Below are 71,052 nucleotides of genomic sequence, written 5' to 3' on the forward strand. Positions count from 1 at the left end.
ATTTTCTGAATCATTTGAGAATAAGTTGCAGACTTCATGCCACATTATCTCCAAATGCTCAAATGTGAATTTCCTAAGAACAAAGACATTTGCCTATGAAATTACAGTTACAACAATCAAAATCAGGACATTCAGCAATGATACAATTATCTAATCTATGGAACTTTATCAAAGTTTGTCAATTGTTCCAATTATGACCTTTATAGCAAAAAAAAAAAAAAAAGGTTTTTTTTCCTTTATTTTATCCAGCCAGTATGACATATTCCATTAACTATCATACTGCTTTAGCTTGGAACAGTTCCTCAGTCTTTCTTTGTGTTTTATGACATGGACAGTTTTGAAATTTCATGTCAGTTATTTTGTAGAATGTCTGTTTGGGTTGGTCTAATGTTTTTTCACGACCAGATTCAGGTTATATAGTTTTGTTTTGTTTTGTTTTGATTTTTTTGCGGTACGTGGGCCTTTCACTGTCGTGGCCTCTCCCGTTGCGGAGCACAGGCTCCGAACGCGCAGGCTCAGCGGCCATGGCTCACGGGCCCAGCCGCTCCGCGGCATGTGGGATCCTCCCGGACCGGGGCACGAACCCGTGTCCCCTGCGTCGGCAGGCGGACTCCCAACCACTGCGCCACCAGGGAAGCCCTGGGTTATATAGTTTTTAAAAAGAAAGACTGTCGTAGAAGTCATTCTGTGTCCTCAGTGCATCTTATCTGGAGGCAGATGATGCATTTTGTCCCATTACTGGCAATGGTGATGTTTCTAGCTGTAAAGTTACTCTTTTTCCTTTTGTAATTAATAAGTAATCTGCAGGGAGATACTCCAACTCTTCGTAAATATCAGTGCTCATCAGACCCTCCTCTGCTTGCTTTAGATTACTTAATTTTTTCCACAGACTGCTACCCAAGAACCATCCAGTATTGGACTTCCCTGGTGATGCAGTGGTTAAGAATCCACCTGCCAATTCAGGGGACACGGGTTCAAGCCCTGGTCTGGGAAGATCCCACATGCTGAGGCCAACTGAGCCCATGCACCACAACTACTGAGCCTGCGTGCCACAACTACTGAAGCCCGTGCGCCTAGAGCCCATGCTCCATTACAAGAGAAGGCACCACAATGAGAAGCCTGCGCACGGCAGTGAAGAGTAGTCCTTGCTCGCCACAACTAGAGAAAACCTGCACGCAGCAGCGAAGACCCAACGCAGCCAAAAAAAAAAAAGAACCATCCAGTCTAAACGATGAGGTCCCCAAATGATGTACAGAACTCTTCAAAAGCAGGGCTATAATTAGTGCTTTTCTGTCTTTATATATTATTCTGTCATCATATCTTTTTCACCCCAGAAGTGTAGGACAGCCTAATCTCAATCCCTTCATTAACCCTCTCCCAGTACAGAAATGGCAAGGACCATATTCAGCAAAAATGCTCCCAGGGGTCCTCATTCATGTCTATGACCATTAAACGGCAGTGCATGGGACCATTTGCACAGATTTCTGCCACCCTCTTTTCTTCCCTGGCAAAAGTGTCACAGACGTTAAATTTCTGGAGGGGATGATTTTGTACTCTGGAAGCTCATTGCATGTTTCACCTTGGGGCATCTGTCGTTGTGGGTTAAACTGATGTAGTTTATTCCATTCATCTGGCGTACATCCCAGCTTGTGTGCAGTTCTGATGGGGACAGGTACTGTGAACCTGGATGACCCAGTTGCAGCAGCTTGTGCCCCTACAGGGGCAGGGAGCAGCTGCGGCACCGATGGAAATAGATGTTAGCCGCGGTGGGCCTGAAACACCCGCCAGCAACACCAATACTGCTTCTTGCTCCAGATCCTGCTCTGATCCATACACCTTGTACCTCAATCTTCCTTGGACCCCCCACTGGATATTCTTTTGATTAGGAAGTTAGGAAAGTGAGGTGGCAATGGACCAGAGATACACAGATAGTGGCAAAGCTGGGGTTTGGACACTGGCCTGCCTGGCCACAAAGACTGGGATCTTGACCTTGGTGTTTCCAGAATTACCCACTGAGTTATCTGGAGGTCTTTGGTAAGCCATTCAATAACAGGCAGGTCCAGCCCATGGATCCTTAAATATCCCCGCAAAGAGATACCTTCTCCCCAAACGACACCTTTTGTCCTCAAAACAAGTCTTGGATTCTTAGGGCTCTAAGACCAAGGCAGGGTTTTCAGCCTCCCATCTTCCCCCAGTAAAACACCCCCTCCTCCCAGAGAGTGGGCAAAGTGAGATCAAGTGGGAGATTTCCCTCTACCTTATGCTGCCTTCAGGAGTGTGGCAGATTTTATTTTCCGGAGATGGCCACAAAAATGTCTCACATCCCACATGCTCTTCTAGAACCTTGCCATTCCTGCATCAAGAGTGGAGTCTGTGTCTCCTTCCCTGGAATCCGAGTGGGCCTTGACCAATAAAGTGGAAGTGATGTTACGTAACTCCAAAGCTAGCTTGTAAAAATGCTACGCACTTCTGAGTTGTTCTCTTGGGACGCTTGCTCTTGAAAGCCAGCTGCCATACTGTAAGGAAGCTCAAGCAGCCAGAGGAAGAAACCATGTGGAGAGGAAATGAGGCCTCAAGCCCTCAGTTCCAGCTGAGCTCCCAGAAGACAGCTCACATGAGTGTGCCATTTTGAAAGCAGATTCTGATGCTCTCCAGGTGATACCATGTGGAGCAGAGTACTGTCACTGCCTTCTCCAAATTGCAGGTTTGTGAGCAAAATAAATAATTGTTGTTTTAAGCCACCAGGTTTTGGGGGTGATTTGTTATACAGCAATAGATAACCGAGACAAAAAAACTAAGCCACTACCAGTTGTCTCTCTGTCTCCACAGGGGATTGGTTCCAGGAACCCCCCCCCACACACACACACACACTGCCATGGGTACCAAAATCCTGAGATGCTCCAGTCCCTTACATAACATGGCATAGTATGTGCATATAACATACACACATCCTCGTGTGTACTTTAAACCATCTCTAGATTACTCATAATACCTAATACAGTGTATTTGCTACGTAAATAGTTGCTGGAGCATAACAAATTCAAGTTTTGCTTTTTGGAACTTTCTGGAATTTTTTTCAAATATTTGTGATCCGAGGTTAGTTGACTCCGTGGAGGGGGAACCCCTGGATACAGAAGGACTATAATCAGAAAATGTCACAGTTGGTGCCTAGGTCCAGAAAGCACTTTTTGCACAGAGTCAGGGCCACACTCAAATCCAAATCCCGTCTCTCTTCCTAAATAGTGTAGTCCAGAAGAGCAGAACCCTTGGAGCCAGGCAGACATGCGTTCATAATCCTGATTCCAATACTTCCCAGTTGTGTAACCTTGGGCAATTTAATGGGCCTCTCTGAACCTCAGTCTCTTCTTCTATGAAATAGGCACAATAATTTTTCTCCCTAAATCTATCAGGAGGATTTAGTGAGATTATGTATCTCAAGTGCTTAGCCAAGAACATAGCACATAACAAGTGCTCAGTAACTGTTAGCCACGATTTACCAGGACAATTATATGGTTGGATGTTGAAAGCCCCTTACTGGATAATCTCTCTTGAAGGTAGATTGGGAGCCTTCTGGATCCCATCACACTTCCTCTGTGCTGAATTTCTCTGCCTAGAGTCAGAGAGACCTGGTTTTAAATAACTCATGGCTCCTCCAGTTTCTGGCTGTGTGACCTTGGTCAAGAGACTTAACCTCTCTGTTTTTGGAGTCCTCATCTGCAGAAGGCGGGAGGGTCATATTTCCTCCTTAAGGGGTTGCAATGATGTTGGATAGTGTGCAAGGCATGACACAATGCCTGGCACACAGTAGGTGTGCATAGCGTGTGCTGAGAGAGGGAGAGGCTATTCCTCCATCCTCTGCAGAATCTGCAAGGATCTCTGTCCTCTCTCTGTCCTCCATCGCGAGCCTGACCAGGTGGCTGGTGGTGGTGAGCGCTCCAAAGAGGAATGGAGGGGAGGGGGGTCTCCTAGCAGGGCCAGACCTGTTGTTCTCTCATTTCCCACCAGCGGGCGCTCTGGTGAAGTTAGGATTGCAACTCACCGCCATCGCGGTGACCATAGCTACCGCCATTTGTGCACATAGTGGCTGAGCGCTTTGGTTCACTTAAATGAGTCAGGATTCTCAATGTCTTCCTTAAAAGTAAGAAATCTAGCAGAGTCACAGGCTTTTATTTCCATTATGTTTGTGGGAGAAAAGTGCCAACGATCCTCTTCAGATTGAGAGAGAGAGAGAAAACCGACATTTATTCCTTTTAACAATAGAGATGATGTTATCACTATGGCAACAAATGATCAAGGAAGAAAACCAATCAGAATTGCAGATTTCTCTCGGAGGTTATTTTTCTCAAGATATGGCAACAATTTCAAGGAGACTCTCAAAGACTCTTTTGTTCAAATTATCCTTCAAGGACAGTCTTAAATGAACAGAACAGGTTGGTGACAGGAACTCAAGCCTCCAGATTGCACAGGAAAACCAGATGGGTGTTCTCAGTTTGTTTCCTTATGGGGCAGATTCTTTAGATGGGCTTTATTATGCATGTAGCTGCAGGGAAGAGAGAACATCTTCACCTCTTTTACTTTTTACTTTTTTTTTTTTTTTTGGCCTCGTGGCATGTTGTGATCATAGTTCCTTGACCAGGGATTGAACCCGCGTCCCCTGCATTGAAAGTGCAGAGTCTTAACCACTGGACCGCCAGAGAAGTCCATTTATTTATTTATTATTTTGCGTACGCGGGCGTCTCACTGCTGTGGCCTCTCCCGTTGCGGAGCACAGGCTCCGGACGTGCAGGCTCAGCGGCCATGGCTCACGGGCCCAGCCGCTCCACGGCACGCGGGATCCTCCCGGACCGGGGCACGAACCCGCGTCCCCTGCATCGGCAGGCGGACTGTCAACCACTGCACCACCAGGGAAGTCCTCTTTTTTACATTTTAAACATTATTTTTATTAAAAATTTAAAATCGCTTTTTCAAACTGCATTGGCTACTAGTTGAGAACTTGCATTTTAAGGAGCTGATTCTGAATCTCCTTGGTTGACACCACAGGCAAAAAGCAGCATCTTGATCTTGGACTTCTCAGTCTCCAGAACTGTGAGAAAATATATGTCTGTTGTTAAAGCCACCCAACTGAGGGTATTTGTTATCAAAGCGTGAGCAAACTAAGACACTGAGTTCCCTTCTTCCGCCCATAGGCTCAGGGGCCCACAGAGTAACACACACCTCTCCTCCAACCCCATCCCCTACACACCCCTGAACAAGGGTGTTTGTCCCGGATCAGCCTGAGCGGGTAGAGGTTGAAAAAAAAGTTCTATTTTCCTAGAATTCGTCTTTAGTTGAGGCACTGTCATAATAACCACCCTTCATCTTGCTCCCTTTCCAGCTGTGCTCTGCCTGGAATAGAGATACACTCACAGAAATTGAGCTCTGTAGAGTTGTGTCTTCTCAACAGAAGCTACTCCAGGTGTTTCAAGCAGAGGAAATTTAACGCAGGGGATTTATTACAAGGGTGTCCAAAGGGCCAGGAGAGCAAGAGCCAGAAGGGGATGGTGGGGGTGGGGGGAAAAGAAGTAGTGTGTATCAGTCCTTCATTCCTTCTTTATGACTGAATACTATTCCATTGTACAGATACACTGTACTTTGTTTATTCATTTATCTGTTGATAGCCATTTGGGCTGTCACTACCTTTTGGCTGTCATGAATAATCCTGCTGAGAACATTGATGTACAAGTTTTTGTTTGAACACTTCAGGATTTCTGTTGTCAGGTGATGACAACGTTCTAAAATTGATGGTGCTAACGGCTGCAGAGCTCAGGGAATATACCCCAAACCACTGACTCGTACACTTTAAAAGGGTGGATTTTTCTGGCATGTGAACTATATACCTATCAAGCTTACAGAAACCCTGAAACTGTTCGAACTTAATTTTATATTTACTCACATAAACTTATGATAGGAGGCAAAGCACACAGATTCTTTTCAAAACTCCAGGAGTTCCTCTGGCCCTTCTGCTCGAGGTGATTTAATTATAAAGGGTTAAATCTCAAACTTGAGGGATAAGTTCTATTTCGTGCACACCTCCCGGTAGCAAACGTGTAAGCCAAGTTTGTGGTCATCTCAGCCTCAGGGTTAAAGATGAAATTCCAGAGATTTCCCTGGTGGTCCAGTGGTTAGGACTCCACTCTTTCACTGCTGTGGGCCCAGATTCAGTCCCTAGTCCGGGAAGAAAGATCCCGCAAGCCATGCTGCGTGGCCAAAATTTAAAAAAAGAAAAAGAAATTCCAGAATGAATGAACACAGGTGATGATGTGGAAAGGCACCTCTCATTAGCAATCTGTTGGCTAAGAAACCAGTCAGGAAACACTCTTCTGTCACAAAACGGAAATCATTTGTATAGATCCAACCTTCTTTTTTAAAATATTTATTTATTTATTTATTTTGGCCGCGCTGGGCCTGAGTTGCAGCATGAGGGCTTCTTAGTTGCAGCATGCGAACCCTTAGTGACCACATGCGTGCGGGATCTAGTTCCCTGACCAGGAATCAAACCCGGGCCCCCTGCATTGGGAGCTCAGAGTTCCACCCACTGGACCACCAGGGAAGTCCCTAGATCCAACTTTCAATCATTCATTCCTTCGAGAAATATCTTTTGAGCAGCTACTGCATGCCAGGTGCTGTTCAAGGCTAGATTCTCTTGAAACCAAATCTATTGACGTTTGGGGCCTGTATTGGTTTCCTATGGCTTCTGTGACAGATGATTTCAAATTTACTGGCTTGAAACAACACACATTTATTCTTTGACGGTTCTAAAGGTCAGACGTCCAAAATGGGTCTTAATGAGCTAAAATCAAGGTGTCAGCAGGGCTGTATTCCTTTTGTGGTGGTGGGGCTTTAGTAGAGAATCTGTTATCTCTTTCCTTGCCTTTTCCGGTTTCTAGAAACCACGTGCTTTCCTTGGCTTGTGGCCCCTTCTTCTATCCTCAAAGCCAGGAACATCAGGCCAGGTCCTTCTCATGCTGCCGTCTCTCTGGTTCTCTCTTCTTGTTTCCTCTTCCACTTTTAAGGATTCTTATGATTACCATGGGTCCACCAAGATAATCCAGGATAATCTCCCCATTTTGTTTTATTTTTAATTCCTATGCGGTTGGATTGATTTATTTATTTATCTAGGCCGCACCACGTGGCTTGTGGGGATCTTTGTTCCCCAAACAAGGCTCAAACCTAGGCCCTTGGCAGTGAGAACTGGGAGTCCTAACTACTGGACGGCCAGGGAATTCCCAGTCTCCTTAATTTAGGTTGATTTAGCAGCCTTAATTTCATCTGCTACCCTAATTCTTCTTGGCCATGTATTCTAACATGTTCCTCGGTTCTGGGGATTAGGACACACAGAGCTTTGGGAGGTCATTATTCTGTCTGCCATGGTCAGGATCATTCTTAGGGGTGTGTGTGTACGTGTGTGTGTTCAGGAGGCTCTCTTGTTCACTGTAGGGCATTTAGCATCCCTGCCCCACCTCCACTTCTGACTCCAGTTGTGACAGACAAAAGGTTTCACTGCCAGATGTCTCTTGCCCCCCCCCCCCCCCCCCCCCCCCCCCCCCCCCCCCCCCGTCAAGAGCTGCTGTTCTAGGTCCTAGGAATCCAGAGGTGGACAAAACAGACAAGTTTGTGCTCTTTCGGATTTTCCATTTTTCCAGTGGAACTGGCGCATTAACCGCATCTCACCGGGAAACACTGTCTCCAGTCTCTCCATTCAAGGTTCCCACTTGTACCTTTGGAACTCGTCACCCATGGTTTGCATGTAACTGCAGCCGAGGCCCAATGGGACCTGGTGCTCCGGCAGCCGGGCTGGGTGCGAGAGCCGTATGGGGAAGACATCAGCACGGAGATGACGTGGGGACCATCCCTGAGAAGTGGGAGCTCCACGCCCCACCCCCACCCCCACCCCCACCCCCCACCCTACATGAATGACAGGCGTCAGCCCCGGGCTTCTGTCCTTTGCACTCTGATCATCTCTGATGGCTTCTTACCAGCCTCCCTCAGGGCCTCCCCTTCCCCGGTCTGTGCATGGTACATGGCTGACCCCTCCCCCCACCCCGTGCTCAGGCCCTCTAGGCATCTTCACCCTCTCACCCTGATCTTATTCGTCTCTATGCTTCTCTCTCTAATGACATTTCCTGTCTGCCTGCCTGCATCTTTGTCCTCAGCCCAGCCATATCAGTTTCCTGTTGCCGCTGCAACAAATCACCACACATTTAGTGGCTTAAAATAACACGTACGCATTTTCTTACAGTTCTGGAGCAGAGGTGATTGACGTGGGTTATATATGTCTAAATTAAGGTGTCAGCAGGGCTGTGCTCCTTCTGGAAGCTCTGGAGAGAATGCATTTCCTAACCTTTCTCCAGCGTCTAGAAGCCACCTGCCTTCCTTGGCTTGTGGTCTTGAGACAGGCTGGGACCTGGGACCCTTTGCTGCAGTGCTGCCATGCTTGCACCTGGACACACCCCTCCTCCAGCAACAAAATACAAAGAAACTGTATGGGACTAAAAATAACTGCGTGCATGTGCACTTGGGGCAAATTCTGGACCAAAGATACAAAGAGACCAAAAAACCCAACTGCCACTTTTGAAGAGCCTGGAGCAAAAGCAGGGTACTGCTGCATGCCCCCTGCACACACCACCACCTAAGGGGTGGGCAAAACACCTAAGCCACCCCTCCGGCCCGGCCCCTGGACACACCCCTACCCTCACCTCATATAAGGAACAAGCTCGCCCCCCAACCCCCTGGCCCCAGGGAGCGAGCCAGCAAGAGAACCTCTTGTTTGTTCTCGCTCCCCTCTGCTGCAGCAGGGGCCCCAATAAAGCCTTGCCTGAATTTCTTGTCTGGCCTCTGATCAATTTCTATTGATTAAGGAGGCCAAGAACCTTGGTCAGTAACCGTCTCTTCTCCATCTGCAAAGCCAGCAGCAGAGCATCTTCCATTCTCTCCCTCTCTGACCTCTACCTCCACCATCACATCTCTCTCTCTCTCTCTGGCATCCCTCTTTTCCTTACTGTATTAGTTTTCTAGAGCTACTGTAACAAAGTACCACAAATTGGGTGACTTGTAACAACAGAAATTTATTATCTCATGGTTTTGGTCCAGTGGTTAAGAATCTACCTTCCAATGCAGGGGTGTAGTATTGATCCCTGGTCGGGAAAATAAGTTTCCACATGCCTCAGGGCAACTAAGCCCGCGCGATGTAACTACTGAGCCCGCATGCTCTGGAGCCCCGGCGCCACAACTAGAGAGAAGCCCGTGCGTGGAAACGAAAGATCCCGCATGCTGCAACGAAGATCCCGTGTGCCGTAACTAAGACCCGATGCAGCCAAATAAATAAATAAATATATTTTTAAAAAAAACAACAAAGGAAATCAAGGTGTTGGCAGGGCCAAGCTCCCTCTGAAACCGGTAAGGGAATCCTTCCTTGCCTCTTCCAGCTTCTGGGGGTGGCCGGGGCATTCCTTAGCTTGCAGCTGCATCACTGCACTGTCTGCTTCCATCTTTACATGGCATCCTTCCCTCGCATCCTCACCTTGTCTTCTTATAAAGACGCCAGTTATATTGGATTAAGAACCCATGCTACTTCAGTCTGACCTCATTTTTGAAAAAATTTATTTTATTTATTTTTGGCTGCTTTGTGTCTCCGTTCCTGCGCGCGGGTTTTCTCTAGTTGCGGCGAGCGGGGGCCACTCTTCATTGCGGTGCGCAGGCTTCTCATTGCGGTGGCTTCTCTCGTTGTGGAGTACGGGCTCTAGAGCGCAGGCTCGGTAGTTGTGGCACACGGGCTTAGTTGCTCCGTGGCATGTGGGATCTTCCCGGACCAGGGCTTGAACCCGTGTCCCCTGCACTGGCAGGCGGATTCTTAACCACTTCGCCACCAGGGAAGCCCAGACCTCATTTTAATTTAACTAATTACATCTGCAACATCGCTATTTCCAAATAAGGTCACATTCTGAGGTCCTGAGAGAGAGGACTTCAATATATCTTTGTGGGGAACGTTCTGAGGTCCCGGGGGAAAGGACTTCAATATATCTCTTTGGGGAACACAATTCAACTCCTAACACTTATCAAGACCATGGTGTTTATAGTGGGCCTACCCAAGGAATCCAAGATAACTCTTGATCTCAATAGCCTCTTTTTGTTTTTTTTGGCCACTCTGTGCGGCGTGTGGAATCAGTTCCCCCACTAGGGATGGAACCCATCCCATGCCCTGCAGTGGAAGTGTGAAGTCTTAACCACTGGACCACCAGGGAAGTCCCCGATCTCAACAGCCTTAAATTAATCACAGCGAAACATTCCCTTTTGTTATGTAGAGTAATATTTTCACGGGTTCCGGGGATTCAGACGTGGACATCTTTGGGGGCCATTATTCTGCCGACCCCACCAGCCCTGTGTCTGAGTTCCGGGCTGGATAGCCAAAGGTTCCGTGGATGCCCCTCCCTTGGTGTTCAATGAGTTATTTTTTAGAATAAGTATGTACGGATCATTGCATGGGACATACTTACACTAAAAAAGGTATTCGATGTTTTTCTGAGATTTAAGTTTAACTGGGTGTCCTGTGTTTTCTGTGTTTCATGGAGTCCGAATTGTTAAAACTCCCCAGTTTGTCACATATTCTGTTGTTTACCAGCATTTCCCACCAGATGGAGCCGTGGTCATATTTATAATCACCTTAACTCATGTACTTGTGATAGGCAACCTCTAAGATGGTCTCCAACGATCCCGCCACCAGGCATTTACATCCTTCTGAGATTTATACCCCTTTGGGGGTAGGTCAGATGTAGTGGCTGGCTTCTAACAAATACAATATGGCAAAAAAAAAAAAAGGTATGTCGCTTCTGGGATTAGATCACAAAGCCTCTGGAGGATGGAAGCTCAAGAAAGTGAGAAAAAAGGAATCATCAGGAGGACCAGGGGTAGCTGTGATGCAGAAGAACAGTGAGAGACACTAGAAGCCGAAGGAAAGTGGCTGTGGAGAAGGAGGAGGGCGTTTATACATTGAACGATCCAACAGACATTTATCAAGTACCTAGAAACTGGAGTTCACAATTTTGTGGGTCAGGAAGTCAGAAAGGCCTTGGTTGGATGTTCATCTCGGCTCTGCGTGGCATCGGCTGAGGCAGCTGGGGCTGGAGGATACATTTTCAAGATGGCTTCTTCACTCACAGGCCTGGAGCTTCGATTCTCCTGGGCCTTCTCACTGCAGGATGCCCTTGGGGTGGTTGCAATTCTTACATGGCAGATCAGGGCTCCAAGAGGTCACAATGGAAGCTGCTTGTTCTCTAAAGGCTGGGTCCAGGACTGGCATAATGTCACTTCTGTCATATTTTGTTGGTCAAAGCAGTCAGGTGTTCTGGCCCATTCAGTCTAAGACCACCAGAAACAAACCTGTGGTATTATTTGTTAGGGCTGCCGTAACAGTACATATCGCAAACCGGGCGACTTGCGGTAGATACAGTCCTGCTGTTCTCTCACCGACCACCAGATGGCGCGCTGAATCCGATAGCAATACTTGGCATTAGCAGGAGAGTAGACGTTGTGATAAACGCTTTTGTTAATTTAGTTGGGATGAGACTTTCGATTTCTTTGTTAAAAAGCAAGTCTAGAAAAGACTTGGGCCTTTATTTCATAATGTTCGTGGAAGGATAGAAATAGTCTTTTCCTGATTTGATAGAGAAGACCTATGGTTATTTATTCTTTAAAAAATAGACTATTTAATCTTGTTAACACCATGGCAACAAATATCAAGGAAGACAGCCAATCAGAAAAGTAGGCTTCTTTGGGAGGTTATTTTTCTTTGGAAATTGCAACAGTTTCTAAGAGAATCTCCCAGACTCTTGTTCAAATTCTCTTTCCAAGGACAGGCTTAAATTGAACAGAGAACAGAGGAGGCTGGTAACAGGAAAATTCACTCAAGCCTCCTGGCTGTACAGGAAAACAATATGGATGTTTGGGGATTATTCTCAATCTGCCACTTTATGGAAACTGATTTTTATTTTATTTTTTAATTTTAATTTTTGTCTTTTGGCCACACCGTGTGGCTTACGGGGATATTGGTTCCCTGACCAACGTCCTGGGCAGTGAAAGCGCAGAGTCCTAACCACTGGACGGCCAGGGAGTCCCCTCGAAGCTGATTCTTTAGAAAGACTTATGATAAGAGGTAGTAACCCTCCCACTGAAGCTGCAGGAGAGAAGGGACAGCTTCATCTCTCTCTCTTTGTTTTGATGTTTAACAATTATTTTTGTGGGCTTCCCTGGTGGCGCAGTGGTTAAGAAGCTGCCTGCCCGTGCAGGGGACACAGGTTTGAGCCCTGGTCCAGGAAGATCTCACATGCCATGCGCCACATGCGCCACAACTACTGAAACCTGCATGTCTAGAGCCTGTGCTCTGCAACAAGAGAAGCCACTGCAATGAGAAGCCTGCACACCACAATGAAGAGTAGCCCCCACTCACGGCAACTAGAGAAAGCCTGTGTGCAGCAATGAAGACCCAATACAGCCAAAAATAAATAAATAAATAAAATAAGTTTATTTTTAAAAACTTATAAAAATTATTTTTTCGGTGGGCATGAGTGCACCTCAGTCGTTAATAATGTTGATTGGCTGATCTAACAATCACTTCCAGCCCCTTTCCTACATACTACTGTGAAACTATAAAAGCTAAAAAAGCCAGCTCCCTTCTTTCCCAGACTCCCCTGCAGCTACTGGTATGCAGTGAGCCAGTTCTGGCCAATGAGTATGCTGAGGGCTTTTTGGAAATATTTTCACTGCTGGATAAAAGAGGAGAGGCATGAGAGGAAAGGACTCTCTCATCACCCCCACCTCCCTGCTTTTTGCTTTTTGTGTGAAAAGGTGATGCCTGGAGCTTGGCAGCCATTTTGTAACCATAAGGCAACAAGCTGGAAGGCAAAAGCTAATAAGTGGAGGAATAGAAACATTCTAGGTTCTTGATAACATACTTGACTGATTAAACCCAGAAGCCTCCTTCCTCCAAAATTTTAGTTAAAAAGCTAAGAAATATCCTTTTTGCTTATGTCTGCTGTCAGTTTGGTTATCTGTAACTTGTAGCCAAAACACCCCTTGCTGATCCATGCTCCTTTCCAGATTGCGCTAGAGCAGAGCTCCCAAACTCAGATATCCAGAGACCAGGTAGCTGATGTGAAAATGAAGCTGCTATAACTTTATTTTCCTTTTACTTACATAAACTTATAAAAGGAGAAAAAGCACACCAATCCGTTTCTTAACTCCAGGAGACCCTTCCCACTTTCTGGACAAGGTGAGTTAATTATAACAGGATTAGTGATGCTTTAATCAGGGAGTTAAATATTTCCAGCTGGAGTGATGCATTCTCTTTCCTATTTTTTAGATGTGCAGTGAATGAGGTTTCTCACCACAAATATTTTTTTAATTAATTAATTTATTTATTTTTGGCTGCTTTGGGTCTTCGTTGCTGTGCGTGAGTGGGGGCTACTCTTCGTGGCGGTACGTGGGCTTCTCATTGCAGTGTGGATCATGGGCTCCAGGAGCGCAGGCTTCAATAGTTGTGGCATGTGGGCTCAGTAGTTGTGGCTCACGGGCTCTAGAGCACAGGCTCAGTAGTTGTGGCGCATGGACTTAGTTGCTCTGCGGCCTGTGGGGTCTTCCCAGACCAGGGCTCGAACCCATGTCCTTTGCGTTGGCAGGCGGGTTCTTAACCAGTGCACCACCAGGGAAGCCCCTCTCACCACAAACATTTGAAACATGCTTTGTAGGAACTATGGCCTCAGGGTGAAGAGTTACATTCCAGAAGGTATCAACACAAAACCAGTAGGGTTAAAATGACCTCTTACAGGCAAGCTTCTCATTCATTCATACATTCATTCATTCATTCAACGAACATTTATTTTCTCCTCTGTGCCACACACAGTGCAGGGCATTGGGGATTTAACAGTGAACAATCAGGCACTGGTCCCTGTTTGTAAGGATCTTACATTCTTGAAACTTAACCAGAACCTTCCCCCACCTGCCCGGAAAATATTTTTTCAACAGTCTCTCCAGGCCAGAGTTTCCTATTGTTATGGGCTGAATTGTGTCATTCTCCAAATTCATATGTTGAAGTCCTAACCCCCAGCACCTTCGAATGTGACTGTATTTGGAGATAAAATGCTTAGAGAGGCAACTAAGTTAAATGAGCTTAAATTGGATTAAAAGGCCCTAATCCAATAGGACTGATGGTATAAGAAGAGGAAATTAGGACACAGACACACACACAGGGCAGAGCTTGTGAGGACACAGGGAGAAGACGACAGCCACCTGCAAGGCAAGGAGAGAGGCCTCAGAAGAAACCAACCCTGCTGACACCTTGATCTCAGACTCCTGGCCTTCAGAATTGTGAGAAAATTAATTTCTGTTGTTTAAGCCACCAGGCTGTCGTGCTTAGTTATGGCAGCTCAAGAAAATACATACACCCATCAGCACCTTTGGAACTTGCAGCCAACAGCTTCAACCATAGCCCTAACCAATGCAGAATGTAAGTCCTTGAGAATTATTTTAAAAAATTTCCAAGAATTCCCTGGCGGTCCAGTGATTAGGACTCTGTGATTCCACTGCAGGGGGCACGGGTTTGATTCCTGGTCAGGGAACCGAGATCCCATATGCTGCGTGCAGCCAGAAAAAAAAAAAAAAAAAAAAAAGGATTAAAAAAATTTCACCAGAAGATGAGTGATTCGTCATCATGCATATATACCCAAGTTTCCTGTTGGAAAACAGGAAACTGTTCTATTAATCAGCCATACATTCCTCCTATACTCTTGGGAAGTCCTTCTTTGAACAGTCCCAAAAGGCTTCTGGATTTGCTCACTTTCCTGGGGGCATAGTAAGCCCAAATTACAAATATGTAGTGTTTCCCTCAGCCGTTAGATCTAAATCTTCTGCTACAAAGGATTTGTTTTGGGTGGGGTTCTCTACCCTCCATCAAATGGTATAGTGTAGTTTAGGGAACAAACTCTTAGTGCCTCAGCTGGGATTCTCAACTGCAGCGTCTACCCACAGCCTCTCCATGTGGCTCGGCTTCCCAAAACTTGGCGGCTGGGTCTTCCGACAGAGTTTCCCGAGAGCAAATGTTCCAAAAGTCCGTATGCAGAAGCAGGCAGCCTCAATGTGACTACAACTTCATTCTAATAAACTCCACCTCCAGATGGGGAGAAGGATAAAGAGTTTGCACTTACCTTTAATTCATCACATTACTCTAGTAATTTTACATGCATTAACACCATCAGTCCTCAAGCAATCGCACGATGTTGACATCATCATTAGGTCATGGTTACAGATGAGGTTCTGAGATGCAGAGTGGTCCCCGGCCTGGGCAGCCCTGCTGTTATGTCTTCTTCCAGCAGAAGGCGCTCCAAACCCACGCATCATCCCAGCCTCCGGCTCCTAACACCCTCATAGCCAAGGCTTAGGTTTATCTCGTGCCCTGGGCTGTACTAAATGCTTTTCATGAACGATCACAGCCCAACCTCACAAGAACACCCGAGGCTGAATTTTACAGATGAGGACGTTGAGGCTCAGGGCAGCGAGGGGCTCAGCTGAGGACAGTCTGATCCCCAAACCTGACAGACAAGTGCACAGCCTAGTGCAGGAGACAAGAGCTCAAAAGCCCCACGGGAAGAGGTTTTGCCTTTGCTGTGTGACGGTGGAGGGTTAGATTATTCTATCGTTCCATTCGTTCACCGATCCTCTAAGGAGGGTACACATTCCTGATTGTCGCCAAGTAGCTGGCGACTCCCAAGAATCAAGGCGGCTTGTGATTTGCCTTGGTCCAGTTGCGAGGGGATGTGCCGAGTGCCCGATACCAGCGGAAGCTGTGACAGACGCTGCAGGTTTGGCCATTGACCTGCCAGCATCAGAAGAAGACACCCAAATGAGGGTTGCCCCTTAGGCTTCTAGAATGGGGAGTATCCACAGCCCACTGCACAGATGTGTAACAACACGCCTGAGAAACAAACCTTTGCTGCCGCGAGCCGCTGAGATGTCGGGGTATTTGTTACAGCGACACCTACAGTCACAGCTGTGACTCATAAGCAGTGAGTCAATCAGAAGCAGCCCCACACGCCCCCGCCACCCCCCGCGTGTCTCCCGCAGGTCATAGGTAACCTGTGCTAACGCAGTACAAGTCAGCACGGGATGCGCTCGATTTTATAAACCAGAGTGGATTCGGAGCTGTTTCTATAGCAACCACACTCTGCCCCGCTTTCATTGTCACGTGATTTCTGGAGGGGGCAGGAAGAGGCAGAGTGCATCCAGAGAGCTGGGAAATACTGAGCTTAATGGAACAGGCTTTGGAGCCCAGAAGGTTTGGGTTCAAAGAGCCCAGCTCTGACACGCACCCTTTGTGTGATGATGCAGAAGGCTCTAAACTTCCCTGGGCCTCATTAAAATGGAAATCATGGTAACTCCATTATAGGGGTGCTGCACAGAGTCCATGAGATCAGGCGTGGGAAGCACTTGTATAGCATATTCCATGGTATGTGAATCGATTAGGAATAGTTTTCTTGGTGACAGTCAGCCCAAACTTGCCAGCCAAAGGGGTGAGGTATCTTAGAAGAGGATCCTTAGCTCTCAGTAGAGGTATCCCTAGCCAATGCCGCATGGAGAAGAGATGAATGTGTGCAAAATATTTGTTGATTTAAGGTATGAAGTTTTGGGGTAGTTTGTTATACAGCAATAGATAACCAGAACATGTATGAAATACTGTTTACTGCCTATCCACAAAGCTATCCCTGCCCCTCTTTCTTCCTAACAAAAACTGGATTTTATTCAGGTGTCAGACAGAGCTTCCTTGACCTTAATCAACTCCACCCTTTGTCAGGGGGGTAGCCATGTGATCACGTACTGGTCAAAGTGATATAAAAGGAGATCTGCTGGGGGCTTCTGGGAAAAGGCTTTCCTACCCTTAAGGAGGAGAAATTTCCTGCTTTCTGCACTCCCCTACTTCCTGTCTTTGAACATGGTGTATGAATATGATGTCTGGAGCTGCTGCAGCCATTTTGTGACTATGAGGAGAAGCCAGGGAAATTGCACACTCTGAAATTCACATTGTTGAGCTGCTAAATCAAACCCAGCACCTCCCACTGCTTGACTTCTTGCTATGTTTAAATCACTACTAAATGAGTATTCTTTAACTTGTCCCTGAAAATGTTCCTAATGAGGCACTGGGCTTCCTTTTTGCCCTGTAATGAATCTCTGCTGTAATTTCCCTATCTGTCTCAATGTGCCCTAGATCTAGACAGGACGGAAACTGTGAATTCCTATGGAACCAGAAGGTGCTGTTAAGAAATGAAGGAATGTGCCCTTGAGCCCATTACATACCTTTTACCTCTTAGTCCCAAGCAAATCCTTATATGCATGAGCACGTGCTGTGATGGAGAACGGAGAAAATCCCAGGAACTGCCAACCATTTCTCCCCCTGTGCAAATGCAGCTTTAATTTGTATGGGTTTGGCAGAAAATGAGCCAAGAAATGATAAAGATCTCTGTGGTGATCTTACAATATGACCACAAATTCTTTGATGCTCTTCCCTTCAAGAGGTGGAGCTTAATTATACTTAGCCCAGCATCGTCTCATCCTACTTGCTCAGGATGAGATGATGCTGGGCTAAGGGCCAGGCGGGGGCCCAGGCACTGAAGAAGCAAAGGACACTGGGTGTAAAACAGAGACAGGGTGTTTCCAGGGTGTTCTGGCCACACATCAGCCATGACACGTGGGCATCTGTTACCCAGCCTTAGATGCTCCCCTCCCCCATTGCACGGAGCACCCAGAGACCAGGCCAGGTGCTTAACTCAGTTGACTGCAGGATCCCAGGTGACACAGGGAGAAGTCGCACGTGGGGCCTCGCCACCCCACACATTGCCGGAGGCTGCTCAGCCCAGGGCCAGGCCCCCAAGGTCCCTCAGCCTCCCGGGGAGGAAGGGGCTTCGTCCCCAGCCCCAGGTCCACCCTGGCCTGTTCCAGGGTCGGCTCCTCTCTGTCCCCGGGAAGGTCCCTGCAGCCCAGAGGGGGCCACTTCCGACCACGACCGGGGAAGCAGCTCCTGAGTCACCTTCTGCCCCTGGGTGTCCCGAGGTGGGGCTCGGACCGTCCAGCTGGGCTGTGGGGACACCCCCCCCCCAGGCCCCTGTGCCTCCCTCGAGATGTGCAGGGCTCCCTCCCGGCACGGGAACTTGGACACAGATACACAATTGGCCCCAGGACAAGGGGACCTGGAGGGGCAGTGGTGGAGATAGCGATTCAGGGAAAACATTGCGATGGGCAGAGGGGGCTGGTGCCCGTGTCACCACACGGACACGGACACAACCCAGAAGCGTCTTCACTTGGACAGCACGTGCTGACCCCTGACAGCGCCAGGCCAGGCTACTTGGGGGGACTCTAAGGCCAGGCTGTGGCTCCTTTCTGGGGGCATTTCCTCCCCTCTAAAGACAGGTCCTGGGGCAGCTCCGACACTGGCCCAGACCAGCCTCAGCCCCTCACAGGTCCCCCCTCAGAGTTCCCTCTGGCCTTTGATTTACTCAGACAGCGAACTGGGGAACCCTATCACCTTAAGTCAGGGGCTACCAGGCCAGCGCTGAGGGGACAGTCAGCCCACGGGAGGTCGGGGCAGCTCGTGGAATGTGCAGGGGGAACCACAGGCCCATGGGAGGAGCACCGCCTGGTACTGCAGAGAAAAGCCAACACTCTGTATGGGAATTGTCCCAAATTGAAAATGTTGCAAATAGGACATCCCTGGTGGCGCAGTGGGTAAGAATCCCCCTGCTGATGCAGGGGACACAGGTTTGTGCCCTGGTCCGGGAAGATCCCACAGGCCACAGAGCAACTAAGCCCGCGCACCACAACTGCTGAAGCCCACGCGCCTAGAGCCCGTGCTCCACAACAAGAGAAGCCACCGCAACGAGAAGCCTGAAAACTGCAACAGAGTAGCCCCGTTCGCCGCAACTAGAGAAAGCCCGCGTGCAGCAACGAAGACTCAACGCAGCCAAAAATAAATAAATAAATATTTTTTTAAAAAGACAATGTTTCAAATAATAACCATTTTTTGAAAACACCGTGCAGGTTGAGTGACAGATTCGGTGTCTGGGCACCAGCAGGTGGCTCTGGCCTTGAGGAGCTGGTGCATTTGTACCAGCTACACTTCAGATGGGCAGGGCAGGTGTGGGTCTCTCTCTCTCTCTTCCTTCCCCTCCTTCCTTGGTCCTGGTCACCAGAGCCCCGTCCCTCCCTTTCCCTCCCCCACCTCTTTTCCCCTCCCCCAGGAGCAACCCCTCTGCCTCTCAGGCTTCTCTCCCTGGAATCATCTCCTCCCCCAGCAGGGAGGTTCAGCCTTCCTGACTGAAGGCTCAGCTACATCCTGACGCCCCCGCGCGGCTGGGTGGCCGAGCCTCCAGCACAGAGCCCGGCCCCCATCAGACTGGGGTGGAGGACAGGGGCACAGAGACGCTGGCCAGAAGCATGAGTCTGGAAGGGATGGGGCTCTACGAACAGCCAGAAAGAACTCACTGGCACTGCTGGCCTCGCCCGGTGCCCGGTGTCCACGGACACGCTCACCCCTGCGCTAACGCGGGAGACCCAAAGACAATCCCGCTGGGGGGGCCTGAGACCCCGTCCCATCACCTAGGGCTGCTGCCTCCGCGGGCGCCCGTTACACTCTTCCTTCTTCCCTTGGACTCGCTCGCGTCACCTGCAAAGGAGGGACTGAAAGGACAGGGGAGCGAGCGATGGGCGGGCGCGCACTTTAGAGCTCAGTGCCCACGGTGCAGCGATTCCCGCTTCCGCGGCGGGGAGGGCCGAGGGGCGGAGCTGGGGCCCCACCGGCAGCTGCAGCCTCGCCGTGGCCTTAGCGGCAACTTGGGGGGCAGCCTCTTGCCCCGACCAGCCTTCTTCTCACGCGTGGACTTGGAGCCGGCGGGCGGCCGAGCCCTGGGCTGGCCGCCCTTGGCCTGCGCCCCAGCGCCCGCGCGCCCCTTCCTGCTATTGCTTCCTGCCTCCTCGTCCTGGGCTTCCGTCTCGGGAGGGATGCCCAGCCCGCCGGGGCCGCCGCCTCCCCTTCGGGATTTGCGGGTCCCCGACGGGGCGGAAGCCGCTGCCCAAGCCCGCCCGACCCAGGGCCCTAAAGGCCGGGCGGGCCCGCTTGGCCCGGGGCTTCCTGGACGCGCGGTCCTCGGGCTCAGACTCCTCGCTCTCCACGTCCTCCGACTCCCTGTTCCCGCGGGCCGCCCGCAGCGCCAAGACCTCCCCGAGGTTGCCTTTGGCGCATCTGAACCTCCCGCTCTGCCAGGCCTTTTCCTTTTCTTCCTATCACCTCGGCCATGTCCCGGGCATCCAGGAGCACCGCTAGCTCCAGGGGGCCGCCCTCATCTTCCTCGTCCTCGCCCCAGCCCGCCAGCGGGCCACCGGGAGCCTTCTTCCCTTTGCAGGTGGTCCGAGGCTCAGCCATGGTGGAGATGCATCCCAGCAGGTGAGCGCCGGCTTTGGTCTTCCTCAGGACCACGGCGTCCACCTGGCGGCCTGCCTCCTCCACCTTCACTCAGGTTCCAGAAGTGTCCTTGGCCATGACGGACAAGACCTCGGGCAGGGCAGCTTTCTTGTCTTTCTTTTCGCTCCAGCCCAGCGACTCGATCACAGAAGCGATTTTCAACGTCTCTCTGCAGGTTTTGATGTCTGATGAAATCCTGTAGGCCACGATGTCTAGAACTCGGGGTTCTCCATGCCCTTCTGGGTGACCTGGTTGCCTCATTCCTCAGACTCACCTCCTGAAGCACTGCCCTTGAGCACCTCAGCAGGTGTGTCCCTTGTGGCCACGAGAGCCACCGTGTTGCAGATGCCGCTCCTGGCTTCTGTGACGCTCAAGCTGATCACCTCGGGGGGCTCTTTCTCTGTCACTTTCTTCTTGGCTTTGTCCAAAATGGTCACCAGGGCCAAGAACTCCATGGAGACTGACTGCCTCATCCACGTCTCTCTGCACGGCTTCCTCGCAGCCGTTTGGAGTGTTGCGTAGCGCGCGCTGGCATTGCCACTTATCCCTGCCCAAGTCCTCCTCTTCCACCTCTGCGATCTCGAGGCCCAGGCTCTGATGGAAGAATCCTTCAGCTTCTCTTTTGCGGAGGTAAATGGCGGTCCTCCTCGGCCCCTCGTTTTGTCTCTGGCTCTATTTCTGAGACCCCCCCTCCCCACCGCCGCACAGCCCTTGCTAGCCCTGCTGGCTGCACCAGGAACGGGGCCTGGGTCTCTGAATCGGCAGACGAGTCCCCGGGGGCCCTGGCCACTGCGGCCCGTGGGAGCCTTCCATGCAGCAGCTGCCTCAGGACAGTTTCTTCCGCCTCAGGAATCTCGTGTCCTTGCACAGAACCCTCCAGACGCCGTCCTTGCCCGGGGTCCCCCTGGGGGTGGCACCGTGATTAATGTCCGCCACAAACTCCATGAAGGCGGCCTTGGCCTTCTCCTCCCTCACGTCCCTCGTGTTCCTCAACCTGAACGTGCCCTGGCGCGGGAAGGCTGGCTGCAGGACGGCTTCGATGGCTGCCTTTTCCAGGTCCTCCGGGATGCTGGTGACCAGCAGGGCCCTGTGCACGTCCACAGCCAGCCCCCTGCACGAGTATGGGCCTCCTGGGTGACGGATCACTACTCTCCCTCCCACTCCAGCCAAGTGTGACACACACCCCCTCCCGCTTCGTCCTGCCAGTTTTTCCGCATCTGCATCAGAGTGGGCAGCAGGCTTTGGCTCCCGGGCACTGGCAGCTCTCCTTCCCCCACGGGCTACTGCCAGTTCCATGACAACTGCTTTCAGGCTGTTGCCAGGGTCTGAGCATTTGTTTTGAGGAACCCAATGAAAATGAGAATATTCGCCTTGTAGTTTCACTGGGCAGGCCTCACACAGAAAACTCAGTCCCGCTCACTCACGGATCAAGTCTCAGGAGGTCCAGGCCTTAATGGGGTGTGATCAGTCCTCACTCGGGGTTACTCCGGGTCTGGAGTGAGTTTGATGCTAGGGCCAGGAGGTGGGGCCTGGACTGAAGCTGAGGCCGGGGATGGGAGTGCAAGTGGCAGGTCTGTGTCCCGGTGGGGCTAAGGGCCCTGAGGTGGCTGTGTGAGATGGAGGCTGAGCCCGAGCGGTGGGCCAGGCCTGGTTCAGGGTCACGACGGCTGTCCGGGTTTCACAGCCCTCCGGGCAGCCACAGCTACCAGGACTGCGGTGGGACCTTCTCTGTAGATCAGAGCAGGTGGGGTGCTCAGAGGGCAAGGCATGCTCGTGGGAAGGGCCTGCGGCCACTGCAAATCATATCATAGTGACCCCCAGGGGGCCACTTGAATGATATCTCAGTAATTACCGCATTAACACCTCAAGCGCTACCTCCAGAACTGCCCCTTCAAGCCTTAGGGCCTGTCCCTGCCCTCCCCCTCCCCTCCCCTCCCCTGCCCTCCCCTCCCCCTCCCCTCCCCTCCCCTCCCCTCCCCCTCCCCCTCACTTGGGACCTGGACACACTGTGGTGGTGACCCAGGCCCCAGGCTGCAGGATGAGCCCCAGGTAATGACATTCGTGCATTCCCTCCTTCCATCTGGGCAAACTATTAGAAATAAAATCAGATTCCTTTCTCCTCAGCCCACCTGATGGCTGAGCTGCCAGTCTGCGCAAGCGTGGGCCCATCCAGCAAACACTGACCGAGAACTTTCCTGCCGTTGGGATTCTTCCAGAGCAGCAAGACCGCCTTTACTGGTTCCCTGTTGGCATGAGACCTGGGGCCCCAGGAATGAGGCAAAAAGCCTCAGGAACCTATGGCAGGTGACGGTGCCGGGTCTGAGAAGTCAGGAAGACCCTTCCCTGGTCCCCTCAAGTCCTGCTCCAGCACTTCGAGCCAGAGGTAATGTCTGGCAGGGTACTGAGAGGCCCCTGTGCCCCTCCTTCTTGGGGGCTTGGAGAATGCTTTAGGGGGAACAAATTACACAGGACACTTTGAGTTCCAAGTGCAGAAACCGAAGTTGTCCTGGATTAAGCAGAAAAGGGAATTCATTGGCTCACCTTACTGTAAAGTCCAGGTTGTATTAGCTTCAGTCATGGCTGGTTCCAGGGCCCCTTCATTCATTTATTCAACCAAAGACTCTGGCCCAGCTCCCATTGGATCAGCTGGGTCATGTGCCTGCCCCTGCACCAGTCACAGGGACTGGAGAGGGAGGGAGTGCTTTGATTGGCCAGGCTGGGTCATTTGCCTGCCCCTGCACCAATCACAGGGACTGGAGAGGGAGGGAGTGCTTTGATTGGCCAGGTTTTGGGGAGTGGTGGGTGAGGGTTAGTGATTCCCACAGGAACCACCTGGCTCCCTCCACATGAGGGAGGGGATGCCACAAGGAGAAATGGAGGCAAATCACTTAGGAGACGGGGGTGGGAGTGTGGGGGGTGGATACTGGGCTGGAAAGCAGGAGATTCTGTCCCCAGGGGAGGAAGGGCAGTAGTGAGACTCACTGTACCTGGATAGGGGAGGGCCTGAAAGGGAGTATGGGGCCCTCTCCTTGGCTGGGGGTGTCTGTTGTCGAATCTCTGGAACACTGGTTGGGGAAGAGCATTCACCCTTTCAGGTGCTCACTGAAGTCATTCCCGCCCAGAGACTTCATTCACTCATTCATTCAGTGTTTCTCTAGTGGCTGTCCTGGGACCCACCTGTGCAGGTCGCTGGGAGCAGTGATGACTGAGGCAGGCTCTGCCTCCTGGAGCTCAGGAGCGGAAGCGGAAGCGAGTGCTAGGAGGGAAACGCCTGCATTCGCAGGGGAGGTGGGTCGGAAGAGCTACAGCTGATTCTGGATTGGGGCCAGCTTCCCGAAACAGGTGACACTGAGCTGAGTCTGAAGGGAGGAGGTGACCCTCTGTGAAGTAGGGAAGAAGTGTTTTCGAGGGGGTTGGTGTATGAAGACCCCAGTGGCTGGATGGAGGACAGGAGACCTGAAGAGCTGAGGGGAATGAGGTGTGGCCGAGTGGGGGAAGAGGCAAGGCCAGGTCCACGGGGAACTGTGAGTTGGTTACACCAGGGATGTGGCCAAGGAGCAAAGGGCGGTTGGGTCTCCAAGGCCAGAGTGGGAAGCTTCTCTGCAGTTTAGGTGCTGTGTGACGCTGGGAGAGTTAAACAACATCTCTGAGCCTCACTTTCCTCCTTTGCACGATACTTTGAGCTGCTGTGTTGGCTTAGGCACGTGGAGGGCTTAGCACACGTCCTGGGGTGCAGTAGGGCTTTCAGTAGCGTTTATTGGTATTAATCCTCTTCAGTATCGTAATACCTTTTTGTACGAAGAGCGAGCTGAGTCGCTGCTTTAGGGATTTGCTGGGTCAGAGCGTCCTCTGGTGGGCACAGGGAGACGTGGCTTAGAGAAGAAAGATGGACCAAAGGTTTAAATTTTAAAGATCTTTCTTCCCTCTCTCCCTCCGTTCCATTCTCCCTGTCGTCTTTCCTTCCTTCCACACACATCCCCCCAGAACCTGCTTCCACCTATCTGGAGACCCAGTGGTGACTGTGACAGCCCAGGCCCTGCCCTCCCTAGTGTGTGTGTGGGCGGAGGGGTGCCCGTCATAGGACACTCCTGAGTAGAGCTTAACACGGAAGCCGGATACTTTAGGCTGGAAAGAGACCCGGGAGGAGGGCGGGACCGCAGTATGCAGAGCCTCATAGGACAAGGCGAGGAGGCTGTGCTTTCTCCCGAGGGCACTGGGGAGCCATAGAGAGGTTTAGAGGAGTGGAGAGACAGGGTCAAGTTTGTGATGTCTCGTGGAGGATGAATGGGAAGGGCGGGAGTGGGGCTGGATCAGACTCTCACCCTCCCTCGGAGTCTTCCCAAGTCTGGCAGTCTGATGGCAGCTCCCCGACACACACCCACGGACCTGGCCCAAGTCTCCAGGCCAGTGTCCACACACAGAGCTCCAGGTGGCGGTGGCACCCCCTCAGCCTGCAGGTCCAAGCTCCCTGCGCCCCAGGGCAGGTTCGGTTGGCCTTGGTGAGCCTGAGGGAGAATCTGGCGGGTCCCTCCGGGCGGGGTCCGTCCCTTCATGGGCAGGAGCAACCTTCCCGGCTCCAATAGCGGGGCGAGAGTGGGCGAGGGGTGAGGCGTCGCTTGGTCCCTGCATGCTCTCTGGCGGTCTCCTTGTGGAGTTGGTGGGTTTGTTCACGTGTTATAGATGAGGATGTGGGTGTTTCGGGCTGAGGCATGTGTAGTGTATCTGTGTGTTTCATTTGTTAGGGCTGTGTGTGTCTCTCTGTGGATGTAGGTGGGGCGAGTCTCGGGGTGTCAATGAATGGGTTTCTGTGTATGTCTCTGGTTATGTGCGAATTGTGTGTGTGTGTGTGTGTGTGTGTGTGTGTGTATGTTTGTAGGAGGGAATAGAGTAGCTCAGTCCAAGTGTGTGTCAATGTCACCTTGTGTGAATGCAAGTGAGTGTGTGTGAGCCAGTGTGTGTTTTGTGTGTGTTAGTGTGACTGTGGTACGGGCTGACACGAGCCTGATGCCACACCTTGAATCTAGCAAACCTCCAACACCAGCCCCTTCAGTTTTGGGGGGCGGGGAGATAGATCCGATGCCCGAACCTGGGACCCCCTCCCTCAACACTCTTCCCCTTCTCAGGGATGTGCCAGGTCCCAGAACCGCGGGGAGGGAATAGTGGGGGGGGCTGCGCGCGCAGTAGATGAAGTTCTGCGGCGCCCGTATTGACCACCAGGCAGCGCTCCAGGGCCGCTACTTAAAGACGCACCTGCGAAGGCGCTTCCCCAGCGTTCAAGTGCGCGGGCGAAATAATTTGCTTAAGTTGATTCAGCTCTGAAGTGGGGTGCTGGGGTTCAACACTAACAGCAAGAACAACAATAGCTGTTATTTATATATCTCTTAATACATGCGCTCTGATGATTTCAACGCAAGTTTAGGTGCCCTTACTGTGCCCATTTTACAGATTCAGAGAAGGCAGATGACTTGTCAGAGTCACACAGAGCTGGAATCTGAACCCAGGCGATCTGGCTTGACTCAAGTCACGTCCGTGTGACTCCAGGGTCTGTGAGCGGACCCCTTCCTTGCCGTCTCCGCAAACTCTGGGGGGAGGGGAAAACTGGGTGTGGAGGAGCGAGGGACGGGGAGAGGCCAGGGTGAGCTGGGGCAGATCATTAGGGGCCCGAGGCACCGGGATGGGGACGGTACACGGTCTTGGGGCTCGCAGTGGTCTCTACGCAAGCTGCCCCCATTGCGGTCATGGTCAGCTGTGGGTAATCTGGAAGTGACCGGCCGCTGATTCATAACCTCAATAGGACTTGCTGAGTGCTACGGGGGTTCGCTGGGCACGAGCACGCCACAACCTCTCCTATCTTCCTGACGACGCTAAGAGAACGTGATCCCCATTTTCAGGGACGTAAATGGAGGCACGGAGAGAGGTTAGTTACCTGTCCAAAGCAGTAAGGATGGGATGGGTGTGTGCTGGTTACTTTTGCTGCATAACAAACCACCCTAAACTCACTGGCATAAAACAAAAATTTTTTATTATGTTCATGGAATCTGTAGGTCAGCATAATGAAAGGGAATAATGGGGAATGGCTTTTTTTCAGTTCCACAACATCTGGTACCTTAGCTGGGGTGACTCCAACGGCTAAGGTCTGGAATCATTTGGAAGCTTCATCAGTCATGTCTGGTGCCTGGTCTGGGATGACTTGAAAACTGGGCTTAGCTGGATGTTGACTTGAGCGCCTCTATTGGTCTCTCCGTGTGAGTTGGGCTTCCTCACAGCATGGAGGTTAAGTTTCAAGCAGGAATGTCCTGGGAGGGGGGTCTTGAGAGCAAATATTCCAAGAGAAGTGGGCAAAAGTCTTCTATAACTGGCCTTGGGAGACACATAGCATCACTTCTGCCATACTTGTCGAGGCAGTCACAGCATGTCTAGATTCAGATTCAAGAAAAGGGTATGTGGACGCCGCTTCCAGATGGCGGTCAAAGAACTTGTAGCCAGGACTTCCCTGGTGGCGCAGTGGTTAAGAATCTGCCTGCCAATGCAGTGGACACATGTTCGAACCCTGGTCCAGGAAGATCCCACATACCGCAGAGCAACTGAGCCTGTGGCGCCGCAACTAGAGAAAGCCCGCACACAGCAACGAAGACCCAACACAGCCAAAAATAAACAAATTTATATAAAAAATGAAATCTATTCTTAAAATTCATTTCACCTGTTTTTATTTTATTTTTATTTATTTATTTATTTAGCGGTACGTGGGCCTCTTACTGTTGTGACCACTCCCGTTGTGGAGCACAGGCTCCGGACGCGCAGGCTCAGCAGCCATGGCTCACGGGCCCAGCCGCTCCGTGGCATGTGGGATCCTCCCGGACCGGGGCACGAACCCGTCTCCCCTGCATCAGCAGGCGGACTCTCAACCACTGCGCCACCAGGGAAGCCCTCACCTGTTTTGTATTTATTGAAAGTGGACATTAGCAAACTTAACATTTTGCATGTGGCTTGCCTTGGGGGCTCGCATTATATTTCTGTCGGACAACGCTGCTCTAGAGACAAGGATAACATCCATTTGGGGACCAGGAGGGCGAAAGGAAAAGAGGAAAGCAGGGAAAATAAGAGCTGCAAGGGCGTGGGTAGGAGAGTAAGAAAGCCGTTTGGTTCGCCCTAGGCCCAGTTTCCATGGTAACCTTGCAATAAACTCTTCCTACGTTAAAAAAAAAAAAGGAAGTGTTTGGGTTTCTTCTTTATTTATATACTTATTTATTTAACAATTAAATTAATTAATATATTTATGTTGAATGATTATATCATACGTTCTCAAGAAAGAAGCCCCATAGGTACCTTTCATGGAGCACCAGCTCTGGGCCAACCTCTGTTCCAAGGGCTTTCATGGCTCATCACATTTAATCCCCCTAAGGATCCTGTGAGGTAGGGTTAATGGTTATCGCCATTTCACAGAGGAGCAAACCGAGGCGTAGAGAAGCCCAGGGACCTTCCCAGAGTCACTGCGAGGGCAGCAAGCAGCAGTAGAAACTCAATAGCTGGACCACAGCGCCTGATTTACATAGAGTTGCGGGTGGGGGAGGTTTATAAAGGATGGCGATGCAGATGTGTACTTAGAGTAGCTATGATATTCACCTGTCCCGGCCTGTGGACCCAGTCAGCGGAAATGCCTTCTTGCAGAATTCACGTCTGATCTCACTGAGGATCATACACGTACAGAAACTGTGTACAAAAACACACGGTGAATTGCACGTGCATCGTTATGGCTACAGAAACATCTGCAAGAGCGAGGCCTCATTGAACGAGGCCCGTACCCCATCAGTGAGAGCTGTGGACCCCAAATGATGCCCGCACCTCACAGCTGAGGCCTGTGTACCCTTATTGAAGCCCGTCGCCACTGAGTGAGGCCTGAAAACTCTGAGTGAGTCCTGGTTCCACCGTGGGAGGCCATAGGCTTTTTTGTTGTTTTTTCTTTGTCCGCGCCGGGCCGCTTGTGGGATCTTAGTTCCCGGACCAGGGATCGAACCTGTGACCCCTGCTGTGGAAGCACGAAGTCCTAACCACTGGACCGCCAGGGAATTCCCCCCCACCACTTTTCTTCCCCCATAGCCCTTGATTTACGTCTCTCTATCCTGAACTCCACCTACACTGTGGAGGGGAATTGCAACCCTGCAGGAAGCCGGTCCTCTACCGAAAAGAGGCCTCTATCCCCTGAAGGAGCTCGGGTCCCCCTGACTGCTGTTTCACCCCCTGTGAATATGGCCTTTTGGGGCTCATCACTAATGGTTATCCCACCCCCTGAGTCTTCCGTTCCTCAGGCCTGTCCAGAGCCGGCTCCTCACACCCCACCAACTCCGACCCCTGCTCCAGCCCGCAGTGTTGCCATGGAGATGGGGTGCCGCTGGGAGGCGGGGCTAGCCCGTGTGCGCAGGCGCAGGGCGGAGCAGACCCGTCGCCGGAACTGCTGAGATTGAGCAGAGGGTGCAAGGCCAGGCCCGACCACAGGCAGGCGAGCGTGGCGCCCCTCCCCGCGCCGCTCCGGGGGCGCACGGCGTCGCCCTCCCCAGCACCTGTCCCGGGCGCCGCGGTGTCACTCAGCCTCTGTCAGGAACAAAGGGCGGAGGGGCCGGGCCGGTGGCACCCCTGGGTTTGACTCGTAAGCTTCCTGTGGATGCTAGGACCCCTGTGGGGAGGGGCCTCGGGAAAGGACGCTGCATCAGCCGCCCAGGGGCAGCTGGAGCCCGAGCCTTGCCACATTCACCTGAACCTGAACTCCAAGCCCTGTGGCGCTGTTCCAGAGTGGCATTTGCACAGGGGACCGCAGCCCACGTCCGCCTCGGGCTCCCTCCTGCTCCGCTGTCAGCGCCAGCGGCGGCACCGTGGCCATGAGCCTTTTGGGGGACTGGTGCAGGGGGCTGGCCGTGGACGTGCACAGGGCCCTGCTGGTCACCGGCATCCCGGAGGACCTGGAGCAGACAGCCATCGAAGCCGTCCTGAAGCCGGCCTTGCTGCCCCTGGGCAAGTTCAGGCTGCGGAACACGCGGGCCGTGAGGGACGAGAAGGCCAAGGCCTTCCTGACGGAGTTTGTGAAGGGCATTAATCACGGTGCCATCCCCGGGGAGATCCCGGGCAAGGACGGCGTCTGGAGGGTTCTGTGCAAGGACAGCGCGGAGGGCACGAGAGTCCTGAGGCAGATGAAACGCTTGCTGTTGGATAAAAGGCCCCCACAGGCCGCAGTGGCCAGGGCCCCCGGGGACACGCCCACCCCTCCCGCTTCGGAGACCCTGGCTCTGGGGTCGGAGCCGGGGGTCAGGGAGGCTGGCCCCCCTCCTGGTGCAGCCAAAGGTGCTAGGAGGGGCCGTCGGGGTCGCAGAAACAGAACCAGAGGCAGCAGGTGGGCCAGAAGAGCGTCGTGGAGGGCGGCCATCCACGTCGGGGAGCGGGAGTCCCAAGACTCTCCCGACGAGAGCCTGGGTATCACGATCGAGGAGATGGGCAAGGAGGACTTGAGCGGGGATGGCGAACAGAGCGCGCTGTACGCCACCCTCCAGCCCGCCGCGAAGGAGCCTGTTAGGAAGCGGGCCCTCCAGAGGGAAGGAGATGATGGAACGGTCCCGGCGAGTTCTTGGCCCTGGCAACGGTGACGGACAAAGCCAAGGAGAGGAAGATGGGGAACGATCCCCCTGGGGCTGAGTCGATCAGCCTGAACATCAAAGAAGGCCGGAGTGAAATTCCAGACTTAGTGGCCCTACTTACTCGCAGTGAGAGACACGTCGGACGAGGAGACCATGGGCAGCGACGCCTCCCAAAGCGAGTCTCAGGAAAACGGGGATCAAGAAAGAGGGGGGGTGGACATTCCCGAGTTTGTGGCCATTGTGCCTTGTACAGACCCCGCGGGCCACTCCGCCTGCGACGAGATTGTGAAAATTGCTTCTGTGATCGAGTTTCTGGGCTGGAGCGACAAGAAAGCTGCCCTGCCCGAGGTCTTGTCCGTCATGGCCAAGGACACTTCCGGAACCCGAGTGAAGGTGGAGGAGGCAGGCCGCCAGGTGGACGCCGTGGTCCTGAGGAAGACCAAAGCCGGCGCTCACTTGCTGGGAGGCATCTCCACCGGGGCTGAGCCTCGGACCACCTGCAAAGGGAAGAAGGCTCCCGGTGGCCCGCTGGGGGGCTGCGGCGAGGACGAGGAAGATGAGGGCGGCCCCCTGGAGCTAGCGGTGCTCCTGGATGCCCAGGACGTGGCTGAGGTGATAGGAAGAAAAGGAAAAGGCCTGGCAGAGCGGGAAGTTCAGATGCGCCAAAGGCAACCTCGGGGAGGTCTTGGCGCTGCGGGCGGCCCGCGGGAACAGGGAGTCGGAGGACGTGGAGAGCGAGGAGTCTGAGCCCGAGGACTGCGCGTCCAGGAAGCCCCGGGCCAAGCGGGCCCGCCCGGCCTTTAGGGCTCCGGATCGGGCGGGCTTGGGCAGCGGCTCCCGCCCCGTCGGGGACCCGCAAAACCCGAGGGGGAGGCGGCGGCCCCGGCGGGCTGGGCATCCCTTCCGAGACGGAAGCCCGGGACGAGGAGGCAGGAAGCAATAGCAGGAAGGGGCGCGCGGGCGCTGGGGCGCAGGCCAAGGGCGGCCAGCCCAGGGCTCGGCCGCCCGCCGGCTCCAAGTCCACGCGTGGGAAGAAGGCTGGTTGGGGCAAGAGGCTGCCCCCCAAGTGCCGCTAAGGCCACGGCGAGGCTGCAGCTGCCGGTGGGGCCCCAGCTCCGCCCCTCGGCCCTCCCCGCCGCGGAAGCGGGAATCGCTGCACCGTGGGCACTGAGCTCTAAAGTGCGCGCCCGCCCACCGCTCGCTCCCCTGTCCTTTCAGTCCCTCCTTTGCAGGTGGCGCGAGCAAGCCCAAGGGAAGGAGGAAGAGTGTAACGGGCGCCCGCGGAGGCAGCAGCCCTAGGTGATGGGACGGGGTCTCAGGGCCCCCCCAGCGGGATTGTCTTTGGGTCTCCCGCGTTAGCGCAGGGGTGAGCGTGTCCGTGGACACCGGGCACCGGGCGAGGCCAGCAGTGCCAGTGAGTTCTTTCTGGCTGTTCGTAGAGCCCCATCCCTTCCAGACTCATGCTTCTGGCCAGTGTCTCTGTGCCCCTGTCCTCCACCCCAGTCTGATGGGGGCCGGGCTCTGTGATGGAAGCTCGGCCACCCAGCCGCGCGGGGGCGTCAGGATGTAGCTGAGCCTTCAGTCAGGAAGGCTGAACCTCCCTGCTGGGGGAGGAGATGATTCCAGGAAGAGAAGCCTGAGAGGCAGAGGGGTTGCTCCTGGGGGAGGGGAAAAGAGGTGGGGGAGGGAAAGGGAGGGGCGGGGCTCTGGTGACCAGGACCAAGGAAGGAGGGGAAGGAAGAGAGAGAGAGACCCACACCTGCCCTGGCCATCTGAAGTGTAGCTGGTACAAATGCACCAGCTCCTCAAGGCCAGAGCCACCTGCTGGTGCCCAGACACCGAATCTGTCACTCAACCTGCACGGTGTTTTCAAAGAGTGGGAATTATTTGCAACATTTTCAGTTTGGGACAATTCCCATACAGAGTGTTGGATTTTCTCTGCAGTACCAGGCGGTGCTCCTTCACGGGCCTGTGGCTCCCTGCACGTCCCACCAGCTGTCCCCCACCCCACCTCCCGTGGGCTGACTCCCCTCAGCGCTGGAGGGGAGGGGTATGGCCGGCAGATACCCGAGGGAAGCGCTCTCAGGAGGCAGGAACAGCCCGAGCAAAAGCCCCGAGCCAGGGCTGTGGTGATTGGGGTTTATTCGTGTGTAACCCCTGACCGCTCAGGTGCCAGGATTCCCTGCTAAGCGTAGGGGAGACCGTGTCGCCAAAACAGGCCACCTGCCTTCACGGGGGTGGCTGTCTGTGGCTGTCTATTTGGATTCCACGTTACTGGAGTTTAGATTGTTAGCGTGCAGAGGTCCCTGGGGTCGGGGCGAGCAGACAGGTCGGGAGCGTGCCCCCCTCCCCTTCCTGGGACCTCTAGGAGTAAGCTGTCCCACCCCTCGGTCTGCTCAAACGGAGACAGGGGCCCCCTGAGACTCCCGGGGATGTGACCTGGTCCTAGAACGGCCTGGAGGGAGAAGCCAGGGCTCCAGAAACAGAAAACAACAAGCCTTTCCCTCTATTCGGTTCCTCAAAGCCTGTTGCCCACGAGGCCCCGCCTTCCTTATTGCAGGCCCCGCCCCAAGACAGGACGCTCCGCCCCGCTACAACTAGGCCTGAGGAGGTAGTGTCAACTCAGGCGAGTTGCCGTGGCCCATTTATCCACCAGGTGGCGCTCCAAGACCGATGGTTAAAATCGCGCCGTGGTGGCTCTCAGGGTGCGCCCACTGTCCCAACCAGGAAGCGCTCCGGGACAGATGGTTAAAATCAAGGGGATGACGGCCCTTCTTGAGCACTAAAGGTGCGCGGGCACTGGTCCACTGCCTTGAAACTTCAAAGCTCCGCGTGTTTTTTGAACTTTCGGCCAGGCTGCCGCAGTTCTCAAAATAAGGTCCTGAAACCAGCTGCATCCCCGTCTCCTGGGAACTTATTAGGAATGCATATTCTCGCCCCCCCCCACCCCCAACCAGCCCTACAGCCCTACTGAGTCAGGTCTAAGAAGCTCAGGCCAGGACTGCAGCTTCAGGAGGACCCAGGTGACCTTCAGACCTCCCTCCAAGAATTCCCTTTTCTCCTGCCTGTATCGAGGTTGGGCCAGGGTCATTTGCTGTGTTTTTCCCCCAGTGAGGTTGGGTGAGGGGACACAAAACAACAGAGAAATGTCCCCCAGCTCCCACAGCATGTAGCAACCTGATGTCTCCCGATTATAAGGGCCAGTCACAGCGTACTGCTCACTACCACACCGCAACGCCCCTTTTGCCCTGTTCCTATTGCAATGAAGTTTTTTCAATGTGTCCAGGAGCCAAGCTGCCCCAGGAGACGTTTGTGGGGCTTGATCAAAACGGATTCCTGGGCCTCACAGCCTGCACCAGCAATTCACAGCTCTGGTACAAAGGGCTCCAGAAACCGCGTTTTGGCCACGTTTCCCAGATGATGATTCTGTACTTGGTAGCCAAGCTGTGACGAAGCATGTAAACTGCGGGCCCTGTACCCACCAAGCCTGCAGAACCCAGGAATGTGGGGATGGCAAGCAAAGTGACTTAAACACAAGTCGCCGTCATGGAGGGGGGGAGGGGAGGGGACACAAGGCTATGACAAAATCACCCTGGAGCACTCTTCAGTTGCCGAGTCCACAGCCAAGAAATAAGTTTGTAAACGCTTTTATTTGCATGTTGACCTGCGCCCTCTTTTTAAGTTCCAGGAGGCAGTGAGTTTAAGTGTGCAGGCGAAAGGGCGAAGAAAAAGGAGAAGAGGAGGGAATTTCTCCCTCACCTCTCTCCCTTTTTCAAGCGGAGCACCCGGAATTGCATATGAAGAAGTTAAACTCATGGGTGATGCGACCCCGTTGTATGGGTTTCTTTATTTACATTCCTTGGGTTACTATAAAGAGTCCATATTAAAAAAAAAAAATCAATGCATGGGGAATTCCCTGGTGGTCCAGTGGTTAGGATTTGGCACTTTTACTGCCGGGCCCAGGTTCAATCCCTGATCCAGGAATTAAGATCCCACAAGCCACGAGAAAACAAAATTAAATCAATGCATGAGAGACACAATTTTAACAAGAAAACAAAGAGGGGTGTTAGATGGAGATGTGCGGGGCACTGCCAAGCCCTTGCTGTACCTCCATTTTCAAGTACGGAGATAGCACCTCTGTCCAAGTGTCGGAGTTAGGGACACACCCTGAGCGGCCCATACTGTGGCAGGGGGCGAGGTCCTCCGTGGCCCCCCTGCCCTCTCCTCACAGCTGGTTTTCCTGCTCTCCGTGCTCTGCCTCTGCTCTGGCCTCAGCCCTCAGCACCCTGAGGCTCCTAGCCCCGCCTGCCCTGGGGACTCTCTTGGGCAGGGTGGGCAACCGGGGAGTGTACCAGAAGGCTCTCCGGCGCTTTCGAAACCAGGAAAAGCGTCCAGGCGTCTGGAACCTCACTGTCTTGACCTGTTTCCGGGTCCTAGATCCTGGGCTGACCCCTAGGGCCCTCCCAGCGGCTGAGGATTCAACTCCCTGGACAGCTGGGGTCTCTGCCCTCTGGTCAGATATGGCCTCTGCCTCCTCAGATACAGCCTCTGCTCCCTGGACATCTGGTGCCTCTGCCCTCTGATTATCTGCATCCTCTACCCTCTGGACAGCTGGGGCTTCTGCCCTCTGATTATCTACATCCTCTGCCCTCTGATTACCCACAGCCTCTGCCCCCTGGACAGCCATGGCCCCTGCTCTTTGATCACCTACGGCCTCCACTCTCTGATTATCTACGGCCTCCACTCTCTGCTCATCTACAGCCTCTGCCCCCTGAGCCCTGGCTGCTGCCTCCTCTCTCCTGCGACGCCAGAATGAGGCCCAGTTGATCTTAGGCCTCCACCGTCTTGGGGGGCTCTCAGGCACCTGCCCGTCTCCTGCATTTCCCACATTAACCCCCAGGCTGGCGCTGCGTGGCACTGATACGCCATCCCTCTCCAACCTGGTAGAGGCCTGCCAGGCTTCACCCACCCCTGGGCTGGACCTTGGTGCCCAGCCCTTCACCCTCCGCTTCAGCTTCCCCCAGGACACCTGGGTGACGTACTCCCGCCACCTGTCCGCTTTGGACAGCTGGGGCACCGGGTTGTCCTCAAACATGGGCACTGGCAGGTTCACCCGGCGGCGGGCTGGCGGCGCGCTGGGCTTCTTCTCCCCTCGCCGGAGGAAGGCCTCCACCAGTTCCTCGTCATCCTCGCTCTCCAGGTCGCTCCCAAGGAATTTGCTGCCCAGGTAACTGACAGGCATTTTGCGCACCTTCCTGCCACGCCCCGTGCCTCTGTGGCCCTTGTCACCCTTGTCTCTGGAGGTCTCGAAGTCGCTGAACTCGCTGTCACTGGCGTTGCTGCTGTCATAAGTGCCCACGACCAGCCGGGGAGGTGGGGTCACCATCTGCTGGACTCTCCTCATCCGGGGCCCCTTGGGTTTTTTGGGGGGTTGGGGTGGATGCGGAGTGCTCTTCTCAATGATGCGGGCCACATCCTCCAGGGTGCGGCCTTCCTCCTCCAGAAACTGGATCAGCCGCTCCCGAAATTCCGCCTCCTTGGTGGCGGGCTTGGAGATGACCCTCCAGACGCCTCCCGCCAGCCTGACTTCGCGGGGGATGAGCAAATAGTCCACGTCCTCCCCTATCTGCAGCATCCCCACTGTGGAGTCCTCCTCCCGGCGAAACACCTTGCCGATCTTCTTAAAGGTCCCCACAGGCTTCAAGGCTTCCACGAGGACGTCCAAATCCACATCTTTGCAGACGTCGGGGACGCTCCAGAGGATCAGGCAGTCGGGGGATGGGAGGAAGCCCCAGGGGAACCAGCCCCCCACATGGCTTTTCTCGAGGGTCTTTAAAATCTCCAGGGTGAAATCTGGGGTGGGGGCAATGAGCCCAAACTACTCGTAGCCCCGGGTCTTGGGGGTGAGGGTGGGGTCTCGGTGGCGCCGCCGGGAGAGTCTCACCTCCCAATTTCTCCGCCTGCAACGAGTCTGGTCTTGATCAAGTCCCGCTCCCCTCAAGGACTGGTGGGGATCAATTTCCAGGATGCTTACGTGAGCCGGGATGAGGTCAGTCCTGAGGCTCCAAGCCCACCGCAAGCTGCAAACGGGTGTCCCGGCTGCAGCTGCGATACAGGGGCTGCCCGGAGGCTCTTCCTGTTCCAGGGACGTGCCTGGAACTTGGGAGAGAACTTCGCAGACAAAGAAGGCTCAGCCGTGGCTATTCAATATGGCCGAGGCGCTTGGAGGCCGCAGCCCAGTTCCCCAGGAGGGTCTCCCGCCCCTAGGCAGGCTGCCACCCCGGTCCAGGCTGACCTTGACGCACCTCCCACCTCCCAGCCCGAGCGCTCAATGCCTAGGAGCGCGCGCGCGCAGGAAGCTCCTCCTCGCCTTCCCCCAGGATGAGGCCCACCTACCCCCTTCTCATCTTACACTCCGGGACTCGGGAAGACTGACAAGGGGGCTGTCCACTCCCTTCGGGACGCCCTCTCTCCCCTCCCCCACAGGGGTGTGGCCGCGCCCCGGGCCTCTCAGGGGCCCTATCTTCCAAGCTGAACGCCCGCGCCAAAGCCCAAGCCCACGTCAGCACCTTACCCCAGGAAAGGCAGCAGTTCCCAAACCTGCCATCCTAAACGTGCGGGTTCCAGCCAAGCCCTGAAGGTGGGCGTGCTAATGGGACAGTCCCTTTGAAAGCCATTGGCACTGTATATTACCGTTTTAAAATCGCGTGACTTGTGGTACCAGCAGTTCCTACCTATATACCGAGATGTGTGGGTGGAAAACTTGGTACCAGGGTCTTTCTGCACCAACCGCAGTGTGGGGCTTGGCACACAGTAGGTGCCCAAGAAATATTTTGGAGTGAATGAATGTGTTACCGACCAGGGTTCTTGACCTCCTTAATCAATAGAAATTGATCAGAGGCCAGACAAGAAATTCAGGCAAGGCTTTATTGGGGCCCCTGCGGCAGCAGGGGGGAGTGTGAACAAACAACACGTTCTCTTGCTGGCTCGCTCCCTGGGGCCGGGTGTGTGTGTGGGGGGAGATGCTCATATGGGGTGAGGGTAGGGGTGTGTCCAGGGGTCCGGCTGGAGCGGTGGCTTAGGTGGTTTGCCCACCCCTTAGGTGATGTTGTGTGCAGGGGGCATGCGCAGTACCCTGTTTTTGCTCCAGATCCCCTGCTTTTGTTCTGGGCTCTTCAAAAGTGGCAGTTGGATTTTTTTGGTGTCTTTTGTCCAGCATTTGCCCTAAGTGCGCATGCATGCAGTTATTTTTATTCCCATATAGTTTCCTTGTATTCTGTTGCTGGAGGAGATGTGTGTCCAGGTGCAAGCATGGCAGCACTGCAGCAAAGGGTCCCAGGTCCCAGCCTGTCTCAGATGAACCTAATTGTTCATTTGTAGTAATTGACTAAACTGTACAGCTCTGTTCTTAAAGTGATATACACTAGGCAGCTATGAAAAAAAAGAAGTGACTGAGAATCATCTTTTATGGAGCACTTCCTATGTACTAGGCATCTTTCTAAGTGCTCTCTACGAATTAACTCATGAAATTAACTCACCAAAACATTATGAGACAGGTAATATGATGATCATTCCCATTTTATAGCTGAGGAAATAAAATCACTTGCTCAAGGTCACATGGCCAGGAAGTATTGGAACCTGAATTTGAATCTGAAACAGTCTGACGTGTGTGTGTGTGTGTGTGTGTGTGTGAGCGTGTGCGCATGCGAAGGCCAAAGGGTCTAGGTGCATATGTTTACTCATCACATATATAAGTACCGCCCAAAATGGCTGTGTCTGGGGAGGGGGACTAGGGACCCCCAGAGGTGGCAGAGACATGTACTTTTCACTCTATATCCTTTGGGATTCCTTAGATTTTTAGCAATCGAAAATGTTCATTAAGGGAATTCCCTGGAGGTCCAGTGGTTGCAACCCCGCGCTTTCACTGCCAAGGGCGCGGGTTCAATCCCTGGTCGGGGAATTAAGATCCCACAAACCCTGCGGAGGGGCCAAAAAAGAAAAGAAATGTTCATTAAAGTAAGTTAAATTAAATGGAAGGTCCTCAGACTTGGCCACAGACATAGTGCGTCAGGATCCCTGGGACGTGTTGACCAGGATTTGCAAAGCTTCCCAGGTAACTCTGAGGCCCACGAAGCCCTATTAAATCTCCCCACTTCCCTCTCTTTTCCTCTCCTCCTCACTCCACTCCAGCCACACCTGCCTCCTAACTGTTCATCCAACACACAGGCTTACTGCCACCTCAGGGCCTTTGCACTTGCTGTTCCCAACACCCAAAATGTTCTGCTCCCAATTCCTCTTGGCAATCTCCTACACCTCAAAGGTCATCATTTTAGAATGGTCATACTGCCTGCCACCCCCAAACTACTAGTTGGCCTCCACCCTCTTCTGGGCCCTCCAGTCCAGGAATCCTTAACCCTTTCTGTGCCATAGACCCTTTTCAGGATAGTTTTTCAACGCATAGAATTGCATCCATGGGATTACAAAGGAGACCAATTATAACGAACTAGAACTGTTAAAAGAAATATCGCAACAACAAAACCTGTAAACTAATGACTTTAATATAAAAGTATAAAAATGAACACGTGTAACTTTAACTCACCACGTGTGATTTTATTTCACTCTTGAAGGAAGCAGGCAGATGTTTAGGGAAAGAAGGAAGGGAGAGAAGGAAAGAAGGGAGGCAGAAAGATGCTTGGGGGGGCGGGGGATGGTTAAGGTCTCGCTGAGACCTTTTCACAGTTATTGGCTCATTCGGGTTGTTTTTGCCTTTGCAGAGCCGGATCGTTAGGCTTCGCTGGATTTTCTCCTCCTCCTCTCACAAGCTCCATCCCAGCCGCCGGGGTCACTACGCCCCTCCCTCTTGCACAATTTCTCTCCCCGCCTCCCAGCGTTCTCCATGGCAACAAGGAAGATGCACTCCTTCCCGATGGTCCGCTCTGAGAGGGTGGGCGGAGGCGGAGGGCGGAGCAAGGTAGCCACTCCCCTCAGCCTCTTATTATTTCCTTCGGCCTGATCCCACAAATCAGCTTCCCTGAGAAGCTGCTTTGTAGAGGTCGGAAACTAAAAATTTCTGCGACACCTCTGGTTGAGGAATGTTGGCTTAAGAATCCAAGTCTGATAAGTCAAGGCTTCCACGTGGGAATGGCCTCGCGGATGAGGCATTGGGTTTTGTAACTGGTAAAAATTGTGTTTGGGGGTGGGGGGGGAGGATTATCCTAGAAATAAAACCCTCAAATGTTCAACATTGTTACAAAAATTGCCAATCCCTGAGCAGTTCCGCTGTGGGCGATTTGGATTACCCAGCTCGCTGGCAGGCGAGATTCTCCAGCCGCCCCAGAAAAAACCGATAATTATAGCTCTTACTTCTATACTTGTTTAAAAGAAATGAAAGATCCAGAAAGAATGGAGGAAGAAAACAAAACATGGCTCAGCGCTCTCTATCCAGCTACACTTGGTTGCCACTTTAAAAAAAATTAATAAAAGTAACACACACACACTTAAGAAAATGCTGAAATTTACAGAAAGGCTAAAATGAAAAACAAGTCTCCTTCCCCCCGTCCCAAGCCTCCAGCCTCTCTCCCCAAAGTAACCACAGTTAAATGCCTCTGTACTTTGTTTTCTAAAAAAAAAAATGCTGGCATGGGTAATTTTAGAATTTAACCCATGAGGATTTTTAACATGATCCTGAATTATTTTCATCACATCGTTTACCACTTCATCGTATTTTCTTATTTATGCATTGTCTCACCCTATTAGAATACTAGCAGGGATATTTGTCTAGTTTGTTCGCTGCTGAATTTGCAGAATCTAGAACAGTGCTGATCGGAGCTCAAAGTATTTGTTGAATGAATGAATGAGGGGATTATAGATCTAGTGCTATAAAACATGCTTTTTTCACTTAGTAGCATGTCTTGAAGTCTTTCCATATCAGTACAAGCAGATCGATCTCAGTTTTCTTTTTTCTCAGCAGCTTTCATCTTTGCATAAGCCCTCAAGCCTGGAATGTAATAATACTGATAATAATTCATTTTTCTTGAGCATCTATTTTACCCCCAACCCTGTGCATTTTCTCTTTTAATCCCACAACCCCTCCTAAACAAGTATTATTCCCATTTTTCAGATGAGAAAAACTGAGGCCAAAGGCAGCCACACAGCTGAGAAGTGGCAGAACTTTGAATCACTCAGGATTCTTAGATTCCAGCCTCCTACTTTTTTTTAAGTCTTTATTGAAATTGTTACAATATTGCTTCTGTTTTATGCTTTGGTTCCTTGTTTGCATGCATGTGGGATCTCAGCTCCCCCACCAGGGATCGAATCCACACCCCCTGCATTGGAAGGGGAAGGCTTAACCACTGGACCACCAAGGAAGTCCCACCCCATACTCTTTTTAAATAATGTGGGATCTTAGTTCCCTGACCAGGGGTCGAAACTGTGCCCCCTGCAGTGGAAGTGCAGAATCTTAACCACTGGACTGCCAGGGAAGTCCCTCCAGCCCCATACTCTTAAGCCTCCTTTATTTGCCCTGTTGCCTGTGGTGGTTGTGGGTAGGGAACAAGGTTGGCGGGCAATCCCCGAAGACTTCTCTCCCAGGTGACATTTGTAACTCTGACACAGTCACCAGATTTGTCCTAAATGTCCCGAAATCAGATCCCTATCTAGAATGAACAGGATATAAATTATCCACACTTTTGAACCAGATATCACTGGGTTAAGTGACAGCACATAGTAGGTCCTCAACACATACAGCAGGAAGCAGCCTTGTGGCCCACACTCCAACCACATAATTGGGTCGCTCTCCCCTCCCACCCTCCCCAATCCCAAATCTGAAGGCTTTGGGTGAGTATGGAAGCAAAGCTGGTAGTTAGAGCAGCCGTATATTTAAAGAATCATTCATTCATTCATTTATTCGTGTGGCACATTTCTCTAAAGCAGTGATTCTCAAATCTGGTTGCACATTAGAATCACTGGGAAGAGTTTTAGAAATCCCAGTTTCCTGAGTCCAACCTACTGGATCAGAATGTCTTAGGGTGGGGGTGGGGTACTACATTTAAAAATCTTCCCAAATGACTGACAGAGGTGATGGCTGGTAAGGATGGACAGAAGTAGGTGAGGAAATGAATGTCCCTAGAGGAGCTTGACCAACTGGAAGTACCACAATAGCAGCGAAGAACCAGATCGGAAATTACGGTTTGTCCAATTTTAGCAACATAGAGGAGCCCTTTAAAGGGTGCGGGGGGCTCTCAGGTTGAATAATATCTACCCAAAGATTTCAGGTCCTCATCCCTGGAATTGGAAAATGGTGCTTTATCTGGAAAAAGGGTCTTTGCAGATGTAGGTAAAGATTTGAGATGAGATTGCCATGGATTATCTGGGTGGACCCAAAAACTACCATCAGGAATGTCCTTATAAGAGAGAAGCAGAGGAGGCAGATGACAGAGACACAGAAAAGAGGTACAGAATCGGAGGAGGCCATGTGAAGATGGTGACAGAGACTGGAGTGATGGGGCCACAAGCCTAGGAACACCTGGAGTCATCAGAAGCTGGAAGAGGCAAGGAAGTCTTCCCTAGAGCCTCTGGAGGGAGCTCAGCCTTGCCAACACCTTGATGTTGGACTTCTCTCTGGCAGGACTGAAGAAAACTCCAAATTAAAGCATTCGAGTTTTATTCCTTGACCTTGTCTCTCAAGAATAATTATTCCTGAAGTGAAAGAATTCTTGTGCAGTGTCCTGATCCCCAGGAGTCAGTTTTGGGTGATGGGAACCTTGGAAATGTTTTAAAATGCCCCCCACCCCAGCCTGCAGAGCTTCTGTCTGCTGCCTGCCCCTCGTCGCCAGCCTCACACGAGGGCATTCCAATGGTTAGACCTCCCTTCTCTCAGGAGTCTATGAAACTTTTGGCATTCACATATCTCACACTGAACTTTCCTGTAAAATCGCCTCCCCCTTACTGAGCACTTGATCTTCAGATAGCATCTTTTGGAGTCTTCATGATCACCCTCAACAATAGGTACGATTACTATCAACCCATTTCACAGATGAGGAAATTGAGGCACAAAAATGAAGTACTTTACCCAGGCAGCCCACCTCTAGACCGCCCCACTCTTTATTTCATTAAGTCAGTTTTATTGAAAGTATACTTTATATCTTATACAACGTAACCTTTTTAAATGTCCATTGTGGTAAGTTTTAGAGTCATCACCACCATCAAGATATAGAATCCTTCCATCAGCCCCAAAACTCCCCTTGTACCGTTTATGGCCGTCACCTCTGCCTACCCCCAACCACTGATCTGACTTCTGCCCTATAAGTGTTGCTTTTTTTTAGCGTTTTATATCAAAAGAATCATACAATGTGTCCTTTTTGTTTGGCTTCTTTCACTCAACATCGTGATTTGGGAATTCATCTGTGTTGCCGTATCTGTAGATCATTCCTTTTAGTTGCTATGTAATCATTTATTGAGTGAATACTCCACGATTTATCCATTCACTTCTCAGTGGAGATCTGGGTTCTAGCAGCTTTATGACTAAAGCTCCTATGAATATTTCAGAGCCTACGTTTTTCGCTGCAATCTGTATCCTCTCTCTGTTGCAAAGAATCTGCAGCATGGGTAGCATTAGCCCCACTTTACAGATAAAGAAACTAAGGCCCAGAGAGGTGAAGTCGGCTCCCTGAAGACACACGGCTAAACAGGTAGCAGAATCAAGAATTGAGCCCAGGACTGTGTAGCTCCAAATCCTTTGACACTCCTTCCATTGTGTGCCCTGTTGATGCCAGGGAACTGTGGGTACTGGCTTCCGAAGGTCATGACCTTGGTGGATTCACCAGTCTGCCTTTCGACATCCCATTCTGAAGCAGCCTTTTGTCAGCACACAGAGAACACGTAGTCTGCTGTGGGAGCTGGTACGCTTTTATCAAGTTCAGGAATCTGAGCTCTAAAACCAGACAGTGTTCTTTGTCAACGCAAAACGCAACTGTCACTGGATCCAGGATCCCAACGGCCAACACTTAACAGCTTCCCCCTCTCAGCCACTGTGCTAAGTCCTTTATATGTCTGAACAGATTTACTCCTCCCCCAAACCTGGTGAAATAGGTTACTACTAGCCCCATTTTACAGATAAGCAACCCAAGGCACAGGGGGATAAGAGGCGTGCCCAGGCTCACGCTCTGGGAAGCGGAAGAGACCGGACTCATACCCAGGCCATCCGTCCAACACTATTCCTCACCACCAACCTCCATACACCAGACAGAGGCTTCTGCTGCCTTAACTGGCAGGTTGCCTAATGAGCAAGCAGATTAGAGGAATTTAGTTCCACTACGAACTTACAGAGATAGTTATCCATGTTGTATGTTTATCACTGTATTAACCATGTCTTTTATTTTCTGTACTCTGATGCTTTGACATCTGGGGACTTGCTGACCCTTGAGGGGCTGCCCTTCCCAGGGTTAGGCAATTCCTAGAGAAAGGGAACAATGCTTGTCCTTGAACGTGTTCTTCAAATGCAAACGAACCAACCAATCCAGAGCCCGTGCCCCCAGCTACCTTCTTTATTAAGCCCTCACACTCTGGGCCACCATCCACCTACCCTATTCACTCCGGGGCCAGGTCCCAGACACCTAGGGACAGCCCTTTACCCCAGAGCCTGCTGAAATTATTCAGACTAGCCAATCCTGAGCCTGCCTTCCCTGCCTCACCCATTCCTTCCCTGAAGAAACCATAATAAAGTTCTTGTCCACGGTTCCCCCTCTCCCTCTCCCTCTGCCTCCTGACCAATCCTGGAGCTTCCTCGTGTGCCCGCCCCCCACCCCACCCCGCTGTGGTGTGACCTGTCCCCTTTTCTTGGGATCTGTGTTAGGGCACAGACTGTAGTCAGAAAGACCTGGGCTTCAATTTCTTTTGAGCTTTCCTGTGTGGCCTTAGGCAAGTCACTTAACCTTTCTGAGCATCGCTTTCTTCAGCCATAGAATGAGAAGATGGTCACGATAAAATGACAGTTCATAATCACTTAGCTCCTCTTCTAAAATCCAGAAAGCTCTGAAAGCTTTGCACCAAAAAATGTATCCAAAAAATGAAAACAATTGGAAGCAGAATCTAGACTGACATGAGGCTATTTACAGTTTTAATTTATTTCACTTAATGTCAGTACTTCTCTACTATTAGAATACTAATGGATATGATTATGGGAGCTGCCCAAATCCCCCTGGGGGTGAATTACACAATATAAGATATAGTCTCTGTATCACTTTTCTAAAACCCAATACTCTGAATTCCGAACCACACCTGGCCCGAGGGTTTTGAATCAAGGGTTGTGGACCTATAGTCCCATTCCCCAAGGGATGGGAAGATACAATGAATTAGTGAATATGAAGGACTTTGCACAGTGCCTGGGACACAGGATAGCTGTTATTGTTTTTATTCCAGATAAATTGTTTCACTTTTCCCATCAGCCACTGGAAGCCAGTGAGATAGAAGAAAGCTGTGTGTTTTGTGTTCTCTTGGCCATGAGATCTGATAACACCCCTTTTAAAAACAATGCAGGGCTTCCCTGGTGGCGCGGCGGTTGAGAGTCCGCCTGCCGATGCAGGGGACACGGGTTCGTGACCCGGTCCGGGAAGATCCCACATGCCGCGGGGCCCGTGAGCCACGGCCGCTGAGCCTGCGCGTCCGGAGCCTGTGCTCTGCAACGGGAGAGGCCACAACAGTGAGAGGCCCGCGTACCGCAAAAAAAAAAAAAACCAAAAATACCCACCTTCGCTCACACTAGTCAGATGTTACCCATTCTTACTGAAAAGTTACCCACTCCCTTGACTGGGTAACTCATCCTCACTCGCATTATCCACATTCACTCTCATCCCCCGAACTTACTCAGAGGGCACCCACCTTTCCAAGTCGCCACGCACACCCACTCAGCTGACGCCCACCCCAGGTCACCTCACAGCTTCCTGTCAGATGCATGGTGTCGTCGACGGTTTTTCTTGTGCTTCCGCTTGCCTTTCTTGCCATCTCCCGCCTTGCTCTCCTTCGTGGAATCCAGAGGTGGCACCCCGTCCCCTGCAGCAGTGGCCCCAGGCCCCGGTTTCTCCCCTGGCCCAGGCTCATAGCAGTTTCTGGCAGGAAGTTCTCTGGGGCCCGTCACTGTCGGGCACAGTTCCTGCCTTAGGGCACAGTTCCTGCCTTAGGCCCCAGGCCACATCTTCCGCCGTCCTGCCCTGGCTCTGCAGGAAGAGGTTCAGCTTGGTCAGGAATTCAATATCCTGCTTCTGGGGCATGTAGACCACTCTCCACATGCCGCCCTTGCCCTTGATCTCCCTGGGGATCACGGCATAACTGATGTCCTCTGCCAGCCTAATGATGACGGCCTTGGATCTCTCTTCTTCCACAAAGGCCTTCCCAGCCACTTTGAACTTACCCAGAGGTTTTAGGGAGGCCTGTATGATCTCTTCGAATTCCTCACGGTTGCAGTTTTCCGGGATACCCAGGATCATCAGAGACTTGTAACTGTCCACCTCAAAAGCCTTGCACCCATGCTCCAACAATGCAATGTCCTTGACGCCGAAAAACATCTTGCCCAGCTCTCCGAGGCAGCAGTATGCCCGATGTCGCACACCTGAGCTGCCTCGAGAATCCAAAACGTTATCCAGGACGCCACGACCCCTTCCCAAGGCAAAGAGAGAGGCCTCACGGGGCCTAGTTTGTCCACCTCGGCCAAAGATGCCCCAGGCCCTGCCCACAGGGCTGCACAGTGTCCAGCCTTCTGTAACCTCCCTCCCAGGGGGCTCTTGGGAATTCCTAGGGACTTACAGAGTGTGAAGCAGGGGTGGGTGTCTGCCGGCTAGCTCGTGGATCCTGAGTCCTAGGCAAGGCCGCACCGGAGAGAGTATGAAGATGCTGGTCCCTCTTTCTGGCGGTGGTCCTCAAAGGTCTCGCAGGTCCTGTCAGTCTCAGCAGATCTGGGACGGCTGATCGCCCTGGGGCTGCTGTCACCGGGGTGTCCTGCGAGGGTGCCTGGCGGGCAGGGCGGCTCGTTCCTTGCCGCTGGCCCAGAGGCTACCCTCACTGCCCTGTGGCCTGGCTGAGACAAGGATGTGGCCGATGCACTTGCTCCCACAATGACATCACCGCCTCCTTCCGCTCTGCAGCTCAGCGGTCTCCATGGCAACTCCTAGAGCATTGCCTCTGCCAATGGCCCGGCCCGCTGCATTGAAATCTGAGTCTGAGGGGAGTCATTCAGGGGTGAGGGGTCAGCCACCCGCCTTCAGAAGTACCCTCTCTTCTCCCTTGAGAAGATGGCTGATTCTAGGGGTCGGGGGACAGGGAAGATACAAGAAGCGCCTGGAACATTTTTGGGGTCAGAAAGTCAGGAAATACTCAAAGAATGATGAGAACATGTGGAAGGGCATAGAGCCAGCTTGAAGGGCTCCCACTGGCCAAATCTGGGACATTTTGCGCATCAACATTAAAAATGAGCGCAACAGATCATAACCCCTTAAATAAAACAAGAATCCATGAATCTATGTGGATATAAGTAAACGGGTAGATGGAAAGTTTGGTGGAGGAATGTGGTCTATTATGTTGTCTCATATAAAATGTATGAATCAAAGGGAACAAAAGTATCTTTACCGTGGAATGTCCTTGTTTGTAGGACACACCCACTACAATATTCAGGGATGATAGGGTACCAGATTTGCAATTTACTCTCAAAACCGTTGGTGGGGGGGAAGTTCTTTGTACCATACATGCAACTTTCCTATAAGTTTGTGACTGTTTCAAATATATTTTTTAAAAGGAAAAAGAAATGTCCTGCACACGTGTTCACCTTCACAATGGTCATTTCTCCTCTTACCATCCCAGTAATAAAAGCCATAAGTTTGAATTAGACTGACACCCTCCAAACTCCCAGCTCCAGGGACGGGCACTGAAGGGTTTGAACTAATCAGCATAATCCCACCCCCTTGCCACAGTGATTGGTTCAGAAGTGGTCACCCAGGTAACCCAGGCCCAAGCCAATCAGTGCATTCTATCTCCCTGGTCATGGAGATTGGTTAAGGTCTGGACACATGGACTTAGTCCAATCAGAAAGACGCTCAGGAGTTTTGTGACTAGTTATGAGGAAGAATATCCTCTCTTTCCCCCTAGATGGGAAAGAATAAATATGGGAGCTGCAGGAAGCCATCTGGGAACCACAAGAGAAGCCATCTTGAGGATGAATTCTACTTCCAGAGGAAGGCAGAGCCGAGAGAATCACAGAGACCTCTCCGGGCAACCCCCTTCATGCTGTGGTTCAGTGATGCAGGCTGCTTTTTTATTTCCAAGTCATCGTGTGCTCCCATGACTACCACAGCAAGCGAATAGAGAGCAGAGGGACTCATGCACCAGCATTTGAATACTTCCACCAGGAAGCTACCTGTGACTTTTGCTCATATTTCATTGGCCAAAGCAAGTCACATGACCACACCTAACTTCCGGGAGGTGGGGAAGTACAGTCACCCATGCACGTAGAAGTGCAGGGGAATTGGAAATAACAGTGTATGCAGTCATGCCTGCCACAAGCTCTCATAATGTGCCCGGCACCATGCTAAACTCTGCACACGCATTTCATTTTACAGCAACCTTATGAAGGGGTATTATTAATGTCCCCAATTTTATAGGCAAGAAAACTGGGGATCAGAGAGGTTAATTCAGTTACCTAAGGCCACATAGCTAATGAATGACAAAGCTAGACTTCCTTCCTCGGGCACCCTGACGCCTGGGCCTAAACATTTAACCTCATATAACACTATGCTGTTCCCTGAGAAGAAAGTGCCCTATTGTGTCACCTGGCTTGGTTCCTGTTCCATCATACAGTTGCTGTGTGACCTTGGGTAGGTTGCCGTCCCCCTCTGGGCTGTGTGGCAATTTAGTTCTGTCCAACTTAGCTAAGTGGGGCCTCTGTATCCTAGAACACCTTTCCCCTGGTGGCTCTGGGTCAGAGTTGTCTAAAAGGAAATTTGCATGAGATTTAGATAACAGAAGTGACGGAATAGCTATTATGGTGGGAAGGTCATAAATATTTGCCTTGGGGAATGTTACTTGGTGCAGCTGCTATGAAAAACAGTATGGAGGTTCCTCAGAAAATGAAAAACAGATCAACCATATGATCCAACATTTCCACTTCTGGGTATTTATACGAAGGAAAGGAAAACACTAAAAGATATCTGCACACCCATGTTCACAGCAGCATTATTTATAATAGCCAAGATATGGAAACAACCTAAGTGCCCATCAATGAATGAATGGATAAAGAAAATGTCACACACACACACACACACACACACACACACACGAATACCGTTCAGCCACTAAAAAGAAGGAAACCCTGCTATTTATGACAACGTGGATGGACCTTGAGGATATAATGCTAAGTGAAATAAGTCAGATACAGAAAGACAAATACTATATCATCTCAAATATATGTGGAATCTTTAAAAAAAAACAACCCACAAACCCAAACTCATACCTAAAGCAAACAGATTGGTGGTGGCCAGAGACAGGGGGTCAAGCGTGGAAAAAAATGGGTGAAGGTGGTCAAAAGGTACAAACTTTGAGTAATAAAAAAATAATAGGGATGTAATGTACAACATGAGGAATTTAGTTAACACTGCTGCACAAGATATGGGAAAGTTGTTAAAAGAATACCAAGAGACGGCTTCCCTGGTGGCGCAGTGGTTGGGAGTCCGCCTGCCGACTCAGGGGACACGGGTTTGTGCCCCGGTCCGGGAGGATCCCACGTGCCGCGGAGCGGCTGGGCCCGTGAGCCATGGCCGCTGAGCCTGCGCGTCCGGAGCCTGTGCTCCGCGACGGGAGAGGCCACAACAGTGAGAGGCCCGCGTACCGCAAAAAAAAAAAAAAAAAAAAAAGAATACCAGGAGGGACTTCCCTGGTGGCGCAGTGGATAAAAATCTGCCTGCCAATGCAGGGGACACGGGTTCGAGCCCTGGTCCGGGAAGATCCTGCATGCCGCAGAACAAGTAAGCCCGCGCGTCACAACGACTGAGCCTGTGCTCTAGAGCCCGCAAGCCACAACTACTGAGTCCACGTGCCACAGTTATTGAAGCCCACGCGCCTAGAGCCTGTGCTCCGCAACAAGAGAAGTCTCGGCAATGAGAAGCCCGGGCACCGCAACAAAGAGTAGCCCCAGCTCACCTCAACTAGAGAAAGCCCGCACCCAGCGATGAAAACCCAACGCAGCCTTAATTAATTAATTAATTTTAAAAAATAAAGAATACCAAGAGTTCTTGGCAACGACGATTTTTTTTTTTGCAATGACGATTTTTAAACGTATTGTTCACCTGATAAATAACTATAAGGGTGTAAAAAAGAAAAAAAAAAGTACTAAGAGTTCTCAACACAAGGAGAAACAAATGTTTCCTTCTTCCCTTCCTTCTGTCTTTTCTTTTTATTGTATCTCTATGAGAAGGTGGATATTGGCTGAACTTGGTAATCATTTCACAATATAGGTAAATCAAGCCATGATGCCATATACCTTAAACTTATACAGTAATGTATGTCAATTTTTCAGTAAAACTAGGGAAAGAAGACTTGTAATAGCGATGTTTCTAACAAGCTCCTTGCAAAAAAAATTTGCCATGGATTTATGAATCCTTGGGGTACTATTGCATATCCCTGGTTTTATGCACGTTACATATTGAGAGGCAGGCGACAGAATGGTGCATTTATTGGATCCACCAAGATTGCTTGAGAAGTTTCCTTGTTCCAGGCTCTGGGCGACGTGTTAGGCATACTGAGTGAGTGAAATAAGCTCTACTTTTAGGAGCTTAGAGTCCAGTGGTTATGACAGGCCAGGCCAGCCTGTTTACAGGGAGAAAAGCCCTATAATTATCACGAAAATGTGTTCTGATCTTTGGTGCGGGGCAGAGAATACAGAGTATACTAATTGGGACGTGTCTTGCTGAAGTTTAAAGAGAAAACTACATAAAGTGCTTTGGGGACCATGAGCAACTGATCCTGTCTGGTCTCATCCAGTAAGGCTTCCTGGAGGAGGTGACACTGGAAGGGATCTTGAAGGTTGCGTATAATAACCACAGCAATAATACTATTTTTAAAAGGAGTCATCACTATCACTTACATAGGGCATGCGGTGTGCCAGACAACATTCTAAGCCCTGAATCTGTACTAAGTCATTTAACTTCTTTAAACCATTTTTTAAAAATTGAAGTATAGTTGATTTACAATGTTGTATTTATTAGGTGTACAGCAAAGTGATTCAATTATATACATATACATATATGTATTCTTTTTCTATATATATATATTCTTTTTCAGTAAGTCATTTAACTTTTACCACAGTTTATGAGTTATATATTGTTTTACTGATTTAGTTGCTCATTTATTCAACGAGTATTTATTTATTTATTTATTTATTTTTATTTTTTTATTTTATTTTTTTTCAACGAGTATTTATTGAGCCGCTCCTGTATTTTATAGTCAGGGAAAGGATCAGAGAGGGTAAATCACTTACCTAGGGCCATACAGCTAGTTAATTTTTTAATTTTTAATTTAATTTTTTCTCTAAATTTTCTGTTCATATCTTTACTCTTTTTTTTTTTTTTTTTTTTTGCGGTATGCGGGCCTCTCACTGTTGTGCCCTCTCCCGTTGCGGAGCACAGGCTCCGGACAAGCAGGCTCAGCGGCCACGGCTCACAGGTCCAGCCGCTCCACGGCACGTGGGATCCTCCCGGACCGGGGCACGAACCCGTGTCCCCTGCATCGGCAGGCGGACTCTCAACCACTGTGCCACCAGGGAAGCCCTATCTTTACTCTTTTAAAAAAAAATTTGAGGTTCTTTTTTTTTTTTTTTTTTGCTGAGGAGTAGGAAAGCTTTACAAATAAAGGAAATTAGTATATCATCTGCACCACGTATGAGTTGGAGTCTAGGCAGTGGGGATAGAGCAGTGAACAAGACAGACAAAATTCCTGCCGTTTGAGAGCTGGCACTCTGTTGGGCAGACAGAGCAGAGACAAAATAAATAAGAAAGATATAGAATAGGTCACAGGGTGATAATGAGTGGTTTGGGGAAAAAATAAAGCAGGAGAGAGGCTTTACCAAACAGGTAAAGCCGTAGGGATATAAAATTGATTAGTGGTTGCCAGGTATTGAGGGAGGGGGGAATGGGGGTGACTGCTTAATGAGTATTGGATTTCCTTTGGGGGTGATGAAAATTCTTGGACTAGATAGAGGTGATGGTCGCACAACATTGTGAAGGTACAAATGCCACTTGTACACTTTAAAATGGTTGATTTTATGTTACATGAATTGCACCTCAATGAAAAAGTCTTAATGACTCTATTTTTGGCTCAGATGTTTAGAACGATGGTGGGTCTATTCACCATGATGGGGAAACTTTAGGGAGAAATGAGCTGGGAGATCAGGAATTCCTTTTGGGGAGGTCTTAAATGTGATATGCCTATCAGACATCCAAACGGAGTTAGACATGCGAGCCTGGAGCTCGGGGGAGAGATGGGGTGGAGATATAAATATAGAAGTCATTGGCACATGGAGGTATTTTAAGCTGAGGGGCAGGATGAGATCATCTAGAGAGAGGGTGTGGAGAAAGGAGAGAAAATGGCCCTGGGGTGGATCAATGTCAGGCAGAAGAGAAGTCAAGAAGAGGGATTGCGCAGGAGGGGAGGGGGCAGAAGAACCCCAAGAGTGTGTGCTTGAAGAGCAAAGAAGAATAGCAAAATATTGGAATTGGCCCAAGAATCCGCTTATAGAGGGCTGTTTAGCAAATCATGATGCTTCCATATAACGGGACAATTGCACATGTGAAAGAAAAGCAGGAGGGCGTTTTCCCTGTGCAGGTATCAAGATTCCCTTTCTAGGAAACTGAAATCCTCAAGAGGTATTGCTTACAAAATGAAGGGAGGTGTGTGTGTGTGTGTGTGTGTGTGTGTGTGTGTGTGTGTTTAAAGCAAAGAGAGGAGTTACAAAGGGAAAGGTAGTGATTCATGCCAGAGCAGCCTGGCAGATGCCACTTTTTTTTTTTTTTTTTTTTGAGGTACGCAGACCTCTCACTGTTGTGGCCTCTCCCGTTGCGGAGCACAGGCTCCGGACGCGCAGGCTCAGCGGCCATGGCTCACGGGCCCAGCCGCTCCGCGGCATGTGGGATCTTCCCGGACCGGGGCACGAACCTGTGTCCCCTACATCGGCAGGCGGACTCTCAACCACTGCGCCATCAGGGAAGCCCTGTGGCTGTCTTCTTACTGGACACCAGTCACATGGGATTCGGAGCCCATTCTACTCTAGTAGGACCTCATCTTTATTGATTACGTCTGCAGCCACCCTCTTTGCAAATAAGGTCACATTCTGAGCTACTGGGGGTTAAGACTTCAACATATCATTTTGGGGGGAGGGACACAGCTCATAACAGAGGGAGAAAGGGGGACGGCTGGGGAGAAACAGAGAGAGATGGAATGATGACACATACCTGCCAGAATGTTACAGGGATGCAGGAGTTCTTGGTCCTAGTTTGCAACTCAGCTGTAAGTTTGTAATTATTTCAAAAGAAGAATGTAACAGCACAGAGAAGAGAGGGTTTCAGGGAAGGGGTAGCAGTCAGATGAGGGCAGAGAAGTGGCTGTTTTGCTGGCTTTACAAAACGTAGGCCCCTGTACTTTTTGAGAGGTGGGAACAGAAATCAAAGCACAGGGGGTTGGAACAGTGACCGGAAGGTGTGTCTTTCGAAACCCAAGGGTAGCAGTTCTTTCAAGGTGTTTTGCTATAAAGAGGAAAGGGGGGGAATGGGGTGGTAGCTGGAGATGGGGTCAAAGAGGGCTTCTAAAAACCAATAAATGATGCAAGAGAGACTGTGAAACAGGTTAGAGAGAGATGGAGCCTTCCCCCAGTAAGGAAGGTGGGACCCCAGTGCAGAGAAGGGACTGGCTTTTGGTGGGAGCATGGCCATTTCCTCCAAGGATGGAAGAGAAAAGCAAGCGTATGTTGGCAAAGGTGGGTTTCACCATGGGAAGCTAAGGAAGCAAATTTTAATTTTATTTTCTTTTTTAACAAAAACTTATATAGTGCTTACATACCAGACCCTGTTCTAAGCACTTTGCAAATATAACTCGTTGGATTTGCATAAAAATCCTCAGAGGTAGGTACTGTTACGATTTCATCCCCATCTTACAGATGAGAACACTGAGGCCCACAGAGGGGAATGGCCTTCCCCAAGGTCACACAGCTGGTAAGAGGCAAGTCTTTCTGAAGTTGGGCAGTTGAGCTGCAGAATCCAGACTCAAATTCTATCCCATAATACCTCTGCCTGTCTCGCCTCTGTTCTTAATAAAGGAAGATGCGCGATCAGCAGTTGGGGATTCAGGATGGGTGGGGGCACTTGGAGGTTTGAGGAGAGAGGAGAATCGCCAGCCACAGGCTTGGTGAGGAAAACTTACTAGACAAACAGGAGGGTTATGCATTTGAGGTTTGTGGTTCTGGGTTTTCTGTGAAATCTGGGAGGCTGGATGTTTGAGTCTTCCCTGCATCATGGCAGGGCATGGTTTTTGCACTAAAAGTGGGGCCCCTTCCCCAGCCCAGCTGCAAACCCTCCCTGTGCTACGGGCCCAGAATCTGGCGCCGGCTGGCCCCTCGGTCCTTCCAACACGCCTGAGCACATCCCCGGGCTGAGGGGGAGGGAAGGGCCTGGAAGGTTGTTCACAGGCCAAAGTCCAAAGGAAACAAGTTGCATTCCAGGAGCAGAAACCCAGTGGCAGGGGGTGGGGAGCTGGGGGGACGGAGGGAACGCGGCGCGCAGAGCTTGGCGGGCCTCCGAGCGGCTCGGGAAGCTTCTCTTTGTACCCCAGAGAAAGGTGGGGGCTGTGACGGGTCTCCTCCCGCAGTCATGGCGAGTAGGATAGATCGGGGGCTCTGCAGCCAGCCAGATGCGAGTTTGGATCTCAGCGCTGTGGATTATTTTCTGAACGTAACTGCAGGAACTGTGATGGGGTGAATAATGTCCCCCAAGGACAGTTGCTGTGCTGACCCTGGGAACGTGTTGCCCCGCTGCGGCAAAAGGGACTTCACAGATGTGATCAGGTTAAGGACCCTGAGATGGGGACAGTAACCTAGATCATCCAGGGGGGGCCCAATGGAATCAGAAAGATCCTTATATAGGAAAGAGGGAAGCAGGAGGGTCAGAGTCAGAGAAGGAGGGAAGCAGAGTTCCGAGAGAGGCACGGAAGGGCCGTGAGCCAGGGAATGCAGGCAGCCTCTATACAATGGAAAAGGCAGGGAAAGGGATTCGTCCCTCGAGCCTCTAGAAGGAAGACAGCCCTGCTGACCTGTTTAGATTTCTAATCTCCAGAATTTAAGACCATAAATGTGTATTGTTTTAAGTCACTGAGTTTGTGGTAATTTATTACCGTAGCAGAAACTTGGTAGAGCAGCTTTCTTCATCTCCCTGGGCCTCAATTTCTCAATCTGTAAACTGGGGATAACTGAATCCTCACAGCATTGTAGTGAAGGTTTGGTGCATGGATACAATGGAGGCGCTTAGGGTGGTCGCTGGCACACAGTAAGTGCACCGTCAACAGTGGCTCTCTTTATCTTCAAAACGGAGATCAACCATTCCTGTATCCAACTAATATTTATTGAGCATCTTCTATGTTTCAGGCACTGTTCTAAGTGCTGGAGATGCAGCATGAATGAGACAGGCAAACACCCCAGCCCTTGGGGAGCTTCCACTCTAGAGAAGGAGAAAAACAAAAGAAATGAATAAACTCTACAGGCAGTTAGATGGTGCTAAGGGCTAGGCAACAAACAAATCAAGAATGAGGAACTGACAGAGCTGGGGGACTGGGTCAAGGAGACCTTGGGGAGAAAGGGACATCTCAGTAGAGACCTGAAGGAGGCGAGGGAGCAAGTCCTCTGGAAATTGGGAAAGAACCTCAGCAGAAGGATTTAGCAAGTGCAAAGGTCCTGGGGCAGGAGCATGCCTAGAGCTTGCAAGAAAAAAGCAAGGAAGCTAGTGTGGCTGGCAGGGTGAGAATTAGGGGGAAATGAGGTCAGAGAGATGACAGGTGGAGGGAGGGCAGATTGTCTGAGGCTTTGGGGTCCACGGCAAGGACTCTGGCTTTTACTGTGAGTGAGGGAGGAGCTGTGGGAGGGCTCTGAGCTAAGGAGAGACATAATCTGACTTCAGTTTTAAAGATTCCCTCTGGCTGCTGAGTGGGGAACACACTGTGGGGAATACGAGTGAAGCTGTGAGCCCAGTGAGGATATTATCATAGGAGTAATCATAGGGTTTGTTTGAGAAATAAATGAGTCTGTGTTTGTAGAGCAGGTGCCCGGCACATATGTTAGTTGCTAATTATTACTGTTGTATTATTATTGTCGTTTCTGTTACTTCTCCCTTGTCACAGAAGATTCCAGAGTCACAACTGACCATGGATTGTCCCCCAGCTGTAAATTACACCCCCCATAGAAAGTAATCATCCTCACCCCCCGTAAGAACTTCTGTTTCCTCCTTGTCTCAGGCTCTTCCTTATTCATCACATTCATGACACTAAACTCCAGTGGTTCCTATGGTAACCCAAAGATCATTCCCAGCCCCCTTCTTCACTACCCACCACTGTTTTCGAGGCTGAAAGACAGGGACTCATTTTCCCAGCATCCTTGACTATTACTCACAGTCATGTGACACCATCATGGCCAAGGAGATGAAAGCAGAAGTCAGCTGGGAGGCTTTGGGCAAACCTTTGTGTCCCTGATAATAAGGGTCAGAAAGGGCTTTCCCCTTATTCGTACCTTGATTGTGGATGTGATGGTCAGAGTTGTAGCAGCCATCCTGTGGTCATGAAGCAACAGGCACAAACATGAAAGTCAACACTCTAAGGATGGTGAGGCAGAGAGATAAAGAACCTGGGACATCAGATGTCATTGAACCAATACCTTCAATACCATTGAACCAATACCAAACCACATTCTTCCAGATTTTTTGTTATGCGAGAAAAATAAGTACATATTTTTTATATCATTGTTTTCTATTACTTTCAGTCAAACACATTCTTTACTGACTGACTTACAGAAGAGAAACTGGGCCCAGAGAGCCATGGGGTGTTACTCAGCATTACGCAGACAGTTGTTGGAGATGCCAGGACAGGATTGCAGGAGGGGACAGGTGGGCTCTCAGACCTTAAGACCAGAGACAGCCTCAATTCTTCTTTGGAAAAATGAGAATTTGGGGAATGTGCGCTTAGAATGTGCCAGGAGCTTCTCCTGAAAAAAAAAAAGGTGGTCTCAGATTCAAAAAATAAAGCCAACAGGCAGAGACGTGCAGAGAAGGCAGACTCAGAGAGACAGCCATTTATATCCCAATTGTTGTAAAGGTGTCCAAACAAACGAACAATGCAACCCACTCTGCTCTGCCCACACTGTATTTCCAAGAGCCAATTCAGCTTTTTTAAAACAGAAGTCTGAGCTTCTGTAGCTTAAAAGTAAAATAGCCTAATAAATACAGCCTCTTAAGTTGATGTGATCAATACATAGGGAAGAGGGTTGCTATCAGTCCTCCTTGGAAAGACACTCCATGAATTTTATACCAGAACCTGCCTTTGACTACTAGGTCCAGAGCTGGGAAAGGAATATGTATCTCTCTATCAACTAGACTTCACCTGGGGAAACTATAAACTTCATTTCTCCTGTTGTCTTAGTCAGGGGAACATTAGCTGCTGTAACAAACACGCCCCCCAAAAATGTCTAGTGGCTCAAATAATGATAGGAGTTTATTCTTGCTCATGTAAAGTCATGGTTGTTCTTGATTGTAGATGCTTTTCCTCAAGGTGTGATCCAGGAACCCGAGTTCCTTCCACCTTATAGCTCCTCCATGTTCAACTTTTGGCTTCTGAGGTGGTGCCGGGAGGCTTCCAGTTGGCTTCAACGAGGAACAAGTAGAGAGAATCATGGGCAGGAGGTTTAAATTCCCTTCCACTCAGGTCCCGTTGCTTAGAACTCGGTCATGTGGTCAGAGGAGGCTGGGAAGTGTCTTACAGAGGTGTGCACAGCAAAAGAAGGAAAAAGGGGCTTCCCTGGTGGTGCAGTGGTTAAGAATCCACCTGCCAATGCAGGGGACACGGGTTCGAGCCCTGGTCCGGGAAGATCCCATGCCGCGGAGCAACTAAGCCCGTGCACCACAACTACTGAGCCTATGCTCTAGAGCCTGCGAGCCACAACTACTGAACCCGTGCACCTAGAGCCTGTGCTCCGCAACAAGAGAAGCCACTGCAATGAGAATCCCACGCACCGCAAGGAAGAGTAACCCCTGCTCACCGCCAACTAGAGAAAGCCCACACGCAGCAACTAAGACCCAACGCAGCCAAAAAGAAAGAAAGAAAAAAAGAAAATTCCTGCCCTCATGGAGCTTATATTCTAGTAGGAGGAGACAAATAATAAATAAATAAATAAAACAGTAAGTGAGGAAGTGATAAGTTCTAAAGATATGAGAGTGGGGAGGAGGGAGGCATTTTTTGGTAGAGTGGTCAGAGCGTGTGTCATTGAAAAGATGCCATTTGAACAAAGACTTAAAGGAAATGAGAGAGTAAGTCATGGAACTATCCGGAGCAACAGCAGTTCAGGCAGACAGAACAGCCAGTGCAAAGGCCCCGAGGCAGGACTATGCGTATTGTGATCAAGGAATAGCAGGGTAGCTGTGTTACGGACCAGGGTTCTTGGCCTCCTTCATCAATAGAAATTGATCAGAGGCCAGACAAGAAAGTCAGGCAAGGCTTTTTTGGGGCCCCTGCGGCAGCAGGGGGGAGCGAGAACAAACAACAGGTTCCCTTGCTGGCTCGCTCCCCGGAGGTGAGGGGGGGCGAGCTTGTTCCTTATATGGGGTGAGGGTAGGGGTGTGTCCAGGGGTCCGGCTGGAGCGGTGGCTTAGGTGGTTTGCCCACCCCTTAGGTGGTGTTGTGTGCAGGGGGCGGGCGCAGTACCCTGTCTTTGCTCCCGACCCCCCACCCCCACCCCGACCCCTGCTTTCGCTCCAGGCTCTTCAAAAGTGGCAGTTGGGTCTTTTTGGTCTCTTTGTATCTTTGGTCCAGAATTTGCCCCAAGTGCACATGCACGCAGTTATTTTTAGTCCCACACAGTTTCTTTGTATTCTGTTGCTGGAGGAGAGGTGTGTCCAGGTGCAAGCATGGCAGCACTGCAGCAAAGGGTCCCAGGTCCCAGCCTGTCTCAGCTGGAGCAGAGTAAACAAGGGACAGAGTGGAGGGAGGTGAAGGCAAAGAAGTAAGTAGAAGGTAAAGTTAGTAGGGCCATGATGAGATTTTGGGCTTTGATTCTGAGGGATATAGGAGCCAGGGTTCTGAGCAGAGAGGGACATGATCTGACTTAGGGGCTAACAGGAGCCCTCTGGCCGCATGTGGGGAATCTTCTATAGTGAGGCTAGAGGTTGCTGGATATAATAAATTACAAGGTAGGTTGCCCAGTGAAATTTTAATTTCAGATAAACAATGAATAGTATTTTAGTTATAAGCATGTCCCATACAATATTTGGGACATACTTATACCAAACCAAATCATTTATCTGAAATCTAACTTTCGTTGGGTTTATGTGGCAATCATGGGAGCAGGCAGGAAGGTGGGAGGAGATGGAGACCAATCCAGGGTAAAAAGTGAATGGATTCTTGGTCCATCCGGAAAGTAGAACTGATGATATTTCTTAATAGATCCTGCGTGGGGCTTCCCTGGTGGTGCAGTGGTTTAAGAATCCACCTGCCAATGCAGGGGACACGGGTTCGAGCCCTGGTCCGGGAAGATCCCACATGCTGCAGAGCAACTAAGCCCACGAGCCACAACTACTGAGCCCGCATGCCACAGCTACTGAAGTCCATGCTCTGCAACAAGAGAAGTCACAGCAATAAGTCCACGAACCACAACGAAGAGTAGCCCCCACTCGCTGCAACTAGAGAAAGGCCCGCGTGCAGCAACGAAGACACAATGCAGCCCAAAATTTAAAAATTAATTAATTAATACAAAAATAGATCCTGTGTGATATATAAGCGACTACTTATGCTGTTATCCCAGACACATATACAAAAACACATACATACATACACACCAACATATATGCATACATTTATACATGCACACATATACATGTGTACATATCCAACCATGTATACAGACATAAATACATATGTGTCTCTATATACATACATTTATACACATGTACACAAGACATATAGACACAGACGCATATACACACACAAATATATGCATACGCACACACACACACAGAGAGATGTGCGCCAGTATACACATAAACATTTTTTCTCTTTTAGAAGGAAAAATGTGAACGTGCTACGGCCATTGGCTTTAGGGGAGGCAGAGGACAAGTGGGATGGGATCGTGCTTTCTATTTTCAATCCTGCACTGCCTCAGTGTCTAACACCGTGCATATCTTATTTTTAAATGTCCACAGGGGCTATTTTGGCAGTAGGTTAATGGGTCACTCCTTGTTTTCTTCTTTATATGGGTCCTTATTAAATAAAAACCAAGCCACCACAACCTAAAAATAGAATCTGTTGGAAGCCAAGACCACATTATTGGCAGCAACCACAGTGATGCTTTTTTCTTTCTTTCTTTTTTTCTTCCCCTTCCTTTTTCTGCAGCTCTGATTGCGCTTGTAAATCTGTCACTGAATAAAACACTTATAGCCATATCTGAATAGTCCGGCCCTGGTACGTCCTCGCCAGTGAGATTGTTTAAGCCAGCAGTTGCCACCTCTCACATTCCTCAGGCTCCACAAAATGACAAGAGCATCTGCTAAGGATTTATTCAGCCTTGTGACATAACAGCTTTATAACAAATGACTGGGTGACAAGTTTGAACACAAGGGTTTGCTATTCTAGATGGCTTCATGCTGGCCAATTCAGGGTATTTCCCTTCTCATCTGTGGTAAGAAATGACAAGAGTTTCACAATTCCATTCAGATGTTAAAAAAAAAAAAGTCCCCCACTGCACCACTTTGAATCCTCCTGGACCTGCGTAACCAAGATTAGAAATGACAAGAATTTCACAATTTGATCAAAAATTTAAAAACCCCCACAACTTCCTCATTGCCCCACTTTGAATCCTTTTGGATTTGTGTAACCAAGGTTAGAATTGACAGCTGTTTAAAAACTGGTACCAGAGCTGGGACATTGCTGAAAAGAAAGTTGAGAACAGCTCATTTAACAACCATTAAAATGTTAAAAAAAATCAATTAAAAGGTTTTGGAAATGGAGGAAAAAAAAAGAACACATCAATGGAATGATTTCAAATATAGGCATTCAGTTTGTCAGTTTTTTAGACTTTACAATTCTTTGATCGTATACAAGCTTTCAAATTCAAATGTATCAAGCTTGCTCCTCATAGCTTCTGAGTTCTGTTTTTCCACTTAGAAAAATATTTCCCCCACTTCTAAGTGCATATATTAATTCACCAGTTTTTTTTGGAGTGCTTGATGGCTTCATGGTTTGCATTTAACTTTCGGATCCATCTGGATTTCAGTGAAAGGAACGTAGAAATCCAGCTTTTATCCCCTCATTCTCCAAAGAAAGGTTTGGCTGCTTCGTCCTCATCTTGCCTGGTGAATAGCAGCGCTGCCTTCATTAAAACCAAAAACCTTGTACCTGGGGGCACCAAACAGTTAGGACGCATTTTGCTGTCTGAAAAGGCTTACTCTTGCCCCTACCTTCAAAGTTTCTCCATTATTCTCATATGGTAACAATTTTTCAGCAGCTTCTCCTGCAAGCATATGTCAATTTCCAGGAGGTGGACAAACAGGTAGGGGGGGATTTTCATTTTAGAGTTAATAAGAATCTCAGCTGTTCGCACTCCTTAGCCTGAATGTCAAAGTCACAGGGAGGCACCCAACCCGTGTCCCGACAGCATGTGATCACGCCTCAGTTGTTACACATTCACTGGCGTTTATAGAACTATTACTCAGGGATTGGAACTTTCTCCACGACAGCAGTGCCCAAGGTTTACTTGTCATTACGTTGAGTGTGACAAGGCTTGTGCTTTGCAGAAATGGTGGAGTTTTTCAGGCATGGACCTGCCCAGACGAAAAATGTTTAAAAACTAACGAGCGTCCAAAGGGATACACCTTCCAAGACAAAGATACTTTATAAGAAGTACATATTTGTACAGAAACGACAGGAAACACTGCCAAGAAGAGCAGAAAAATCTGGTTAACTTAGCAAATATCTGTGAATGTGGTGTGCGGGTAATTTCTTTTTTTTTTTTTAAACTACAGTGTCATTTTTTAATGCAAAGAGGTACAGAGAAAATGAAAAAGTCTTACTATCTCGCCATGTCGGCATTCTAAAAAATAATGTGCTTTCAAATGTGAGAGCTACAGACAAGGATGGCAGTAAAGCCCTCCCACACCCACACCCACCCACCTTCCACTCATTTCCCTACCTCAGAAGAATCCCTTTTCAAAGTTTGTTGTTTTTCCTTCCAGGGGGGAAAAAAAAAGAATTGATGCATATACTACCATTTGTAACCACATAACATTTTTTTTTTTTTGTGGTACACGGGCCTCTCACTGTTGTGGCCTCTCCCGTTGCGGAGCGCAGGCTCAGCGGCCATGGCTCATGGGCCCAGCCGCTCCACGGCATGTGGGATCCTCCTGGACAGGGGCACGAACCCGTGTCCCCTGCATCGGCAGGCGGACTCTCAACCACTGCGCCACCAGGGAAGCCCCACATAATATTTTTCATTTATACCAAGGTGATCCCATGTGCCCTACTGCACCTGGGTATTTTAAAAATATTTTCCGGAACTTCACTGGTGGCGCAGTGGTTAAGAATCCGCCTGCCAATGCAGGGGACATGGGTTGGAGTCCTGGTCCAGGAAGCTCCCACATGCCACGAAGCAACTAAGCCCGAGCTACACAACTACTGAGCCTGCGCTCTAGAGTCTGCGAGCCACAACTACTGAGCCCACGCGCCACAACTACTGAAGCCCGTGTGCCTACAGCCTGTGCTCCGCAACAAGAGAAGCCACCGCAATGAGAAGCCTGCACCCCGCAAGGAAGGGTAGCCCCCGCTCCCGCAACTAGAGAAAGCCGGCGCACAGCAACAAAGACTCAATGCAGCCAAAAATAAATAAATTTAAAAAAAAAAGAAATGCTTAGATGTCTATCACTGATGTATTATAGTACAACTTGGAAAATATTTTTCAATTAATTAATTTTATTTATTTATTTATTTTTGGCTGCATTGGGTCTTTGTTGCTGCGCACGGGCTTTCTCTAGTTGTGGCGAGTGGGGGCTACTCCTTGTTGCGGTGTGCGGGCTTCTGATTGCGGTGGCTTCTCTTGTTGCGGAGCACGGGCTCTAGGCCCACGGGCTTCAGTAGTTGTGGCACGCGGGCTCAGTAGTTGTGGCTCACAGGCTCTAGAGCGCAGGCTCAGTAGTTGTGGCTCACGGGTCTAGTTGCTCCGCGGCACGTGGGATCTTCCGGGACCGGGGATCGAACCCATGTCCCCTGCATTGGCAGGTGGATTCTTAACCACTGCGCCGCCAGGGAAGTCCTAAGCATTTCTTTTTCATGTCTATAGAGTGTCCCATCCTCCCAGCGTTGTACCCCAGTTCATTTAATCAGTTCCATACTGATGGACCCTTGGATCACTTTCATTTTCCACTCTTTTTTTTTTTTTTTTTTTTTTGCGTTATGTGGGCCTCTCACTGTCGGGGCCTCTCTCGTTGCGGAGCACAGGCTCCGGACGCGCAGGCTCAGCGGCCATGGCTTATGGGCCTAGCCGCTCCGCGGCATGTGGGATCTTCCCGGACCGGGGCACGAACCCGTGTCCCCTGCATCGGCAGGTGGACTCTCAACCACTGTGCCACCAGGGAAGCCCCATTTCCCACTCTTACAAACTCCCCCCTTTAATAACTCTTGAGAGCTATGGCATATATTTGAGACTATGTGGCAGGAGAAAACTGCTAGCAGCAGGTTCCCTGGGACCCAAAACAAAAGTCTTTTGAAACTTTGACAGCTATTGCCACACGGCCTTTGGACCAGTTCACACTCCCAATAATAATGAGTGACACTGTTTCACCACATCCTGGTCAACACTGGCTATTACACAACTTTTAGAACTTTTGCCAATCACGTACGTGGACAATGGTATCTCCTGGCTGTTTTCTAGGCTCTCGGCTCTACTCCCCTGATCTCTAAGTCCATCCTTATCTGGTGACTGTTTCTGCTCTGCTTTTCTTTAAGTGCGACGCTGAGCATCTTTTTATGTGTTTACTAGCTGTGGACGCTTGTTTTCCAGTAAACTTCCAATCCGTGTCTCTTGCCTATTTTTCTCAGCTGTTCCTCCTTCTGTTGATCATTTACGTGAGTTTTTTGTAAAGGGAGGCAGGAAACCTCTATTTTCCCCCAGTATGTCACTATCTTTTGACTTTGTTATTTTTTTCTTGTATAAAAATTTTAACTTTTCTGTGAATCACAGTGGCTGAGAAGCCGGTTTTCTTTGATGGTTTCAGGTTACATGAGACTGGAACCCCTCGCTGGGTCCCGGCTGAGCCTCCATTTGTGTTAAGATCTTTGAACTCTGCGAGTCCACTCAGCTTTGAAAAGCTTCCTCCCCTCCAGAGGATGTGGAGAAAAGGGAATCCTCCTACACTGTTGGTGGGAATGTAAACTGGTGAAGCCACTATGGAGAACAGTATGGAGGTTCCTCAGAAAACTAAAAATAGAATTACCATAAGATCCAGCAATCCCACTCCTGGGTATATATCCAGACAGAACTATAATTCAAAAAGATGCATGCACCCCTATGTTCATAGCAGCACTATTTACAATAGCGAAGACATGGAAACAACCTACCTGTCCATTCACAGATGAATGGATAAAGATGTACATATACATAATGAAATACTACTCAGGCATAAAAAAGAACAAAATAATGCCATTTGCAGCAACATGGATGCAACTAGAGATTAACATACTAAATGAAGTAAGTCAGAAAGAGAAAGACGAATACCATATGATACCACTTATATGTGGAATCTAAAATATGACACAAAGGAGCCTATCTATGAAACAGAAACAGAATCGGGGACCTAGAGGATAGACTTGTGGTTGCCAAGGGGGAGGGGGCTGGGGGAGGGATGGAGTGGGAGTTTGGGGTTAGCAGATGCAAACTATTATACATGGAATGGATAAAAAAAAGGTCCTACTGTATAGCACAGAGAACTATATTCAGTATCCTATGATTATCCATAATGGAAAAGAATATTTAAAAAAGAATGTACATATTTATATATGTGTGTGTATATATATATAAAACTCAATCACTTTGTACAGCAGAAATTAACACAACTTTGTAAATCAACTATACTTCAATTTAAAAGAATTAAAAATAAAAAAGAGACAAGCTTCCTCCCCTCCAAGATGATCAACGATCCACCCATCTTTCCCTCTGCAACTCTTACAATTTCATTTTATACACTTGGATCCGTCTGGAATTAATTTTGATGTAAGGAGTGGGCTGTTTTTCCTCAAACTGTTAGCTTGTTGTCCCAAGACCACTTTTTGAATAATTCACCTTTCCTGTGCCGATTTGAAACCCCACCTATATTTGTAAACACTCTTCGTCGATTTACGTTGCTCTGTTTCTCCCTTTCTTCGGTCTGTACTGGACTGTTTTAATTATTGCAGGCTCATCATACAGTTTCATATTTATCCGAGCCAATCCCCTTGCGTGACTGATCTATCTCTCTGTTTTCCGGTTGTTTATTCGGGATGTTTCCCTCCCTATTCCTACATGTTGACAGTTTTAAAAACAGCTCAGCCTGCCCTCATAGGAAATGCTTCAGTTAAGTGCGTACAGGATCACGGAAAAGCAGTGGGAGGGAATTTTTACTTCAGCGTTTTGCCCTTGAACATTCTGTAAATGCTCTCATTTCTCATCGAAGTGTGAAAGTCATAGGGGAAACACCCAGAACACTTCTGGAGCATGAAAGTGGGCTGTAATCGTTGACATTAGCTACACATTCACGCTTGTTTCAGAACGTTCCCACTGAGGCGGGGGCCCCATGGCTTCGCTTTGCTTGAGCATGACCAGACTTGTACTCTCTGCAAGCCCTCTTCCTTTTCCAGTTTTGTGAGAATGGAAGAGCCCAGGCTGGAATTTTAAAAACTGACCCTTGGAAAGCTAAAAACTTTCCAACCAAAAACATGTTGATTAAAAAAACTCAAATACGTCTTCCCTGGTGGTGCAGTGGTTGAGAGTCCGCCTGCCGATGCAGGGGACGCGGGTTCGTGCCCCGGTCCGGGAAGATCCCACGTGCCGCGGAGCGGCTGGGCCCGTGAGCCATGGCCGCTGAGCCTGCGCGTCCGGAGCCTGTGCTCCGCAACGGGAGAGGCCACAACAGTGAGAGGCCCGCGTACAGCAAAAAAACAAAACAAAAAACAAAACAAAACAAAAACTCAAATACACATCTAAAGAGGACAGCAAAAGTTTTCTTCCGAGATCTGCAGCAGAGCTACGTTCTCCAGCAGCCAGAGCTAACACGGGCGTTTGGCTTTGTGGCTTTTTAAATTCAAGGTAAGGTATAAAGAAGAACCTCTACCGTACCCCCCCTCAAAAAAGGTCCATGATCCAGATGCCAGATTTTTTTTTACTACTTAAAAACATTGCACTGAAATTCACGTGACATAAAACGAGCCATTTTAAAATGCACAATTCAATGGCATTGAGTAGATCACAAGGTAGTGGAACCGCCACCTCTATCTGGACCCAAGATCTTTTCATCACCCCAAAGAGAAACCTGCACTCATTAAGCAGTCGAACCCCATTCGCCCTCCCCCAGCCCCTGACAACCACTAACCCGCTTTCTGTCTCTACAGATTTCCCAATTCTGGACGTTTCATATATAGAGATCATACAGTATGTGGCCTTTTGCGCCTGGCTTCTTTCACTCATCTTAATGTTTTCGAGGTCCAGCCACATGTAGCACGTATCAGCACTTCACGCCATTTTATGGCTGAATATTGACTACGGAAAAGAAACACCTAATACGGGACTTCCCTGGCGGTCCAGTGGTTAAAGACTCCTGCGTTTCCACTGCAGGGGGCACAGGTTTGATCCCTGGTCAGGAAACTAAGATCCCGCATGCCACGGAGCGGCCAAAAAAGAAAGAAAGAAAAAAAGACACTCAATATGATTGTATGGTTAGAAATTGACAAAGCACAGGAAACCAAAATGAACCCTGAAGGTCCCCACCTTGCACCCCTTCCACCTGCCCTCTACCCCGTCCCTCACTCTAAGGGCAATCACTATTAAAGAAAAAATACCTGTGGCTTCCCTGGTGGCGCAGTGGTTGAGAGTCCGCCTGCCAATGCAGGGGACACGGGTTCGTGCCCCGGTCCGGGAAGACCCCACATGCAGCGGAGCGGCTAGGCCCGTGAGCTTCGGCCGCTGAGCCTGCGCGTCCGGAGCCTGTGCTCCGCAACGGGAGAGGCCACAACAGTGAGAGGCCTGCGTACCGCAAAAAACAAACAAACAAAAAAAAACCCTGTACCTTCCTGAAACAAATATATCTGTATGCATGTATTAACAATATCAATGCGTTATTATTCCTTCTTAAAATATTCAACAAAAGGGATCAGAATGCATCTTTTTTGCAGCAGAGTTTGTTCACTGAAAAGTGTGGCTTGGAGAGAACCTACCTCTGCGAGTGAGGTGGGGGGGTGGGGGAAGGGTGGAGGATGGGCAGGGCTCTCAATAGACTTTGGTGGGGGGAGCCTTAGGCGTTTTCTGGGGGCTGTTGCACAGGTGTGTTCCATTTGTGAAAAAGCGTCCAGCTGAACACTTAGGATACACATACTTTTCAATAAAAGGTTTTAAAAATATGGCCCGGCAATCAGCACTGAGATCCATTTCATTCTGACAACTGCACAGTGTTCCTTCCTATGGTGTCCCATAAATCATTTAACCATATTGCTTCCAGTTTCCTCCTCCCTTTTACAAAAATGCTGTAACCAGCATCCCTGGCATACCTCAGCACAGTTGGGTGAGTATACTTTAAATCTTGATGGCTAGAACCACATCGCCCTCAGAAGGAAGTACAAATGTCCATGCCTGTTAAGAACACCTGAGTAGAAGATCCTAAGTTGCAGGGTTTTCCCTTTCAGCACTTTGAATATATCAAAAAAAAAAAAAAAGAAAAGAAAAGAATAGCCAGGTGCCTGCTTCCCCAAGCCCTCGCCAGGCTGGGCATCCCTAAACTTTTGCATTATTGTTACGTTGATATGTGAATGATGAGATCGCATGGCTGTTTGGCTTTGCCCTTATTTTAATCATTCATGAGAGAGGTGGGGAAGCAGTGTGGCATCCTGGTTAAGAGCCTGTCTTGGAAACCCAGGATCCCAATCTGGGCTCTACCATTTGCCAACAGAGTGACCTTGGGCTGGTTATTGACCTCTTTGGGTGATGAGTTTCCTCATCTATAAAAGTGGGGAGGACCATAATAGCACCCCCCTGCCCATTTTTTTTTTTTTTTTTTGGTCTTAAATAAGTAGATATTAGGAAAATGCTCATGAGTGCTTGGCACATTGTGTTATGTTACATAAACATTTGGTAGGAAAGTAAACCCTTTGTTGGCTTTTTGTTTATTATTTTTTTCTGTGAATTTCCTATTGAGATCCTTGCCAGATTGTTCTGTGTTTTCCTTTTCTTTGATATGTACAAGCTCTTTGTAAATTGAGAAAATTCATCCTGAGTCCATCATACTTATGGTAAGTGTGTTCTCCAGTTTTTTGTCTTTTTTTTTTTTTTTTTTTTTTTTGCGGTACGCGGGCCTCTCACTGTTGTGGCCTCTCCCATTGCGGAGCACAGGCTCCGGATGTGCAGGCTCAGCGGCCATGGCTCACGGGCCCAGCCGCTCCGCGGCATGTGGGATCCTCCCAGACCGGGGCACGAACCTGCGTCCCCTGCATCGGCAGGCGGACTCTCAACCACTGCGCCACCAGGGAAGCCCCAGTTTGTTGTCTTTTGACTTTGTGGATTTTTTTTTTTCTAAGTATTTAAGTGTTTAATATAATCAGGTTGATTTCATCTTTTCCTTTATGACCTCTGGGCTTTGAGTCCTTCTTGGAAATGCCTCCTGCTTCCAAAATGGTAAGTAAAGTTACTCCTGTTTTTATCTAAATATTTGTTGATTTTTTTTTTACATGTACGTCTGTGATCCTTCTGGAAGGTATTTTGGCAGAAGGAAGCAGAGAACCCAACTTTAGTCCTGTTTTCCAAGTGGCCGCCCAGTTTTCTAAGCACTAGCTATGCCTAGAAAATCCCCTTTCTCCCCTGCTAACTTAAAATAAATAGCACCATAGAGTCTAACTTCTCAGATGTATGAATTTCTATTTATGTACTCATTATTGTCTCACTGTTTTGTTGGTTTATTTCTTTTCTTTTTTTTAAATTAAAGTATTTTGAATTGAAATACTGTGTTAGTTTCAGGTATACAGCAAAGTGATTCAGATATATATATATATATATACACACACACACGTGTTTTCCTTTTTTTTGATTCTTTTCCATTATAGTTTATTACAAGATATTGAATATAGTGGTTGGTCTATTTCTTCAGCATAAACAAACTAAGTGATATCTCAGCTTCATAATCCATTTCACTATCTACTAGGACTCACTCCCCTACCTTAATTTTCATTTTCCTGAGTGTTCTGGCCGTTCTCAGAGGGTGGCAGATTTTAAATAGTTTGCCTTTATAATGTCAGGATGTGGTTCGGTTAAACCAAATGCTTGTAAGTCAAGTATGGGGAATTTGGTTCATTTGAATCATTAATATCCTTTAATAACTGAGCACCTTCCCCTCAGAAGTGTCAAGGTCACAGGATCCAACAGGAAAATCATTCCAACAGCTCCTCCTCCGGGGCGGAGATTTGTTGCATCCTCACACTGGACCAAGCAGCCTCCACCCCTCTGTCTGAGCCCCTGACCTTGAACTGAATGTGACTTCCACACCCTTGAGATGTGAGTCACATGCACAGTTTTATGAGAACGGACGTGTCAGACCTGAATTTCAAACAGAGACCCAAGCTGGGCTATAACAGTCTTAATCCACATCGCGTTGATGGGTAATGTAAACAGGCTCACAAAGTGAGCTGGAGCTGGCTTACCACAAGATTTATAACCACACACAAAATGCGTTAAACCAGCCCCGTCACGGTGATGTGGCTTTTAGTGTACAACATAGTTATGGTTTTGGCTGTTAATCATTCAGTGCACAGAACTATAAAGATGAAAATAAAATCACCCCCCTTTTTATTTTTAAATATTTATTTTTATTTTGGCTGCGCCAGGTCTTAGTTGCAGCACGCAGGATCTTCTTTTTTTTTTCTTTTAGGATCTTCTTGCAGCATGTGGAATCTTTTAGTTGTGGCATGCAGGCTCTTAATTGTGGCATGCGGGATCTAGTTCCCCAACCAAGGATCGAACCCGGGCCCCCTCCACTGGGAGTGTGTAGTCTTACCCACTGGACCACCAGGGAAGTGCCCCCCTTTACTTTCTGTTTAAAATAAATTTATTTATTTTATTTATTTATTATTTGTTTTTGGCTGCGTTGGGTCTTTGTTGCTGCACACGGTCTTTCTCTAGTTGCGGTGAGCGGGGGCTACTCTTCGTTGAGATGCGCGGACTTCTCACTGCGGTGGCTTCTCTTGTTATGGAGCTCGGGCTCTAGGCGCGCGGGCTTCAATAGTTGTGGCTCACAGGTTTAATTGTTCCGCAGCATGTGGGATCTTCCCAGACCAGGGTTTGAACCCGTGTCCCCTGCACTGGCAGGCAGATTCTTAACCACTGCGCCACCAGGGAAGCCCTACCCCGCTTTACTTTTTAAAAACTGTGTTTATTGAGGTGTCATTTACGCACAGTGAAATGCACACATTCTAAGTGTATAATTCGGTGAGTTTGGACAGACACGTATACCTGTGCAACCACCACCCCGGTCACAGAACATTCCACCAAACCCCCTCGCAAACACCTTCCCCCAACTGAGGCAAGCACGGTTCTGATTTTTTCCACCAGAGATTAGCTCTTCCTGTTCTAAAACTTCTTATAAATGGACTCATACAGTAATGCTACGGATTGAATGTTTGTGTCCCCCTAAAATTCATATGTTGAAATCCCAATCCTTGAGGTGATGTCTTAGGAGGTGGGGGGTCTTGGGGGTGATTAGATCATGAGGGTGGAGCCCTCCTGAATGGGATTAGTGCCATTATAAAAGAGGCCCCGGAGAGATCCCTAGCCATGTCAGGATTCAAAGAGAAGTCTGCCATCTGCAACCTGGAAGGAGGCCCTCCCCAGAACCATGCTGGCATCCTGATCTCGAATTTCCAGTCTGCAGAACTGTGAGAAATAAACTTCTGTTGTTTATAAGTCTCCGGTCTATGGCGCTCTGTTCAAGCAGCCTGAACTAAGACTAGTATGTGTATTTATTTTGTATCTGGGTTCTTCCCCTTAAAATAAAACCTTTGATAGATAAACAAGGACCTACTGTACAGCACAGGGAACTAGATTCAATATCTTTCAATAACGTCTAATGGAAAAGAATCTGAAAAAAATTATATATATATATATATATATGTATAACTGAATCACTTTGCGGTACACCTGAAACATTGTAAATCAACTATACTTCAATTTAAAAAAAAAACAACCTTGAGATTTGTCCATATTGTTGTGGGTATCAGTATTTCATTCCTTTTTGTCATTGAGTAATATTCCCTTGAGTGGATGAACCACGTCCTAGGTAACCCAAGAGAAAAGAAAACATATGGCAACCCAAAAATTTGTTACATGAATGTTCACAGCAGCATTAT

At 49.7% G+C, this 71,052-nt stretch overlaps 3 protein-coding genes and 1 pseudogene across 3 annotated transcripts; 1 reads left to right on the forward strand and 3 right to left on the reverse strand.

Annotated features, from left to right (window-relative positions):
- Nucleotides 1–19,799: 19,799 nt before the first annotated feature.
- Nucleotides 19,800–20,988, reverse strand: LOC132510250 (paraneoplastic antigen-like protein 8B; annotated as a pseudogene).
- Nucleotides 20,989–25,717: 4,729 nt separating this feature from the next.
- LOC132510251 (paraneoplastic antigen-like protein 8B) lies at nucleotides 25,718–31,232 on the forward strand. Its single transcript, XM_060132063.1, is given in 6 exon segments — nucleotides 25,718–25,810; nucleotides 29,320–30,126; nucleotides 30,129–30,269; nucleotides 30,271–30,773; nucleotides 30,775–30,979; nucleotides 30,981–31,232. Coding segments are annotated over 6 exon segments (2,001 nt in total).
- A 2,558-nt stretch (nucleotides 31,233–33,790) lies between these two features.
- CCDC8 (coiled-coil domain containing 8) lies at nucleotides 33,791–36,538 on the reverse strand. Its single transcript, XM_060130418.1, has one exon. It carries the CDS (start codon nucleotides 35,789–35,791, stop codon nucleotides 34,382–34,384), a length of 1,410 nt encoding a protein of 469 aa, XP_059986401.1. The 5' UTR covers nucleotides 35,792–36,538; the 3' UTR covers nucleotides 33,791–34,381.
- An 8,366-nt stretch (nucleotides 36,539–44,904) lies between these two features.
- On the reverse strand, nucleotides 44,905–46,204 carry PNMA8C (PNMA family member 8C). The gene is given in 2 exon segments (XM_060131861.1): nucleotides 44,905–45,286; nucleotides 45,288–46,204. Coding segments are annotated over 2 exon segments (630 nt in total). The 5' UTR covers nucleotides 45,717–46,204; the 3' UTR covers nucleotides 44,905–45,085.
- Between the last annotated feature and the right edge of the window lie 24,848 nt (nucleotides 46,205–71,052).

Source organism: Lagenorhynchus albirostris, chromosome 19 (assembly GCF_949774975.1).
Source record: "Lagenorhynchus albirostris chromosome 19, mLagAlb1.1, whole genome shotgun sequence".
Taxonomy (NCBI): Eukaryota; Metazoa; Chordata; class Mammalia; order Artiodactyla; family Delphinidae; genus Lagenorhynchus; species Lagenorhynchus albirostris.

What these genes read in the sequence shown, in the direction of transcription:
- CCDC8 (XM_060130418.1), bottom strand. Translation starts at nt 35,791, where the DNA reads ATGCTGCAGATAGGGGAGGACGTGGACTATTTGCTCATCCCCCGCGAA.